Source organism: Mus caroli, unplaced genomic scaffold (assembly GCF_978045245.1).
Source record: "Mus caroli unplaced genomic scaffold, Mus_caroli_1 scaffold_5, whole genome shotgun sequence".
Lineage (NCBI taxonomy): Eukaryota > Metazoa > Chordata > Mammalia > Rodentia > Muridae > Mus > Mus caroli.
Genome location: NW_028227260.1, coordinates 11,743,324 through 11,815,412, shown reverse-complemented (window position 1 = coordinate 11,815,412; position 72,089 = coordinate 11,743,324). Strand labels below are relative to the sequence as shown.

Below are 72,089 nucleotides of genomic sequence, written 5' to 3'. Positions count from 1 at the left end.
CCATTGCTGTTCTATTCAGGAATTTTCCCCCTGTGCCCATATCTTCGAGGCTTTTGCCTACTTTCTCCTCTATAAGTTTCAGTGTCTCTGGTTTTATGTGGAGTTCCTTGATCCACTTAGACTTGACCTTACAAGGAGATGGGAATGGATCAATTTGCATTCTTCTACATGTAAACTACCAGTTGTACCAGTACCATTTGTTGAAAATGCTGTCTTCTTTCCACTGGATGGTTTTAGCTCCCTTGTCAAAGATCAAGTGACCATAGGTGTGTGGGTTCATTTCTGGGTCTTCAATTCTATTTCATTGGTCTACTTGTCTGTCACTATAACAGTACCATGCAGGTTTTTTTTGTTTTTTGTTTTTTTGTTTTTTAATCAAAATTGCTCTGTAGTACAGCTTTAGGTCAGGCATGGCGATTCCACCAGAGGTTTTTTCATCCTTGAGAAGAGTTTTTGTTATCCTAGGTTTTTTGTTATTCCAGATGAATTTGCAGATTGCCCTTTCTAATTCCTTGAAGAATTGAGTTGGGAATTTCGATGGGGATGACACTGAATATGTAGATTGCTTTTGGCAAGATAGCCATTTTTACTATATTGATCCTGCAAATCCATGAGCATGGGAGATCTTTCCATCTTCTGAGATCTTCTGTAATTTCTTTCTTCAGAGACTTGAACTTCTTATCATACAGATCTTTCACTTCCTTAGTTAGAATCACGCCAAGGTATTTTATATTATTTGTGACTATTGAGAAGGGTGTTGTTTCCCCAATTTCTTTCTCAGCCTGTTTATCCTTTGTGTAGAGAAAGGCCATTGACTTGTTTGAGTTAATTTTATATCCAGCTACTTCATTGAAGCTGTTTATCAGGTTATGAATTCTCTGGTGGAATTTCTAGGGTCACTTATATATAGCATCATATCATCTGCAAAGAGTGATATTTTGACTTCTTCCTTTCCAATTTGTATCCCCTTGATTTCCTTTTGTTGTCAAATTGCTCTGGCTAGGACTTCAAGTACAATGTTGAATAGGTAGGGAGAAAGTGGGCAGCCTTGTCTATTCCTTGATTTTAGTGGGATTGCTTCAAGCTTCTCACCATTTACTTTGATGTTGGCTACTGGTTTGCTGTAGATTGCTTTTATCATGGTTAGGTATGGGCCTTGAATTCCTGATCTTTCCAAGACTTTTATCATGAATGGGTGTTGGATTTTTTCAAATGCTTTCTCAGCATCTAATGAGATGATCATGTGGTTTTCGTCTTTGAGTTTGTTTATATACTGGATTACGTTGATGGATTTCCATATATTGAACCATCCCTGCATCCCTGGAATGAAACCTACTTGGTCAGGATGGATGATTGTTTTGATGTGTTCTTGGATTCAGTTAGCAAGAATTTTATTGAGTATTTTTCCATCGATATTCATAAGGGAAATTGGTCTGAAGTTCTCTGTCTTTGTGGGGTCTTTCTGTGGTTTAGGTATCAGAGTAATTGTGGCTTCATAGAATGAGTTGGGTAGAGTACCTTCTGCTTCTATTTTGTGGAGTAGTTTGTGAAGAACTGGAATTAGATCTTCTTTGAAGGTCTGATAGAATTCTGCACTAAACCCATCTGGTCCTGGGCTTTTTTTTTAGTTGGGAGACTATTAATGACTGCTTCTATTTCTTTAGGGGATATAGGACTGTTTAGATCATTAACCTGATCCTGATTTAACTTTGGTACCTGGCATCTGTCTAGAAACTTGTCCATTTCATCCAAGTTCTCCAGTTTTGTTGAGTATAGCCTTTTGTAGAAGGATCTGAGTTGTTTTGGATTTCTTCAGGATCTTTTTTTTATGTCTCCCTTTCCATTTCTGATTTTGTTAATTAGGATGCTTTCCCTGTGCCCTCCTTGAGTCTGGCTAAGGGTTTAACTATCTTGTTCATTTTCTCAAAGAACCAGCTCCTCCCCGTTTGGTTGATTCTTTGAATAGTTCTTGTTTCCACTTGGTTGATTTCACCCCTGAGTTTGATTATTTCCGCCATCTCCTCCTCTTGGGTGAATTTGCTTCATTTTGTTCTAGAGCTTTTAGGTGTGTTGTCAAGCTCCTTGTGTGTGCTATCTCTAGTTTCCTTTTGGAGGCACTCAGAACTATGAGTTTTCCTCTTAGAAATGCTTTCACTGTGTCCCATACGTTTGGGTATGTTGTGGCTTCATTTTCATTAAACTCTAAAAAGTTCTTAATTTCTTTCTTTATTTCATCCTTGATCAAGGTATCATTGAGAAGAGTGTTGCTCAGTTTCCACATGAATGTTGGCTTCCTATTATTTATTCTGTTATTGAAGATCAGCCTTAATCCATGGTGATCTGATAGGATGCATGGGACAATTTCAATATTTTTGTATCTGTTGAGGCTTGTTTTGAGACCAATTATATGGTCAATTTTGGAGAAGGTACCATGAGGTGCTGAGAAGAAGGTATATCCTTTTGTTTTAGGATAAAATGTTCTGTAGATATCTGTTAAATCCATTTGTTTCATAACTTCTGTTAGTTTTACTGTGTCCCTGTTTAGTTTCTGTTTCCAAGATCTGTCCATTGATGAAAGTGGTGTGTTACAAGTCTCCCACTATTATTGTGTGAGGTGCAATGTGTGCTTAAACTTTACTAAAGTTTCTGTAATGAATGTGACTGCCCTTGCATTTGGAGCATAGATATTCAGAATTGAGAGTTCCTCTTGGAGGATTTTACCTTTGATGAGTATGAAGTGTCCCTCCTTGTCTTTTTGATAACTTTGGGTTGGAAGTCGATTTTATTCGATATTAGAATGGCTACTCCAGCTTGTTTCTTCAGACCATTTGCTTGGAAATTTGTTTTCCAGCCTTTCATTCTGAGGTAGTGTATGTCTTTTTCCCTGAGATGGGTTTCCTGTAAGCAGCAAAATGTTGGGTCCTGTTTGTGTAGCCAGTCTGTTAGTCTATGCCTTTTTATTGGGGAGTTGAGTCCATTGATATTAAGAGATATTAAGGAAAAGTAATTGTTGCCTCCTATTATTTTTGTTATAAAAGTTGGCATTCTGTTCTTGTGGCTGTCTTCTCTTAGGTTTGTTGAAGTATTACTTTCTTGCTTTTTCTAGGACGTGGTTTCCGTCCTTGTATTGGTATTTTTCTGTTATTATCCTTTGAAGGGCTGGATTCATGGAAAGATAATGTGGGAATTTGGTTTTGTCATGGAATACTTAGTATTACTTTCTTGCTTTTTCTAGGATGTGGTTTCTGTCCTTGTATTGGTATTTTTCTGTTATTATCCTTTGAAGGGCTGGATTCGTGGAAAGATAATGTGGGAATTTGGTTTTGTCATAGAATACTTTGGTTTCTCCATCTATGGTAATTGAATGTTTGGCTGGGTATAGTAGCCTGGGCTGGCATTTGTGTTCTCTTAGTGTCTGTATAACATCTGTCCAGTCTCTTCTGGCTTTCATACTCTATGGTGAAAAGTCTGGTGTAATTCTGATAGGCCTGCCTTTATATGTATCTTTATTTAGTGCATTTGTTGTTCTGATTATTATGTGTTGGGAGGAATTTCTTTTCTGGTCCAGTCTATTTGGAGTTCTGTAGGCTTCTTGTGTGTTCATGGGCATGTCATTCTTTAGGTTTTGGAAGTTTTCTTTTATAATTTTGTTGAAGATATTTGCTGGCCCTTTAAGTTGAAAATCTTCATTCTCACCAACTCCTATTATCCGTAGGTTTGGTCTTCTCATTGTGTCCTGGATTTCCTGGATGTTTTGAGTTAGGATCTTTTTGCATTTTTCATTTTCTTTGATTGTTATGCCGATGTTCTATGGAATCTTCTGCCCCTGACATTCTCTCTTCCCTCTCTTGTATTCCGTTGCTGTTATTTGCATCTATGGTTCCAGATTTCATTCCTAGGGTTTCTATCTCCAGCATTGCCTCACTTTGGGTTTTCTTTATTGTTTCTACTTCCCTTTTAGGTCTAGTATTGTTTTGTTCATTTCCATCACCTGTTTGGATGTGTTTTCCTGTATTTCTTTAAGGACTTGCAACTCTTTAACAGTGTTCTCCTGTGTTTCTTTAAGTGAGTTATTAAAGTCCTTCTTGATGTCTTATACCATCATCCTGAGATATGTCTTTAATTCTGTGTCTAGGTTTTTGGGTGTGTTGGGGTGCCCAAGACTGGCTGAGGTGGGAGTGCTGGGTTGTGATGATGGTGAGTGGTCTTGGTTTCTGTTAGTAAGATCCTTATGTTTGCCTTTTGCCATCTGGTAATCTCTGGAGTCAGTTGTTATAGTTGTTTCTGGTTAGATCTTGTTCCTTTCATGATTCTGTTATTCTCTACCAGCAGACCTGGGAGAATAGCTCTCTCCTGAGTTTCAGTGGTCAGGCAGGCTCTCCTCTTTCAGGGAAGGTGCACAGATATCTGGCATTTGGACTCGCCTCCTGGCAGAAGATGAAGGCCCCAAACAGGACCTGTCCCAGAAGCTGTTAGCGTCTGTAGTCCACACTCACACCTGTGCAGACTATTATCAGCGGGATCCAGGGATCAAGATGGCTCCCTCAGGTACTCTGTCAAAGCCCTCCTGGGCCGGGCAGACACCTCCCTGAAGCTGTTAGCTTCTGTAGTCCACACTCTCACCTGTGCAGACTAGTCTTGGTGGAGTCCTGGAACCAAGATGTCTCCTGCAGATGCTCGGGCCCGCTTGCTGCTTTTTAATGCAACCCAGGATCACCTGCCCAGGTAAAGCCATGCTTACAGTGCTATCTGCTTTTCTTTAATTAAGTAAATGACCCATGAACATGCACATGGGTCAAATTAGCTGGGGTAATTGCTCAAATGAGGTTCTCTCTTCCCCAGGTGGCTCAACTTTGTATCAAATTGAGAAAAACTCATCAGCACGCTACAGTTCATGCTCACTGTCTTAGTTAGGATTACTATTGCTATGATGAAACACCATGATCAAAAGCCAAGTAGGAGAAGAAAGGGTTTATTCAGCTTGCATTTAGTACACTTCTACATAATAGCCCATTGTTGAAGGGTCGGGACAGGACTTCAAACAGGGCTGGAACCTGGAGGCAGGAGTTAATGCCAAGGCTGTAGGGGTGTTACTTACTGGCTTGCTTCACATGGCTTGCTCAGCCTGCTTTCTTATAGAACCCAGGGCCACCATGATGGTACCACTCACAGTAGACAAGGCCCTCCTGCATTGATCACTAATTAAGAAAATGCCTTACAGTTATCTCAGAAAACTGGGAATAACTATTTCAAGACTGAGCTATACCACTCCTGAGCATATATCCAAAAGTTGTCTTACTATATTACAGGGACAGTTGCACAGCTATGTTTATAGCAGCTTTATTCATAATAGCCAGGAACTGGAAACAACCTTGATGTCCTTCAAATGAAGAATGGATAAAGAAACTGGTTCATTTTCACAATGGAATACTATTCAGTTATTAAAAACAAGGGCATCATGAATTTTGCAGGCAAATGGATAGAATTAGAAAATATCATCCTTAGTGAGGTAATCCAAAGCCAAAAGGACATGCATGTATGTACTCACTGGTAAGTGGATATTAGCCATGAAGCACAGAATACCCATGATACACCTTCACAAACCCAAAGAATTTAAACAAGAAGGAAGGCTGAAGCAAGGCTGCTTGAATCACACTTAAAAGGGAGAACCCAATAGTCATAGGAGGCAGAGTGAGGGAGGAAAGAAGGTGGGAGAAGGGAGGGGAAAGGGAATAGGAAGAGCAGGATCAGGTGTGCAGAGAGCCTGGAGAAAGAATGGAAATCTGCAGCTGCTGGGGTCGTGGGGTGGGGGGGAATCCTTAGGAAATCCCAGAGACCTGAGTTGGGGGAAGCCTCTGGGAGCCAATGCAGATGACCTTAGCCAAGGTGCCTAACAGTGGGGACAAGGAACAAGAAGAAGCCACCTCCTGTGACCAGGCAGGATACCTGTGGAGGGATAAGGACACAAATATACCCACAAAACTTTTGACCCAAATTTTTTTTCTGTCTAAAAGAAATGCAGCGACAAAGATGGAGCAGAGACTGAAGGAATGGACATCCAATAACCAGCCCAACTTGAGACCCATCCCATGGGCAAATACCAATCCCTGATATTGTTAATGATACTGTTATGCTTGCAGACAGAAGCCTAGTGTAACTGTCCTCTGAGAGGCTCTACCTGGCAGCTGAGTGAAACAGATGCAGACATCCACAGCCAAACATTGGAAAGAGGTCAGAGATCCCACTGAGTAATTAGGGGAAGGATTGAAGGCCCTGAAGGGGATGCAAACCCCACAGAAGGACCAAGAGAATCAAGTAACCTGACAGCTCTCAGAGACTGAGGCATCAACCAAAGAGCATACATGGGCTGGATGAGCCCCCACCCCCAACCCCCATACATATGTAGCAGACATGCAGCTCGGTCTCCATGTGGGCCACTCAACAACTAGCGCAGAGGCTAAAGCCATATAGCCTGACTGTGGTATCTGTTCTCCAACAGGGCTGCCTTGTCTGACCTCAACGGGAAAGGATGTGCCTACTTTGGCAGAGACTTGATGCACCAGGTTTGGGGGATACTGAGGGGGCTCCACCCTCTCAGAGAAGAAGGGGAGGGGGATGATGGAAGGGGTTTTGTGAGGAGGGACTGGGACGGGCACCTTTTGGGATGTAAATAAACAAACATGTAAACAAATAAATGATTTTTAAAACAGAGAAAAAAATATCCTAATTGAAAAAAAAAGAGCTTTTGCCTCCGAGGAGACACTAGTGAACTAAAATAGAAAAAAGTATTACATTTAATGGCACACCTTCTTCTGGTTGTTATGTATGTTATAGGTACATATTGTATATGTTGGGTATACATCATGTTTTGATTCTAAATGTATGTGGAAATGAATAATGTGCCTTAAGTTCTGGAAAAAGGGTGGTAAAGAAAAGGGAAGGAAAAGAACCCTAAAATACTCACGAAAAGAAGTAAAAAAAAAAAAAAAACAACCCAAAAATGTCAAAGTTCAATCCAGAGCTTAGAGCAAACTCAGTAACTAAACTCCTTCTGGAGCAAAAGGGAGGAAGACAATTATCTCTTCTCCTGGAGCTCATTCTCTGTGGCCACCTTCTCTGCCTGCGGTGACACTCAAAAGCTATAATTGACACCACATTGGCACTTGTCTTATTAGAAGCAATTTTCTCCATATCAATCATTCTTTAACCAATACTTCTTACAGGTTCAAGGCTCCTTGATTGAAATCATAAAAAAGCCTGAAGCTAACTCCTTAGCCACACAACCACCCTTGCCCCAGCCTGAGCCACTGTTATATTCCCTTCCTGGCTTGCCTCTCTATGAACTCACTATGTTTAAGTGGTCCGTTTCCAAACAGATATAAGAAACACCTTGAGAGTTTGAGAGTAAAGCCTCAACGGCCACGAATCTCTAAAACACAAGATCCAAAATTGTAAGTAAGTGACAATTGAAATGTCCTCTTAGCAGCCTAACTAGTTATTGTCACCATGTCCTCTGTGCACTCTAAGCTGTTTTCTTAAGTCAGTTGTCCTTAGGCTTGAAGGTGCCTCCAAATCCCATGGAGAGCTTTGGGAACAAATGACTGAACCTTCCCTTTAGAGGTTCTGACTCAGGAAGCCAGGAGCCTAAGCATTTTCACTAATATCAAGTCCCCAGATGAAGCCCTGGGTCTAAGGACCACAGTTAGAATCCAGAAAGCCCAAGGAATTACCTAAGGCACTGACCTTCACTTTACTAATTCTTTAAAATGTGTGCATTCTTAAAATCTGTATCATAAAAGTGCATATTGGAAGAAATATGCCTTAAAATGAGTAGAAATGCCGATACTTCAGCCTTAGTGTCAACACCCACACCCAACCTGTCAATTCTATTGGCTCTGTAATTCTGAAGAAACCTAATTATTCTCCAAACCTCCAGGGATTAGAGACTGCTGCCTAGAATGTCCCTGGACTTGGGGTAGGCGATTAAAAGTGTGCTGCAAATGACTTTGTTAAGTGGCAACTGAGAGAATAAAAAATGGGCAGGGAAGTGTAGTCACTGAATGAGCTATTCCACCATTAAGACAGAATCAAGCCTGTTTCTTCACCTGGACTCCATCATGCACGGGGCATTGTGGGACTTCTAAAGAGGGGCACCCACTTCAGCTAATGAGCATGGTAGAGAAGACTGAGCATTGTCTTAGTCACCCTTATATTGCTGTGAAGAGACACCATGACCACAGACACTCTCATAAAAAGAAAGCATTTAGCCGGGTGTGGTGGCGCACGCCTTTAATCCCAGCACTTGGGAGGCAGAGGCAGGTGGATTTCTGAGTTCAAGGCCAGCCTGGTCTACAAAGTGAGTTCCAGGGCAGCCAGGGCTATACAGAGAAATCCTGTCTCAGGAATAAAAAGAGCATTTAATTGAGGCTTTCAGAAGCTTAGTCCATTATCAGAATGGCCAGAATGTCAACACCGGAAACATGGCAGGCTCACAGGGAGACAGTACTGGAGACATGATACTGGAAAGTAGCCAAGAGCTCTACTTCCACATTTGCAAGCAGCAGGAAGAGAGAGAGACTCCAGAGAAAACACAAAGCCCACCCCCAGTGACATCCTTCCTCCAACAAGGTCTCACCTACTCCAACAAGGTCACACCTCTTAATCCTTTCAGATAATGCCGCCCCTAGTGATCAAGGATTCACACCACCACAAACACATTTTGAAAGAGATGGTGTGGGCTAGTTTTATTTCAACTTGATGCAAGCTAGAATCATCCAAGAGGGAAAAAAAATCTTAATTGAGAATTGGGCTGAAGGCAAGCCTATAAGGCATTTTCATTTTTTTTTTAAATTTTTAATATTTTTATTACATATTTTCCTCAATTACATTTCCAATGCTATCCCAAAAGTCCCCCGTACCGCCCCCCACTTCCCTACCCACCCATTCCCATTCTTTTGGCCCTGGCATTCCCCTATATTGGGGCATATAAAGTTTGCAAGTCCAATGGGCCTCTCTTTCCAGTGATGGCCCACTAGGCCATCTTTCGATACATATGCAGCTAGAGACAAGAGCTCCGGGGTACTGGTTAGTTCATCATGTTGTTCCAACTATAGGGTTGCAGATCCCTTTAGCTCCTTCCTTACTTTCTCTAGCTCCTCCATTGGGAGCCCTGTGATCCATCCAATAGCTGACTGTGAGCATCCACTCCTGTGTTTGCTAGGCCCCAGCATAGTCTCACAAGAGACAGCTATATTTGGGTCCTTTAAGCAAAATCTTGCTAGTGTATGCAATGGTGTCAGCGTTTGGAAGCTGATTATGGGATGGATCCCTGGATACGGCAGTCTCTAGATGGTCCATCCTTTCATCAGAGCTCCAAACTTTGTCTCTGTAACTCCTTCCATGGGTGTTTTGTTCCCAATTCTAAGAAGGGGCACAGTGTCCACACTTTGGTCTTCATTCTTCTTGAGTTTCATGCGTTTAGCAAATTGTATCTTATATCTTGGGTATCCTAAGTTTTGGGCTAAGATCCACTTATCAGTGAATACATATTGTGTGAGTTCCTTTGTGATTGTGTTACCTCACTCAAGATGATGCCCTCCAGGTCCATCCATTTGGCTAGGAATTTCATAAATTCATTCTTTTTAATAGCTGAGTAGTACTCCATTGTGTAAATGTACCATAATTTCTGTATCCATTCCTCTGTTGAGGGACATCTGGGTTCTTTCCAGCTTCTGGCTATTATAAATAGGGCTGCTATGAACATAGTGGAGCATGTGTCCTTCTTACCGGTTGGGACATCTTCTGGATATATGCCCAGAAGAGGTATTGCTGGATCCTCCGGTAGTACTATGTCCAATTTTCTGAGGAACCACCAGACTGATTTCCAGAGTGGTTGTACAAGCTTGCAATCCCACCAGCAATGGAGGAGTGTTCCTCTTTCTCCACATCTGCGCCAGCATCTGCTGTCACCTGAATTTTTGATCTTAGCCATTCTGACTGGTGTGAGGTGGAATCTCAGGGTTGTTTTGATTTGCATTTCCCTGATGATTAAGGATGTTGAACATTATTTCAGGTGCTTCTCTGCCATTTGGTATTCTTCAGGTGAGAATTCTTTGTTCAATTCTGAGCCCCATTTTTTAATGGGGTTATTTGACTTTCTGGAGTCCACCTTCTTGAGTTCTTTATATATATTGGATATTAGTCCCTTATCTGATTTAGGATAGGTAAAGATCCTTTCCCAATCTGTTGGTGGTTTTTTTGTCTTATTGATGGTGTCTTTTGCCTTGCAGAAGCTTTGCGGTTTCATGAGGTCCCACTTGTCAATTCTCGATCTTACAGCACAAGCCATTGCTGTTCTATTCAAGAATTTTTCCCCTGTGCCCATATCTTCAAGGCTTTTCCCCACTTTCTCCTCTATAAGTTTCAGTGTCTCTGGTTTTATGTGAAGTTCCTTGATCCACTTAGACTTGACCTTAGTACAAGGAGATAGGAATGGATCGATTCGCATTCTTCTACATGATAACAACCAGTTGTGCCAGCACCATTTGTTGAAAATGCTGTCTTTCTTCCACTGGATGTTTTTAGCTCCCTTGTCAAAGATCAAGTGACCGTAGGTGTGTGGGTTCATTTCTGGGTCTTCAATTCTATTCCATTGGTCTATTTGTCTGTCACTATACCAGTACCATGCAGTTTTTATCACAATTGCTCTGTAGTAAAGCTTTAGGTCTGGCATGGTGATTCCACCAGAGGTTCTTTTATCCTTGAGAAGAGTTTTTGCTATCCTAGGTTTTTTGTTATTCCAGATGAATTTGCAGATTGCACTTTCTAATTCGTTGAAGAATTGAGTTGGAATTTTGATGGGGATTGCATTGAATCTGTAGATTGCTTTTGGCAAGATAGCCATTTTTAAAATGTTGATCCTGCCAATCCATGAGCATGGAAGATCTTTCCATCTTCTGAGATCTTCTAGAATTTCTTTCTTCAGAGACTTGAAGTTCTTATTATACAGATCTTTCACTTCCTTAGTTAGAGTCACGCCAAGATATTTTATATTATTTGTGACTATTGAGAAGGGTGTTGTTTCCCTAATTTCTTTCTCAGCCTGTTTATTCTTTGTGTAGAGAAAGGCCATTGATTTGTTTGAGTTAATTTTATATCCAGCTACTTCACCGAAGCTGTTTATCAGGCTTAGGAGTTCTCTGGTGGAATTTTTAGGGTCACTTATATATACTATCATATCATCTGCAAAAAAGTGATATTTTGACTTCATCTTTTCCAATTTGTATCCCTTTGATCTCCTTTTGTTGTCGAATTGCTCTGGCTAGGACTTCAAGTACTATGTTGAATAGGTATGGAGAAAGTGGACAGCCTTGTCTAGTCCCTGATTTTAGAGGGATTGCTTCAAGCTTCTCACCATTTACTTTGATGTTGGCTACTGGTTTGCTGTCGATTGCTTTTATCATGTTTAGGTATGGGCCTTGAATTCCTGATCTTTCCAAGACTTTTATCATGAATGGGTGTTGGATCTTGTCAAATGCTTTTTCCGCATCTAAGGAGATGACCATGTGGTTTTTGTCTTTGAGTTTGTTTATATACTGGATTACGTTGATGGATTTCCGTATATTGAACCATCCCTGCATCCCTGGGATGAAACCTACTTGGTCAGGATGGATGATTGTTTTGATGTGTTCTTGGATTCAGTTAGCAAGAACTTTATTGAGTATTTTTGCATCAATATTCATAAGGGATATTGGTCTGAAGTTTTCTATCTTTGTTGGGTCTTTTTGTGGTTTAGGTATCAGAGTAATTGTGGCTTCATAGAATGAGTTGGGTAGAGTACCTTCTGTTTCTATTTTGTGGAATAGTTTGTGAAGAACTGGGATTAGATCTTCTTTGAAGGTCTGATAGAACTCTGCACTAAACCCATCTGGTCCTGGGCTTTTTTTGGTTGGGAGACTATTAATGACTGCTTCTATTTCTTTGGGGGATATAGGGCTGTTTAGATCATTAACCTGATCTTGATTCAACTTTGGTACCTGGTATCTGTCTAGGAACTTCTCCATTTCATCCAGGTTCTCCAGTTTTGTTGAGTATAGCCTTTGGTAGAAGGATCTGATGGTGTTTTGGATGTCTTCAGGATCTGTTGTTATGTCTCCTTTTTCATTTCTGATTTTGTTAATTAGAATACTTTCCCTGTGCCCTCTAGTTAGTCTGGCTAAGGGTTTATCTATCTTGTTGATTTTCTCAAAGAACCAGCTCCTTGATTGGTTGATTCTTTGAATAGTTCTTCTTGTTTCCACTTGATTGATTTCGCCCCTGAGTTTGATTATTTCCTGCAGTCTACTCCTCTTGGGTGAATTTGCTTCCTTTTGTTCTAGTGCTTTTAGGTGTGTTGTCAAGCTGCTAATGTGTGCTCTTTCTAGTTTCTTTTTGGAGGCACTCAGAGCTATGAGTTTTCCTCTTAGAAATGCTTTCATTGCGTCCCATAAGTTTGGGTATGTTGTGGCTTCATTTTCATTGAACTCTAAAAAGTCCTTGATTTCTTTCTTTATTCCTTCCTTGACCAAGGTATCATTGAGAAGAGTGTTGTTCAGTTTCCACGTGAAGGTTGGCTTTCTATTATTTATTTTGTTATTGAAGATCATCCTTAGTCCATGGTGATCTGATAGGATGCATGGGACAATTTCAATGTTTTTGTATCTGTTGAGTCCTGTTTTGTGCCCAATTACGTGGTCAATTTTGGAGAAGGTACCATGAGGTGCTGAGAAGAAGGTGTATCCTTTTGTTTTAGGGTAAAATGTTCTGTAGATATCTGCCAGATCCATTTGATCCATAACTTCTGTTAGTTTCACTGTGTCCCTGTTTAGTTTCTGTTTCCATGATCTGTCCATTGGTGAAAGTGGTGTGTTGAAGTCTCCCACTATTATTGTATGAGGTGCAATGTGTGCTTTGAGATTTACTAAAGTTTCTTTAATGAATGAGGCTGCCTTTGTATTTGGAGCGTAGATATTCAGGATTGATAGTTCCTCTTGGAGGATTTTACCTTTGATGAGTATGAAGTGCCCCTCCCTGTCTTTTTTGATGACTTTGGGTTGGAAGTCAATCTTATCAGATATTAGAATGGCTACTCCAGCTTGTTTCTTCATACCATTTGCTTGGAAAATTGTTTTCCAGCCTTTCATTCTGAGGTAGTGTCTATCTTTTTCTCTGAGATGAGTTTCCTGTAAGCAGCAAAATGTTGGGTCTTGTTTGTGTAGCCAGTTTGTTAGTCTATGTCTTTTTATCAGGGAGTTGAGGCCATTGATATTAAGAGATATTAAGGAGAAGTAATTGTTGTTTCCTGTTATTTTTGTTGTTAAAGTTGGCATTCTGTTCTTATGGCTGTCTCCTTTTAGGTTTGTTGAGGGATTACCTTCTTGTTGTTTCTTGGGTGTGGTTCCCGTCCTTGTATTGGTTTTTTTCTGTTATTATCCTTTGAAGGGCTGGATTCGTGGAGAGATAATTTGTGAATTTGGTTTTGTCGTGGAATACTTTGGTTTCTCCATCTATGTTAATTGAGAGTTTGGCTGGGTATAGTAGCCTGGGCTGGAATTTGTGTTCTTTTAGTGTCTGTATAACATCTGTCCAGGATCTTCTGGCTTTCATAGTCTCTGGTGAGAAATCTGGTGTAATTCTGATAGGCTTGCCTTTATATGTTACTTGGCCTTTTTCTCTTACTGCTTTTAGTATTCTATCTTTATTTAGAGCATTTGTTGTTCTGATTATTATGTGTCGGGAGGTATTTCTTTTCTGGTCTAGCCTATTTGGAGTTCTGTAGGCTTCTTGTATGTTCATGGGCATCTCTTTCTTTAGATTTGGGAAGTTTTCTTCTATAATTTTGTTGAAGATGTTTGCTGGTCCTTTGAGTTGAAAATCTTCATTCTCATCCACTCCTATTATCCGTAGGTTTGGTCTTCTCATTGTGTCCTGTATTTCTTGGATGTTTTGAGTTACGATCTTTTTGCATTTTACATTTTCCTTGATTGTTGTGCCGATGTTCTCTATGGAATCTTCTGCACCTGAGATTCTCTCTTCCATCTCTTGTATTCTGTTGCTGATGCTGGTATCTATGGTTCCAGATTTCTTTCCTAGGGTTTCTATCTCCAGTCTTGCCTCATTTTGGGTTTTCTTTATTGTGTCTACTTCCCTTTTTAGGTCTAGTATGGTTTTGTTCATTTCCCTCATCTGTTTGGATGTGTTTTCCTGTTTTTCATTAAGGACTTCTACATGTTTGATTAGGTTATCCTGTTTTTCTTTAAGGATTTGTAACTCTTTAGCAGTGTTCTCCTGCAATTCTTTAAGGGATTTTTGTGTTTCCTCTTTATTGTCTTCTACCTGTTTACCAGTGTTCCTTTGTATTTCTTTAAGTGTGTTATTAAAATCCTTCTTGAAGTCCTCTACCATCATCAGGAGATATGCTTTTAGATCCGTGTCTAGCTTTTCCGGTGTGTTGGGGTGCCCTGGACTGGGCGACGTGGGAGTGCTGGATTCTGATGATGGTGAGTGGTCTTGGTTTCTGTTAGTAAGATTATTACGTTTACCTTTCGCCATCTGGTAATCTCTGGGGTTAGTTGTTGTCGTTGTCACTGTTTAAAGATTGGAGCAGAAGCTGTGTTCCACTCACCAGCAGTCTCAAAATCCTGTGACGGGGGTCGTGGGTAGCTGGCAGTACCCCGGTGCTGGTCCAGCTGGAAGAGGCCTGTGGCCCTACTCAGGCCGGTTTTCTGCTTCCCTAACTAATGCAGTCTCAGGTCCCGCGTGCAATTGGATTGGAGCAGAAGCTGTGCTCCACTCACCAGAAGTCTTAAGATCCTGTGGCGGGTGTTGTGGGTAGCTGGCGAGTGTTAGCCGACCCTGCGCCCCAGCTGCCCCGGTGCTTTTCTGACCGGAAGAGGCTTGTGCCTGATGTGATTTCTAAATCTACTTAGTGAAAGGTCTTTGTCCAAGAACTCTTTCCCAGGTGTGATTTGAACCCAGAACCAGTGAATTCTACCACGAGAACTTTAAAGTCATATAGAGAGATGATGTGGCTAGGTAAGTAGTTGGATGGTAGTGTTGTAGTTTAAATGAAAAATGTCCCCACAGGCTCAAGTGTTTGAATCCTTGGTCCCCAGCTCGTAGTGCTGTTTGGGAAGGTTGTGAAACCTTTGGGAGGTAGAGCCTTAATGGAGGAAGTAGGTCTCTAGGACTAGGACTTAAGGTTTTCTATCCTGGCCCCTTCCTGTCTACTCTGTTGTTTCCTAACTACAGATACAATCTGACCAGTGGCCATACTGTTCCTGCCACAGTGGACTCTATACTCTTGAACTGTGAGCCAAAATTTATTCTCTTCAGTCACTTCTTGTCAGGTATTTTATCATAATAAACAAGGTAATTAAAAAGGCAGAGTAATTTTTTCATCCTTCTTTTGATGTCTGGGAGAACTAAAATACCATGTCCACAGGAAGGCTCAAGGAGGAATGCTAACCATTCTGAGGAAGTGGGCTGTGGAGGAGAAATGTGTCCACACAGGAAGGTCTATGACAACAGTGGCAGGTTCACATGCCACATCTGGTACACTGTTGAAATGTCCAGTCCTTGCCTGGAAGCAGCATGTAGAGACAGAATGGTCTGTGAAGGATATGACATAGTAACTAGTTCTGTCCCCACCCTTCTCCCAACCAATAAACCATTATGAACTTTCCCCATCATCATTAAAATGGGTGTGATTTTACAAACTCATTGAGAAGAGGAACATAATATAAGTAGCACACATTATAATGCAAGCATAGTTGCTATATATTAATTCATTCTTTTTCATTTTCAGTATTTTATTTCCTCAGAATTTTCCAGTGTGGATTGACATAGAAGATAGGTATATCAGGTTGATACATTTGATAGTTTCCCCTAAAATCCAGACAGTCTAAGGACCGCTACAAAGGCAAGAATTAAATGGACATTTAAGTCTTTGAAGTCTAGTTCTAGCAGAGAATGTAAATGGCAAATCGATTACTGTTTGCTCATGCATAGAAGGGTGACTGAGACATATAAGTCCACTTCTACACCAACATCACACATCTATGAAACTGTCAGGGTAGTTCAAAATCTCAGTGTTTATTTCCAACCATTTATTTTATGTATATATGGTATATGTTTGTGTGTGCATGCATCTATATGTCTATGCTCACTTGTATGTGCACATGTGAAGCCCAGAGAATGACTTTTGGGTATCTTTCTTATAACCCACCTTATGATGTAGCCTCTTTCTAAGCCTGGGACTTGGGGGCTCCCTGTTTCAGCTAGACTGGCTAGACAGGAAGCTGCTGGGGTCCTCCTGTCTCTCTGTCCCCAACACTGAGATTACAAGCACATGCCTGATGTCTCTGTGGGTGTGCTGGGGGGGTCTAAAGTCAGGATTTTACCCAGGATCTGTCTTCCTACTTCCTGAACAACAGTTTGTAATACATTATTTTCCAAATATAGTATAATTTATTTGGGATATTTTTAATCCTGTAAGTTTCTACGGCCTTCCCTCAGAGCTGTCCTATACAGAGTAGTGTTTCAGCAGACATCTAGTCACATAGGCTTGATGAGCACTTTAAATATGGCTAGTTCAAAGTGAGAGGTACCACAGGAATAAAATACATAATGAATTTTAAGATATCTCAGCAGTAAAATGACTTATGCTGAAAAAGCATTATGCATATATGCAGGTCAAATATATTTTAAAACCAAAAATTATAATTAAAATGTAAAAATATTTGAATAAAATGTATTTAATAACATATTAAGTAAATATTTTAGTTAAATTATATATAGAATTATATATATATATATATATATATATATATATATATATATTAGCACTCTCCCATCCTCTGTCTGGTTTTGGTGCTGTAGGAAGAATCCAGGGTTTCATGCATGCCAGGCAAATACTGTACCATTGACCTACATCTCCAACCCTCTCTATTTTCATAAGGTAGTAACTGGAAAAAGTAAGATCATATGTGTGGCTTGTACTTTATCTCTATTGACTAATATATTTCTCCAAAAGTAAGAATCCAATATGTGTAGTAAAATTGACACAATCTACAACATTTAACACACATTCCCATTTGATGCACGCTCATCTCTACTTGGTAAAGCCATTTAATAACACAAAACAAAGCTTTTAGGTTTCATTAATAACTGGATGGATGTAGATATTATCTTGAAATCACATTGATCTGGGTAAGCCTTAGTCCTCCACTTTGGTTTGACGAACTCTGCTAGTGACTTTGTGCTACTGTGGAGTTAGTATATATAATTTTTAAAAGTGGAGACAACTGAGATGAAAAAGGCTAGAACAGGTGTATTTTATGTCTTGTGGTCTTTGTGCTCCTACTGCTTTCATGCTATAACTGACTTTCTTCAGGCCAACAGGGTAGTCTGCATCTTCAGATGATTGCTAGTTAAAGCTAGGTGGCAGCAGCAGCCTAAGTCGACAAAGGCAAGATGCCAGTTCAAGAAGACTATGAAAATATTATGTGGCATCTCTAGGCTTTATTCTCTAGAGCCTGCCTGCATTGGCTTGGTGTTGAGCAGCTGAATGAGAGAAACCAAAGATATGAGTTGCAGAAGCCCCACTAGCTTTGGTGGGGAACCCCATTTTGTCTGTCCTTCCAGGTAAAGTGCAACAGGGTCTGTCCCTACTGGTAATTCAAACAGTCCTTCACTCCCTTGTGACTGGCACAGTGCAACCTTTCCCCAGCTACATTGGCTTTCTGGCTTGTCATGGGGGCATATGAAGGGCAATGCAATCGCTTCTTCTCAATTGATGCCTGCACTGTGCTGAGATAAAAGCAAGCTCAGATGAGCTTCCATGTCTGTACTTATAGATAAATTATTCATAAAGGGTATAATAATGAAAACCTCACTTCATCTTGATTTTTAAAAAAAGATTTATTATATATAAGTACACTGTAGCTGTCTTCAGACACACCAGAAGAGGGCATCAGATCTCATTACAAATGGTTGTGAGCCACCATGTGGTTGCTGGGAATCAAACTCAGGACCTCTGGAAGAGCAGTCAGTGCTCTTAACCGCTGAACCATCTCTCCAGCCCCCAATGTGTAGCCCAGGCTGGCCTTGAACTCGTGATCCTCCTGCCTCTGCCTCCTTCAGCAAATCCTACTGGTGTGCGCCACCACAACTGGCTCATTTGATTTTATTGCTTCCAATTTCCTGTGAATTTAAAAGACTATCGTTAATTGAATCCACTCCTACCTCTCAGCCTCCACAAAAAGACTTCAGGCAAAATAAATGTCCAAATATCGAGAATTTGGCACCAACGCAGTTCCCCATAAAAGGGCTTGTACAGAATGTACTATGGGCAGAAAAGATATGATCTCAGATGACAGGTTAGAGGAATAAGAAGTAGTACAAATAAAGTAGTAAATATGTATGCGAGTTAAAATAATGAGTACAAAACCCATAATACGTGATTTTCAAAAAATAGAACCATGATATCCAGTAATAGTGTTCATAAGTCAGGCAGATGGTGATTAATTCAAAGCATGAAAAGTTCTTGTATCTGTCAACAGGGAAATAAATGTCTTAATTGAAATATTGATGCAACCTTTATATTAATTTTCACAGAGAGACCATTAAAATAATAAAAGTTATATTAGAATGGATCCTCAGGTAGAAAATGACTAAAACACAAAGGAAAGGTATTTTCTTGACCATGTGACAATTGTGAGCAGTCAAAAGGTCTCCCTCCACAGAAACTTGTCCTTTGATCGTCCTCTCTTTCGTTGATGTATACCACATGATATCAGTTACCATCAGCTTTAAGCAGTTCTCACTAATGGTCCAGTCCTTGCTCTTGGGTCTCCTTCACTAGGAATATGTTGAATCATTGTGCTTCTCTGATCAACTACAAGCCCTTTAGTCAGATTTGCTTATTTACAATGCCAAATATTTAACTCTCTCATAAAGCATCCTGACATAACATTTGTCATGTTTATTTTACACTATGTTGTACTTTTAGGAACCATAATTGTTTTACATGTTTGCTGATTGCTATTGCAATTGCTTCCTGTAGGTTTATTTCCAATGCTATCCCAAAAGTCCCCCATACCCTCCCCCACCCACTCCCCTACCCACCCACTCCCACTTTTTGGCCCTGGCGTTCCCCTGTACTGAGGCATATAAAGTTTGCAAGACCAAGGGGCCTCTCTTTCCAGTGATGGCCGACTAGGCCATCTTCTGATACATATGTAGCTAGAGACAAGAGCTCTGGGGTACTGGTTATTTCATAATGTTGTTCCACCTATAGGGTTGCAGATCCCTTGAGCTCCTTGGGTACTTTCTCTAGCTCCTCCATTGGGGGCCCTGTGATCCATCCAATAGCTGACTGTGAGCATCCACTTCTGTGTTTGCTAGGCCCTGGCATTGTCTCACAAGAGACAGCTATATCAGGGTCCTTTCAGCAAAATCTTGCTAGTGTATGCAATGGTGTCAGCGTTTGGAGGCTGATTATGGGATGGTTCCCCTGGTATGGCAGTCTCTAGATGGTCCATCCTTTAGTCTCAGCTCCAAACTTTGTCTCTGTAACTCCTTCCATGGGTGTTTTGTTCCCAATTCTAAGAAGGGGCATAGTGTCCACACTTTGGTCTTCGTTCTTCTTGAGTTTCATGTGTTTTGCAAATTGTATCTTGTATCTTGGGTATTCTAAGTTTCTGGGCTAATATCCACTTATCAGTGAGTACATATCATTTGAGTTCTTTTGTGATTGCCTGCTGTAGGTTGATTTTTACACACACACACACTTCTGAATCCTACTGGTTTTTAAATTTTCTGTGTGGATTATAACAACATTGGTGAATAACAGAATTGTGTTTCTTTCTTTCAAATCCTTATACCCTTGTTTATTTGGGCACTCACTGGGGTATAGAGTGGGGTATTCAAAAGAAGTCATTATAACTGCCATTCTTAAATTTCTTGATCTTAAGTGAAAATAATTTCAGTGTTTCAGTGTTAGTTATAGAATTTCTCATGTAGGATTTGTAGCTATTTTATACTAGGCAAAGGACATTAACTTCAATTTTTAAGATGCTAAGAGGTTTTATAATTAATGGATTATTTCCTTAACAAATGTTTTATTGCACCTGTAAAGATCACTCTATATCCTTTTATTTCCCATGTAGTTTGGTATTATGGGAAATTGTACTGGCTGATTTTTTCCAAAACAATTTATACCCTGTTTTACTGATTATTTGCCATGGTTTTGCATTGTTATATGCTGCTTTGGAATTTTTTTCCCACTTTTATGTCTGTGAAGGAAAAAGGCTTATAGTGCTTCACCATCAGCATCTACCCAGTGATTCTTAATATAAAAGTTCTGCTAACTTCATAAATGTAACTGTAAAATATTTTATGTCTGTATTATAGAATAGTTTGTGTGTGGTTAGTACTATGGTTTGATCATTATTCAGTAGAACTCATCTGTAAAACAAGGAGCAATGCATCCAACTTAACTAGTGAGAAAAGACGAGAACAAATCCAAAAAATCTGAATGGAAGAAGTCAAAAATATAATGGCAAAATAATTAAATAGAAGCCTGAGATGGGAAGTTTTGATCAAGCTAAATTTTGCCTTTGAAAGATCTAATGGAGTATACAAACATGAAAAAAGATTAGTGATCTGAGCATAATTGCATATCTCTATAATTTCAGAGCTCAGGAGGTGGAAGCAGAAACATCACAAGTTCAAGGTCAACCTGGGCTACATAAGACCCCATCTAAAAACAAAATAAAACAAAAGATTAGCAATCAGAAAGATGAAAGGAATGAACCATAGAATGTAACCATAGATAGTATGGGATTTTAAAAGGTAACAAAAATGATATTCTAAATTACTTACAGGTGATAAATTTTGAAATGGAAATAAAAAAGACACTCCCCAGAAATACATAATTTACAAAGTCTGATTCAAGAAGAAATAGAAAACTTGATAGATTTCTAACCACGGAATCAGTTAGCTGTGGCTGGTGATATGTGCCTATAATTCCAGCCTCCAGGAGTTTGAGGCAGAAAGATGATGAGTTTGAGGTCAGTCTTTATGATGCAGTGAGACCCCACTCCAAAAGCCAATAGCAAGAAACCAATAAAAGGGGGTATATCTGGCATAAATCGAAGGAGGGATAGTTTTATAAGCTCTCAGTAGACCTAAAGTATGACTTGACCTAACTAGTAATCAGAGGAATGCAAACCAAAACCACAGTTGGTCATTCCACCCACCTTTGGTGAACAATAAAGTTGTGTTGGCAAGGATGTTAAGTGGCTGGCAGGGGAGTGAAATATTATGATTACTTTTTTTGAGGAACAATTTTGTTTCTCTAGTCAATCAAAGATGCACTCCCCTCATGACTTACCAATCCCTTTCCTTAGTATATGCTAGAAGATTTGTCTATGAATAGTCAGAACAGCAGTGTTTTCAATATTAAAACAAAACAAAACAAAACAAAACAGACAACTCCAAATGCTCACAAATTAATACAGAAAAAGTTTTGTGCATACAATAAAAATTATATGGTAGCATAGGGTAATCTCAGGTGTTTATTGTAAAACGAGAAAAAAGGCAAGTGTTGGAAACCATACAGAATGATTTAATTCATATAAAATTGAGAAAAAGTAAAACTCAACAATGCTATCTTCAGAAGTGCAGAAGCATGCAATAAAACTACAAAGATAAAAATTCTGCAAACATGAAATACAATGTAGTGGTTATCTCTAAAAGGGAAAGGAGGGAAATTGTATCTAGAAAGGTGACATGGAAGCTTGTAAGTCATTGATGATGCTCTTTCAATGGTGATGGCAGTAGGGGCTGGTGCAGGCTGTAATTCTACCTACTTGGGAGACTGAGGCAGGAGGATTATAAATTAGAAGTTTGTCTAGTCTATAGAATGAGTTCAAGGATAGCCTGGATAATTTACTGAGGCCCTGTCTTAAAATAAAAAGTAAAAAAGACTTGCCTAGTATGTATGAGGTTCTGGGTTCAACTCCAAGTGCTACATAAACAAAGTTGATGGTACAACTGGGTACAATGGTATATGCCTGTAATCCCAGCACTCAGAAGGATGAGGTAGAATGATCATGATCTTGAGGCCAGCATGGGAAAAATAGCATGAACCCATCTAAAAAAAATGAATACATAAGATTGATGGTGATACTGTTATCATTGGTATTTTAAAACAATGAATATGATTTTAGTCTACTTAATATTTAGTAAGATATATTCATGGGACAAAAAAGAGATAAAACTAGAGTTTTTTGAGTTAGAAGTTAGATATTTGGCCAATAGGAGCTACAAAAAATAGAAAGCAGATACTGTTCTTTCAGAGGAATTTATCAAAGGCATAAAATAAGAGAACATCACCGAGAAATAAAGGAATACAGTATCTAGATGTAACGGGTATGCCAAAGCCTATAAACAAATGTTCGGAACACTGGGATACAGAGAATGTTCCAAAATTAAAGTATTAAGAAACAGAATGGTCTGATATGGCATTACTGAAAGCTAAGCCACAGAACAACATCATCTTTAGAGTTCTGACAAAAAGTAATGGTGAACCTGCCACAGCCAAATAAATAATCAACTTCTAGATAGGTAAGATCTTATAAAGTTTATCTTCCACAGAAAGCCTCAAGGAACTACTGCAGGGTATATTCTGACAAGAAGAAGGAAGATACCACCTGGAAGATGTGTGATCCAGAGATGAAGGAGAGCCCTGGGAACTGCTCTGCTGCAAGCCAGGAGAGCTAATAGCAGTTTGGAGTGATGTTTCTAAAGATGCAACAGAGGCAGTATCTTTTGAGTTAAACTATAGGGAGCCAGGGGTGGTGGCACAGGCCTATGGTCCTAGGACTGAGGGAAGTGAAGGCAGGGTGACTGTTAGTTACATTTCCGTTGTTGAGATAAGACATCTTGACCCAAAGTGATTTAACTATGAAAGAGTCTATTCTGGCTTGAGGTTCAAGGAGACAGTCCATAATGGTGGGAGAGATGCCATCAGTAGGTAACCAGATCAGGAAGCTGATAGACAGATCACAGCTGCAAACACACACGTGAACTAGAGAGAGTGAAGTGGATGTGAAGCAAGCAATGAACTCTCAAAACCTGCCCTTCAGTAGCCTACTTCCTCCAGCGAGGCTGCACCAACTCCCTGAACCACATCACCAATTGTGGACAAATTGCTCAAATGCCCATGTCTATGCAGGACATTTCTCATTCAAACCACCACAGCGATAAAGCATTTGAAACCAACCCAGGATGCACAGTGAGACTTTGTCTCTAAACAAAATCAAACAGCAACAAACAAAAAACATATTCAAAGGCATTTTCACAGCTTCTTAGAGACAAATCTATTGTGAATAGTATTTTTATAGCTAATGTAAGTGCTGAAACTTGATTTAAATGAAACTGTGTTATACATATTAAAGTTTGTGGTTAGGGAGTTGAGACCACTCAATCCTGTTCTTCTGTAGAAAATAACCAAAAGATAATTATAAAATAGAAGTCTTAAGAAATAGCAGTAATATCATTTCATGCATAATATATATTTAAATTACTAAAATTAGCCTGTGAAAATTAAAAGTAGTTCACTTTAGGAAGAAGCAAATAACTACAGCTTTTTACTTCAAAATGAGTCATGTTATTTTATTTTTAACACAATACATTTATCTAAAATCAAATTACTAAGTGCAATATGTACTGCTTTGATAGGAATTGCCACTGGTATGTTTTGCTTATAGCTCAAGAAATATACACTTGAAGAATTGTGTGTTCCACAGTATGTAAATTTTGTTAAAAAATCAGCAAGTATGTAAAACAGTACTAGCTAATGAACTACATGCAGATGTCTGATATGTCAAAGTGCACAGGTCAACCCTCCACAAAGAGCTACATGCAACTGAGAGATTCTGTGAGTGGGAAAAATATTCTTCCTCAGGGAAGAGCACACCAGTTGGTTATCTGATACCAAATGGTCAGCTCTGAAAACATACTTGCCAATAACCTTATACAGACTGAGCAGGTTATAGCTAGGAATATGTATGTACATACACATACGTATATACATACAATTAGTGAGAAATAGGATAAGAATTTGAAAGATCAAGAAATGGCATATGAGAGATTTTGGAGTAAGGAAAGGAAAGAGAGAAATGACTATATTATTGTCCTCCAAAATGAAAGAAGTAAGGTAGAATAGTGAATTAACCAAAATATTGGTGAATACATGATCAAACAAGGACAGCAAAATGATCCCGATGGAATTTAGAAGGTGAGTATGTGAGTATTCACTGTGAAATTCCTTTAATTTTGTGGTTCTTGAAAGTTTTGTAAATAAAAAATTGGCACAAATAAAAATGAATGTCACACTAAAAATAAGTTCAAGAGAGAATGTTCGGTGTGGCACAGCCAGCTAGGTATACTTTCATCTTGAAATGCTTTTGCTTTCCAGAAACATCCTGTAGCCATTTGACCCACAGGTGACTGGTCAGATCAAAGAAGGCAGTGACTCAGGAGTGGGCTCTGGCTGATATTTCTTGTTAACGTTTTACCAGTTTCCGTACAGGGTAGGTGCATTTGATGTTGAATGATGAATAATTTCTGTCTCCTAACACGCGTGTCTTCTGGTTGTGAATATGCTCATTGTTACAAGCTCATCTTTATTTCATCACTCAATGGTAATCTATAGTCTGTAACCCCCAGGGCCACACTCTCAGTGGTTCAATCTCGGTTGTACTTCAGTAAAGCACTAAGGGAAAGTAGCTCTTTGGAATCATCATAGACTTCTGTCATTCTAGGGAGTTGAATCATACAGTTTTCATTACAGTAGCTTTTAGGTCCTGGATCCAATCTGGCTATGTTTTAGATGAAGAAACTGAAGGCAAAATAAAGCGCTGCATTCAGTGTGATGTATCTATTTGTTATGGTTATTGTCCATTTGCTGTGGTACTTTCTTCTTCGTGCTCATGTTAAACGATTAAATAAGCTCATGCTATGTGAATGACAGTTGAATAACACACTCTTCCTCCAAGAGGTACTGGATTTGAAAGAAATACTGAATTTAATAAACTTCAAGATCCTTTCCATGCTGTTTTGAGAGTAAAGTAGTAGCAGAGGAAAATAAGTGTTGAAATGCTCCCCATGTTCAGTCTATACCTGCAATTAAAAGTACTTGCTGTGTACAATTAAAAGTAAGGACACATATTTGTAATCTTAGTACTATGGATGCAGACGCAGGAAGATCAGAAGTTTAAAGCTAGTTTGGTTATACAGTGAGATCCTGTTAGAAAGAAAGAAAATAAGGAAGGAAGGAAGGAAGGAAGGAAGGAAGGAAGGAAGGAAGGAAGAAAGGGAGGAAAGGAGGAAGGAAAGGAGAAAGGAAGGAAGGAAGGAAGGAAGGAAGGAAGGAAGGAAGGAAGGAAGGAAGGAAGGAAGGAAGGAAGGTGCGCAGTTAGGCATATGGCTGAGGAGGGAAGAGGGGGAGGGAAGCTAAGGCAGTTTAGTGAAAACCCAGTGTATATTGATTTGTAGGTAAGCCTTGTTTTAAAAAGCAATAAAAAAACTAAATTCCAAAAGTCATACTGTGTATATTTCCATTTCTATGAAATAACCAGGGTAGGCAAATGGTGGACACACAAAGTAACTTGGTGGTTGCTAGGGAGCTAGAGGGCAAGTGGAGAGTGATTGCTTAATTGATAAAAGGCTTTATTTTGGAGCAACAAAATATTTTGGAAATAGTGTTAACATTTGTGTAGATAGAAGTGTAGGTTACCCAGGAACTCCTTGTATCATTAAACAATTTCTCTTTTAAGTTTAGACTTTTTTCCAGATGAAAAAGCTGATTAAAATTACTAGCTATGCAGAAGATGTAGTCTTCTTGGTAGAGTGCTAACCCAGCATGCCTAAAGTCCTGCCTGGGTTCAGTCCCGTACTTGAGAAGCAGAGGCAGGAGGATCAGGAGCTTGAGGTCATCTCTGAGTTCTACAGAGTTCAAGGCCAGCTTAGGATACATGAGGCCCTGTACCTCACCCTCCAAAAACTTAGATAACTAAAAACAAACAAAAAGTTTATTTCATTTTCAAAATATCTCTAGGAACAAATCAATTTCTGAGACTACTAGATTGAAATTAATAGTTGTAGCCTAAAGCTCTTACAGTTGGGTATATAGCATTTAGACCAACTCGCTTTGCTGGCCAGCATATATATTCTAGCAGGGAAAATTGCTGGTTTTGGGAAAGTCACAATCTAACATAGGTGCCTAATAAGATGTAAACTTCTGCATTATGGTGCCAAGAAATAGTAGTGAATCCTTCTGAACCAGTTCAGCTCAATGGTCTAAGTTTTAAAAACTAGGTGACTATATTTAGCCTTTGTCACTATCAAATTTATGTTACAGATGGCTGAAAGCAAGAAGGTACAAGCTACTAGTGTCACAGGAGAAACATGGGGGACTGTGGAAACCATGCTGACCCTTGCACAGAGGGTTCTGATACCCAGACAGTGATGTGGAAAATATAACGAAGCATCTTGTAACCTCAGGATGATAAAAAGGATGGTGTATATGCTCCATTACATCAGATGGAGTTCATGGTCCCTAGTTCTTTATGGTCTCACTAATTCTGAATCCAGATCCAATAGTCTCTGAGGCTTGACCATATTTGGGCCTGTCTCCTTTGGATGTATGTCAGTATGCTGAGACATATAAAGTTGCAAGATGATGTGAACAACTTTAATATAACGGAACCACACACTTCATATGGTTGACATATTTGCTGTTTTCTAACACAATAATAAGTATAAGTTAAGTGGGATTTTTTGTTGTTGTTGTTTTTACTGTTGATGCTTACTTTATTTTATTTGGCTAGTCTTGAGCTCATGTTATTTCTGCTTCCATCTCCAAAATGTTTGAATTACAGGTATGTGCCACCACATCCTTCCTTACTATTCAGGTCCATTCCCCATGCAATGAACTGGAAAGTTAATATTTCTTTTTGTCTAAAAATATTACACGCTGCCAAACTTTAAATCATGACATGGCTTACCCTCCAAATGAAATACAATCTGCTCCTACAGAGGGCAAAAGCCCTAGGGAAAAAAACCAATCAGATCCATCCACAATTTTTGGTTGAGCAAGAGACATGGCCAGGAGAAGAGATTAATGGCAGTAAGACATTAAAAATAGAAAAGAACTATTGATTCAAGAGATAAGTAGCAATAAATACCAGAGAGTTCTAGTCTCCATACCTTCAATGATGATGTGAACTAATCTATTCTCTACTGGGGTTTATCTCATGCTTCTGAGATGCAGTTTATTGCTTACCTCGATACTGCTCTGGGACTTAACAAATCATTAAGAGGGAACAGGAGGTTCTGCTCATAAATATAACATTTATAGGGGGATGAATTCAAGAATGTCCTGTTGAATAACTGACTTCTCTTTTTTTCTACAAAGTTTTACATTTTCTAGAATTTAATCAAACACATCAGAATAAGCTCATGCCTTTCAAGGATTTCATATACAATCTATGAACTCTTCCACAAATTATTTTATGTTAGCCTGGAGTGAAGGCACACATTTGCAATCCTAGCACTTTAGAAGTGAGACACCAGGATCAGGAGAGTTCAGCCAGCCTGGATTATATAAAACCCTATTTTTTAAAAAAATCATGTTGTATTGGTTGAATGTTAAAAGGATAATATTTTGGATCTATTGGAATATACATACATACATACATACATACATACATACATAATCAAAGATACCCAATTTTCATATTTTTTAAATGTGACAACCAGAAAACTTAAAAGCTGTTCCCCATTAACTAGTACTATAAAGAGCATGTGATTTTCTATCTGCCATCTTACTTATTAAACACAGGTATGTTATAATACAGATACATAGGTAACAGATTCCAGAGATCAAAACATATGCTCTCTGTGGAATACCCATGATACAACTCATGGACCACATGAAGCTCAAGAGGAAGGAAGACCAAAGTGGGAATGCTTCAGTCCTGCTTAGGAGGGGGAACAGTATAATCAAGGAAAGTACAGGGTGGGAGGGCCTTGGGAGGAAGAGAAGAGTGGGAGAGGAAAAAGAGGAGAAGAATCATGTATGGGAGGAGGTGTATAGAGGGTCAGGAAAATGAACAGAGATGTATAGCAATGGGGGATGGGGAATTGGGGTGAGCAACCAGGAAGTCCCAGATTCCAGGAAAGCAAGAGCCTCCCAGGACCCCACAGGGATGACATTAGCTGAAATACCCCACAAAGGGGAGGGAGAACCTGTTGAGACCATATCCAGAGGTTAGGCATGATCCCCGCCCACCCCCACCCCCACCCCACCCCCCGGTTGAGGCCACCCACCATCTCCGAAATTTTAACCCAGAATTGCTCCTGTCTAAAGGAAATACAGGGACAAAGAGTGGAACAGAGAGTGAAGGAAAGACCATCCAGAGACTGCCCCACCTGGAGATCCTTCCCACATGCTGACACCAAACCCAGATACTATTGTGTATGCCAAGAAGTGCTTACTGACAGGAGCCTGATATGGCTGTCTCCTGAGAGGCTCTGCCATATCCTGACCAAAACAGATACGGCTGCTCACAGCCAAACATCGGACTGACCCCAATGGAGGAGTTAGGGGTTAGACTGAAGGAGCTGAAGGGGCCTTATGTGGCATCAATGGGAGGGGAGGCCCTTGGTCCTGTGAAGGTTTGATGCCCCAGTGTAGAGGAATGCTAGGGTGGTGAAATGGGAGTGGGTAGGTGGGTGGTGGAGCACCATCACAGAAGCAGGGTAAGGGGGGATGGGATAGGGGGTTTGCAGAGGGGAAACCAGAAAAGGGAATAACATTTGAAATGTAAAAAAATAAAATATCAAATTAAAAAATAAAATAAATAAAAAACAATATGCTCTCTTTTTAAGAGTGGAAAATAGAAGGCCAAGAAAGAAATGCCTCTATAATGAAAGTATCACTTTAAAGACAACTTTCATCAGGTAGGTATGGTGGCTCATATTTATTATCCCAGCACTTGGTAGGCCGAGGGAAGAGGTACTTTGAGGCCAGCCTACTCTACATAGAAAGACCTTTGTCTCATGAAAACAAATGAAACAACAGAAAGAATGATTTTTTCAAACACAGTCCCTTTATATTAAATGCCCCACTGGCAAGTGATTCTGTGCAAATGTTTTTTTGGCACTGGAGGTGGTTCAGGCAGGCCTTGTGAAAACTGGTTTTGCTTTTCAGAACTTGCTTCCCAGTGTGTTTCTCTTCCTTGTAGCTTAGTTTTGCAAAAAGACATAAGCCACTGTAGTTAGCTCAGCAAATCTCAGTGGTATTTGGAAAATGACCATCAGGTCTGTGATGAAAAGTGATCTCTGGAATAAAAGGAATTGCCAAGATCAAAGGAAAATGGTACATTCAATCACCATGTTCCAATCAATGACGGGTCCAACTTGAGGCTCATGCCATGAGAGGGGAACTCATCTCTGGCACTCCCTGGATGAGATGGTCAGGAACCAGGGGCTGGATAGCCCAACCTAGGATAGAACCAAACACAACTGACCAAAAAACACCAAAAAAGTCAATGAAATGATGCCCAATGATATTCTCCTTTATGCATAGAACAACCCTTAGTTATGAATAATACTAACCTAGTCCTATCGCTATCAGAGGGGGTCCATTCAGCAACTTCTGAAAGCAGATGCAGAGACCCACAGCCAAACATTAAGCAGAGCCTAGAGAATCCTGTGGAAGGGGAAGAAGGATGTAATGAGTCAGAGGGGGTCAAGGATACCACAAGAAAGCCCACATAATCAATTAGCCTGGGCTCATAGGTGCCCACAGAGACTGAAGTGACAATCAGTGAGTACACATGGGTCTGACCTAGGTCCTCTGCATATATGTTACAGTTGTGTAGCTTGGTATTCTTGTGGGACCCCCTAACAGTGCTGAGCAGATTGGGGGGGGGGGGAGGACGGGTTGTCTCTGATTCTTTTTTCCTTAGATTTTTATTATTTAAATGCATTTTATACATCAAACATATTAATAATATTGAGTATTTTGAGACTCAAGTAATACATAAAAATTTGTCCAACTTCTATATTCATATCCTTTCATACCCTAAAAATACCATTAGTGAATGTTTAATATTATTCATAACTAAGGATCCTCTATCTAACATTGAATACTAAATTGTTTCAAAACATACAAAATATTCTTAGAGAATTAAGCATAGTAAAATATCATAAAATATTTAAAATGAATCATTAAGAAATATGTTCAAAAGCACATATATGATACCACATGACATAGTGAGAGAGAATTTAAAATGCACTATATATCTGTGTACTTTGTCTAAAAATCAGGTTACTTTAAAAAGATTATCAGTGTTCCTAGGAATGAAATTATTTTATCAGTAAGTATATTTTAAACATTTTAAAATAGCAAAAATTATCTGAAGTTAAACATTAAGAAAATGCTAATTTCAAGCACAGTGAGAAAAATTATCAATAATATTTCCATGATGTTTGTAGAATATGATTTTAATATTTTCATCTGTTAATATTCAACAGACAAAATAATTATTTTAGATGTATTTCATTGTTATGTCACCATTTTCATTTCTGATTTCGTAAATTAGGATACTGTCTCTGTGCCCTCTGATTAGACTGGCTAAGGGTTTGTCTATCTTGTTGATTTTCTCAAAGAACCAGCTCCTGGTTTTGTTGATTCTTTGTATAGTTCTTTTTGTTTCTACTTGGTTGATTTCAGCCTTGAGTTTATTTCCTGCCTTCTACTCCTCTTGGGTGTATTTTCTTCTTTTTGTTCTAGAGCTTTCAGGTGTGCTGTCAGGCTGCTGGTGTATGCTCTCTCCAGTTTGGCACTCAGAGCTATGAGTTTTCCTCTTAGGATTGCTTTCATTGTGTCCCATACGTTTTGGTATGATGTGTCTTCATTTTCATTAAATTCTTAAAAAGCCTTTAATTTCTTTCTTTATTTCTTCCTTGGCCAAGTTATCATTGAGTAGAGTGTTATTCAGCTTCCATGTGTATGTGTGCTTTCCATTGTTCTTGTGGTATTTAAGACCAGCCTTAATCTGTGGTGATCTGATAGGCTGCATGGGATTATTTCAGTCTTCTTGTATCTGTTGAGGCCTATTTTGTGACCAATTATATGGATTTAGAGAAGGTACCATGAGGTGCTGAGAAGAAGGTATATTTGTTTGCTTTAGGATGAAATGTTCTATAAATATCTGTTAGGTCCATTTGTTTCATAACTTGTGTTATTTTCACTGTGTCTCTGTTTAATTTCTGTTTCCATGATCTGTCCATTGCTGACAGTGAGATGTTGAAACCTCCAACTATTATTGTGTAGGGTGCAATGTATGCTTTGAGCTTTAGTAAAGTTTCTTTTGTGAATGTGAGTGCCCTTGCATTTGGAGCATAGATGTTCAGAATTGAGAGTTCATCTTGGTAGATTTTTCCTTTGACCATTATGAAGTGTCCTTCCTTATCTTTTTTGATAACTTTTGGTTGAGAGTTGATTTTATTTGATATTAGAATGGCTACTCTAGCTCGTTTCTTGGGACCACTTGCTTGGAAAATTGTTATCCAATCTTTTACTCTGAGGTACTGTCTGTCTTTGTCACTGAGGTACCTGTATTTGCAGCAAAATGCTGGGTCCTGTTTATGTATACAGTCTGTTAGTCTATGTCTTTTTGGGGAGAATTGAGTTCATTGATGCTGAAGAGATACTAAGGAAAAGTGATTGTTACTTCATTTATTTTTGTTGTTAGAGGTGGAATTATGTTTGTGTGGCTACCTTCTTTTAGGTTTGTTGAAAGATTATTTTGTTGCTTTTTCTAGGGTGGAGTTTCTCTCATTGTGTTGGTGTTTTCCATCTATTATCCTTTGTAGTGTAGAGCTGGATTTATGGAAAGATATTGTGTAAATTTAGTTTTGTCATGGAACATCTTGGTTTCTCTGTCTATGGTAATTGAGAGTTTTGCTGTGTATAGTAGCCTGGGTTGGCTGGCATTTTTGTTCTCTTAGGGTCTGTATGACATCTGCCTAGGATCTTCTAGCTTTCATAGTCTCTGAGGAGAAGTCAGGTATAATTCTGATAGCTCTGCCTTCATGTGTTACTTGACCGTTTTTCCTTACTGCTCTTAATAATCTTTCTTTGCTTAGTGCATTTGGTGTTTTGATTATTATGTGTCGGGAGGCATTTCTTTTCTAGTCCCATCTACTTGGAGTTCTGTAGGCTTCTTGTATGTTCATGGGCATCTCTTTCTTTTAGCTGTGGCTAAGTTATTCTGGAGTGAAAGAAATATCACCAAGGCTCAGGAGTGGTTCCATCGCACCGTGAAGATTGACTCAGATCTGGGGGATGACTGGGTCTTCTACAAATTTGAACTGCAGCACAAATTTGCTGGGTCTTCTACAAATTTGAACTGAGGAGCAACAGGAGGATTTGAGGAAATGCTGTGAGAATGCAGAGCCCTGGCATGGAGAGCTGTGGTGTGCTGTGTCCAAGGATATCACCAGCTGGCAGAGAAAGATTGGGGTAATCCTAATACTGGTGGCCTCCCACATCAAAAATACCTTCTGCTAGCAAGGGACTTAAGGGGCAACACATGGACAATGAGCACAAAACCTACACTGTCTGTCTTTTATTCATTAAAGATTTTGATTGAGTTCCAAAAAAGGAAGTAATAGTGTGAGTGAGGCTGAAATGTTGCTCTATGATACTTATGGACCATATCAGACACTTATGGACTTATGGACCATTTGCAGCTTTGGCCTAGGTCTATTTGAATAAATTGTTCTCTGAATGCCTCCCTCTTGGGACCAAGTCACTTGGCTGTGAGAAGTCAAGGTTACATGGAAAAATCGTGTATTGGTGCTCCAGTGGATTGCCTCAACTGAACTCCTGGGTTATGGCTAAGATCGACCACTAAACCTGTGAGTAAGTCATCATGAATGTCAAGTCCTGCTAACTCTCGGATGGCGAGAGTAGCCACTGACAGTATCAGAGTGTTCATACCCCAGGGATGATTGTTTAACTGAGCCTTTCCTGAATTTTCAACCAATTAAACAGCAAAGCAAACCGATCTTGTGAAGAAGTCTCTGTGATCTAATACCTTAACAACTTTTCCAAACTTCCTTCCTCAAGAGAAAGAGAAAATGTAGGATCTCCCGATTCTTCCGAACACATACCCCTTGATTTTCAAGTTTTAACCTATCATTGTCTCAAACTACTGACTAGGAAAAACTACTACCATATTCTCTCAGAAACAATTCTTTGGGATTGGGGAGGGAATGCCTGACTTGAATGGACTAAGCAATATTAGAATTTTCTATGAGAACATATTATAAGACAGAGAAGCAATTGGTGTTTTCTTGAGTGATCTACTTAGAGTGCTCTATTTTTGACATATTTTGAACACATCTGGCCTATGATGAGGCACAGTGAGTGTTGCCAGCAGAGAAGTTGCTCTAGTAAGACGTTTCCAGATTAATGAGATCTAGACATTGTATAGAATAATCTTGAAAATAAAACAGGGGCTAGCCTGGTATCTTTTGAAGTCCCATGCTCCATGCCTTAGAACTGGCTACTGAAAGTGTTATTCATTTGAAACTTTTCAAAGTAAGTCTGACACAAAGCAAAGGTAATTTGCTGTTTAAAAACTGTAAAAACATCCCAACAAAAGGAAGAAAAGAGATGAAACTTAGCAATAGTAGAGTTTTAATGAAAGGAACCAATTTGGTAACTTGATTGTGATGCAGCTTAAATGCAAGTTTTCAATTAGGGGGCCTATAGCCTTCCCTACTTAAGAAACATGAATCTTCATACTAATTTGTAGATTCAGAAATAAGACTTCAAGATATAGCCTTGAACCATATTCACCATGGTAGCCAGCAGGATAGTGAAAGGGCCTTAAGAGATCTGGGAATGAAGAATGAATAGCTGACATACATCTAAGTGAATGAAACGAACATAGTGAATTGGCAGGAGCTATTGTTGCTTAACAATAAGGAAGCTGGCAGAGTGGGAACAGACTTTCAAGCAATGTATCCAATCAATCCACGTAAGATAACATTTATAATAAAGGTTTATTATCTGAATATTGATGAAAAAGGGAATGGCAACCCTGTAGTAATCAGTACAGAGAACTAGAAGCCATCTATTGTAGTGCTGGTGAGCCCCTGGCCCAGTCTGAGTACCTGTTTCAGACTGACCTTGCTGAATAAGTTTCAGAAGATTAGAAGAACTTAGATTCATACTGGGAAGGTGACCTGTGGGTTCAAATCTACTGACAATGACTCCAGCACGTGTAAGCAAGGACCCCAAGCACTGCATTCAGACATGTACCAAAAGGAGACCTCTGGAAATTCACCACATGCCATGCCCTGTCTTTTGCTTGTGACAGCAACTTTCCTGACTTTCCTTATTCAAAGGCAGCCTGTTTAACCCATAAAGAAAAGGTTTAACAGTTCACATGGTCTTGTTTTGCTTTCTTTATTTGAAAAACCGCTGCTTTAATCTATGAAAGCAAGCAAACAAAACAATTAAGCAAGCCATGTGTCGCCATTTAATCAATATTTATTTTGTGCCAAACATTGAACAGGAAATGAGCATACTATCTGTTCTCAAGGATCATGTAATGAAGTGAGAGAAAGATAACTATAGGTAACCCAATCACAAAAGAACACACATGATATGCACTCACTGATAAGCGGATATTAGCCTAGGAACATAGAATATCCAAGATACAATTTGCAAAACACATGAAATCCAAGAAGAAGGAAGACCAAAGTGTGGATACTTCCCTCTTTCTTAGAATGGGGAACAAAATACCCATGAAGGGAGTTACAGAGACAAAGTTTGGAGCTGAGATGGAAGGAAAGACCACCCAGAGACTGCCCTACCCAGGGATTCATCCCATATACAACCACCAAACCCAGACACTATTGCATATGCCAGAAAGATTTTGCTGACAGGACCCTGACCTAGCTCTCTCTTGTGAGGCTATGCCAATGCCTGGCAAATATAGAAGTGGATGCTCACAGTCATCTATTGGATGGAACACAGGGCCCCTAATGAAGGAGCTAGAGAAAACCCTAGGAGCTAAAGGAGTCTGCAACCCTATAGGAGGAACATCAATATGAACTAACCAGTACCTCCGAGGGCTGTGTCTCTAGTTGCATATGTAACAGAGGATGGCCTAGTCGGCCATCAATGGGAGGAGAGGCCCTTGGTCTTGCAAAGATCATATGCCCCAGTAAGGGGAATGCCAGGGCCAGGAAGCAAGAGTGGGTGGGTTAGGGAGCAGGGTGGGGGGAGGGAATAGGGGGCTTTGGGATAGCATTTGAAATGTAAATGAAGAAAATATCTAATAAAAATGCCAAAAAGAAGCAGAATGAGGTAGATATGCATTAACTCTTTACAGCGTTGCCAGACATACAATAAGTGTAATTTATTCAACAAATACTTACCACCTTCTATACAACCAGGTGTCATGGAAGGTTCTAAGAATAGTTGTGAACAAGGAGCTTATATAAAAAAGAGGAGATACTGCAAAGCAACAAGCAGGGATGGAAGAGAAGAGGAGGCTGCTTGTCCTCTGTGTGCATAAGGATAGGCTAGGCCAGGCCCAGCCCACATAGACCCAGGAAGATACTTACAGGCCACGTCACAAGAAGAGAAAAGAAAATCTCCTCAATCCAGGAATCTAGTGTTTGAATTGAACTTTAGAAGTGCTTCCAGGCCAATAAGGCAATCAAAATCTGCTCTCCACATTCCGCAGTAGATCAAAGAGCAAGTCCAAGAGCAGAGACAGGCCCACATGGGAGAGAAATGGCAGTGTAATTGAACAGGGAAGCTAAGCCCAGTGTTTTATGCTCTTTTATGCTCTAGTGCTCTGACAGCCGAGGTTGAGTCTGCCATCCAGGAAGGAGCCTATAGCCCAAGCAGGTATGGACATGTAAGAGTTTAAGACAAACTAACCATTGTGGTACTTCTGAAGATAGCCTTTCAACATGGACACAGAAGCTAGTGAGGGAGAAAAACTTCCATCAAGATAATTTTTTTTTTCAAAATCTGCTATGTACTTTGCAGAATTTAGACATTCATGGTTTTATAGTCACAGGTAAAACTCTGAATTGAATGGTTCTGAACATCTGATTTCCGCTGGGAATGCTATTACCTTTGTAGACTAGTTACACAGAGCATATTTCCAGTTGCTACCTTCTTTTTAATGTGGATCTAAGCATGAAAGGTTTGGTAATTGAAATTCACTTGTCTGATGACTGCCTTGCTATGAATGGCCAAAGAGTGTTGTGTCTGTACATATGTATGCATCTACCCCTTCCCCAAAGTGTGTGTGTGTCTGTTTGTGTGTATTTTTCCTGAACAAGTGTGGTCTGCAGGGTTTGGAGATTGTCTGTATTTTACTACTTGAAGGTGAAATTGTAAGTTAGTTTTCATCTCGCCTTTCCCCTTTTTCTTTCAAGCCCTAGAGCCTGGTTTTAGGAGTTTGTAGCTGCTATAAAACAAATCCCTGTTCATTTTTAAAATGATATTAATTAGCTTTGTTGTGAAAGTTATTTAACTTTGTTAAAACATTGTATAGCTTAAATATGCACAATAAAGTACCCTAAATAAATGAAACATAGTGGACTTGCTAAGTTGAAAACGAATACCTATTGTGCTGGCAAGTTTTTTTCTTAACTCGACACAAATTTAGAGCCATACGAGGAGAGGGAACCTCAACTGAGAAAAATGCTCCCATCTGATTGGCCTGTAGGCAAGCCTATGGAATACTTTCTTTTAGTTGAAAATATTTTTCCTAAAATATATTTTATCACAATTTCCCATCCCCTACCTCTCCCCAGATCCTCCCCACTTCCCTACCTCCCCCAACACACACCTTCAACTCCTTTTTTCTCTTAACCCAGAATTGCTCCTATTTAAAAGAAATTCAGGGACAAAGAGTGGAGGAAAGGCCATCCAGAGATTGCCCCACCTGGGGAGCCATCCCATATGCAGACACCAAACCCAACACTATTGCAGATGCCAAGAAGTGCTTGCTGACGGGATCCTGGTATAGCTGTCTCCTGAGAGGCTCTGCCAGATCCTGACCAATGCAGATGCAGATGCTTGCAACCAACCATTGGACTGAGCACAGGGACCCCAATGAAGGAGTTAGGAGAAGGACGGAAGGAGCTGAAGGGGTTTGCAACCCATAGGAAGAACAACAATATCAACCAACCAGACCCCCCAGAGCTCCCAGGGACTAAACCACCAACCAAGGAGTACACATGGAGGGACCCATGGCTCCAGCTGCATTTGTAGCCTTATCTGGCATCAATGGGAGGGGAGGCCCTTAGTTCTGTGAAGGCTTGATGCCTCGGTATAGGGAAATGCTAGGGCAGTGAGGTGGGAGTGGGTGGGTTGGGTGAGGAAGCACCCTCATAGAAGCAGGGGGTAGGGAGGTTTTCAGAGTGGAAACCAGGAAGGGGGATAACATTTGAAATGTAGATACATAAAATAATCAATAAAAATTTTTAAAAAGAGGTCTCATGAATTCTCCCAGTAGCCTTCGCGCTTCCTCTTCCTGTAAGCGGCCAGAGGTCACCTGCCAAGATGGTTCGCTACTCTCTTGACCCAGAAAACCCCACAAAATCATGCAAATCAAGAGGGTCAAACCTTCGTGTTCACTTTAAGAACACCCGGGAAACCGCCCAGGCCATCAAGGGTATGCATATCCGCAAAGCCACCAAGTATCTGAAGGATGTCACTTTAAAGAAGCAGTGTGTGCCATTCCGGCGGTATAATGGTGGAGTCGGTAGGTGCGCCCAGGCCAAACAGTGGGGCTGGACACAGGGTCGGTGGCCAAAAAAGAGTGCTGAATTTTTACTGCACATGCTTAAAAATGCCGAGAGTAACGCTGAACTTAAGGGTTTAGACGTAGATTCTCTAGTCATTGAACACATCCAGGTGAACAAGGCACCTAAGATGCGCCGACGAACCTACAGAGCTCATGGTCGGATTAACCCATACATGAGCTCCCCCTGCCACATTGAGATGATCCTCACTGAGAAGGAACAGATCGTTCCAAAGCCAGAAGAGGAGGTTGCACAGAAGAAAAAGATATCCCAGAAGAAGCTGAAGAAACAAAAACTCATGGCCCGGGAATAAATTCAGCATAAAATAAATACAGATAAAGTTAAAAAAAATAATAAAAAAAACCAAACAGGCAAATAAACAAGCCAGAATTTAAAAAAAAAAAAAGCGCAAGAAACACAAGATACACACACACAAATCCATAAAAACACAAAAATTGATCTCCATAATATACAAGCAAGAGACCAGTAAAATTAAAAAGCAAAGGTCACCTTTATTCTTAAAAGGCTCTGATACTTGAGAGAAGTTACTTAACCCTTGAATATCTGGATGGTAGTTTCCTGATCTATAAAATGGGAATAATAGTATTTGGCTCATGAGATGTTTATGAAGATAAAAGAATACATAGAGACTGTTTAATGCGATTTATTGCTTGTAGCAAGTACAAGGGAAATGGAAGCAGTTATTGTTAGAACTAAAGGTACCAAGAGAAGGTATGACATCCAGCAATAGGATTTATGGTCTTGTTACACTGTGGGCAGAGCTGTAGACCTAACTAAACCAAGCTCACTTAAAGTGAGGTTTATTTGCTACTTTACAAGATACCTAAGAGTTGGTTAATTCTCTTCCAGAAAGATAGAAAGAGCGTTTCGTCACCATGCAACAGACAGAGTGATTTTTATAGACTAAAGATGATCTGGCGTCAAGCCAAAGAATTTCTTATTTCTACATCAATTAATAATTCAAAACAATTTCTAAATAACAAACTTCCATTTCACTAAAGACAAGAATCCACTAATGGATGCCTCTAAACTTAGCAAGCACTTCAATACATCATTGGTGGGTTTTGTTGTCTGCCTCATAATGCACACTGATGGGCCAGCACTCAGGGGCATTGGAGGGTGTTGGATACAACCAGGCAACTGTCCAGAACCAACTTCTTCTTGGGCTGTAGATCCTAAGACTATTAGAGTGGACTTCCAAACCATTAATTCTCCGTGAAAAAGTAAGAGTGATGCGTTCTGACATCACCAGTTTTAAACAGCCGAATGAGATATCCTAGGCTGCCTTCCAAGATTGATGAGCTCAGCTGGTGATGGGAGTAGCCGAAGAAAATGTTCAGCACAGCTGAGATAACCCAACAGTTCTTTCCCGAACCGCTCACAAACCCTGAGACTCGAGTTCATTTGGAGTTTATTATACTCCTTAAATTTTGGATTGAGAAATGTGTCTAACCTTCTCAAAGCACAAGGCTCTTTCCCTCATTCCCACTGCCTGACCTCACAGGGTTTTGTTTTGACTTGTCTATGGAAGTGTGTGTGTTTTCATTCATTATTAGATGAATAGTTAGCCTTAATGTTTGTTAGTGGGTGTGTTTTCAGATTCTTAGGAGAGGCAGATAAGCAAAGTACAATGTATGCTCAAGGCAGGCATGCTGTTGGGAGCTGGAGAGAAGCCCAATGGAGTTACATGCCAAACCATGAGATTTCAATTTTTAGATTTTAAGTTCAGCAACAGCAGAAAGCAGAACTCTAAAACATTCCTCCCAAGAGGACCTTGGTCCTGTGAAGGCTTGATGGATGCCCCAGTGTAGGGTAATTTGAGGGTGGGGTGGTGGGAGTGGGTGGGTGGATGGGGCAACATCCTCACAAGAGAAGGGGATGGGGGAAGGGATAGATAGTTGGGGGGCAGGATAACATTTGAAATGTAAATAAAGAAAATATCCAATTTAAAAAAAAAAAAAACTTCCTCCCAGATCTTACAGTGGCCTGCAACAAGTAGGCCACAGCCAACAGAAAACAGGAGCAAAATATTTAGAGAGAGGGTGGCTTCAAATTGTGCTGGGTATATATGTAGACAAGTGGAAACTGTCTCACCCCCTAGGACAAGATGGCAAGATGGTGAGTATTTACCTTAATTTTAACTATTGAATCATGTTTTTGCAGATGTTTTCTGTAGTTGGAGCTAATTTCATAATTGTCAAGGCTAAGTATTTTAAAACCCCATGTTTCAAAAGAAATAGGAAAAGCTGGGGCAAAGGGCTTGCTGTACAAGCGTGAAAACCTGAGTTCAGATTTCCAGCATCCATGAGAAAAGCCGGATATGGAGGCTGCTCCTGTCTGCAGTGCTGAGAGGGCACAGATAGATCTCTAGATATGCCAAGCGAAGAGCTCCAGGTCCAGTAAAAAACCTTATCAAAATAAGTGAGGTAGAGAATGATTAAGGAAACCATCAGGCACAGACCTACGGCTTCCACATCAAGCATACATGTGTGCCTACAGACATGAATATGGAAACATATATACACACAAAATAAAAATAAGCAGTGAGATAATGCAGTAAAATATAAAACTTTTCATTTAATTCCACTCTTTTCCTCTTCCTAACAGTGTTCTTAGTTGTCGGGGTTTTTTTTTTTTGGGGGGGGGACTGGATGAACATATACTTTAATGAGAACGGCTTCCTCAGTAAGGGCATCTGTGAGCTGAAGCTGTGTGGAGTCAGGACTTCGCTTCCTGCTCCACAGGCTTCAGATGCCACTACATGACCAACTCCCCAGTGCCCTTGAGGCACATGCTGGGCATTGTCTCTTCTGTGGGAAGTCCCTGTGGCAGCTTCAGGGGCTGGACGTGTATCAAGTGTTTAACCACTTTCAGCTTTGCGTTCACCTGCGGGATGTTCTTAGGGCTGTGTGCCTTCTGCAGTCCGAGCATTCTGATGGTATCCTTTTCCCAGTTGGACGCCTCTTTGTACTTCTTATTCTTGTAACAATGTGCAGTTTATGAGGTTTCTGGGGGGGGGGTCCCCACCGTATTTTTCATGATCTTCAGGCTTAGGCTGAAACACTTTATCTGGAATTCTTGATCTGGTAAATTTGTGACGAATCCACTCTGTACAGATGAGAGATTCTGCACCTTTCTTCACAGTCTGCAGTCTGCCTGGAGGCCTCTGAAATACTGAGCGCAGAACTCCAGTCATTAGTGTGGTAATTCTTCTCTTTTGAGGCGGTGACCACTGTGTCCACTCCAAATGTCCCTACCATGTTCTTAGTTCTTTAATGTCACACAACCCTTCCACAGGCACTTGAGAATCTGTTCATCACCTTCCAGGTTCCTCTTGCTAGCCACTACACCAACGTTCAGTATCCTAACTCAGGTGTGAAAGTTACCCCCCCCTTCCCATAGCCTACTGCTACAACTCCCACAGATCAACCTTCATGGAATTCAAATTTCTGTGTCTAGATTAGGGCAGGCTACAGGTCCATGCTTACCTACTAAGTTGCCCACAGAACCCACCATTGTGCTGTCAGACTAAAACAGGAACACTTGTGGATATGTCTCACAAAAAGCCTCTGTGAGGTACAGGCCCTGCTTTGATTCCCCCCACCCTGACATTTCTGATGCTAAACCAGGTGGCACCTCTCCCTTGACTCCACATTTTGCTAATCCCACAACATTCTATTTGTTCTACTTGATTCTGCCTCAGGTAGATGGTAGCAGAAGTCATAAGACAGAGAAAGGGCATGATCAAAAACCTATCAAAAGTTAGGCTTGGCTCCAAACCATAAACTCCCGCTCCATTTTCTGCAGAGCTTCACAGATAGAACAAATTAAGTCAAGCATCATAATCCTCAACTGGCCTCAGCTACTCTGATTGGTTGATCCCAGGAGTATGACATTTGCCTGAACAAGGTAGGGAGACTCTATCTCAAGCAAGTCAAAACAAAGCACAAACCACACACACACACACACACAAAACCAGAAACACAAACAAAAAAACAACACTCTCAAATTCAAAGATAAAAACATCAAGAAATTCAATATCATAACATTAAAATATTAAACCATACATTATGAGTTTCTGAGCATATGCCTTTATGGAAGCCCCACATGAAACCATTTGCAGTCTCTACAAGTTTTGTAAAGGAAGTCCTCCAGGATGACTCTAAGCAGATAGTAAGCAGGGCTGAAATTTAAGGTGGAAAACATTACGTTAAAAATCTTGGCACAGGACTGGAGAGATGGCTCAGCGGTTAAGAGTACTGACTGCTCTTCCAGAGGTCCTGAGTTCAATTCCCAGCAACCACATGGTGGCTGACAACCATCTGTAATGGGATCCAATGCTCCTTTCTGGTGTGTGTCTGAAGAGAGCAATGGTGTCCTTATATACATAAAATAAAGAAATACATCTAAAGTTATAATAGAATATATTTTATTCCAAATGTCACACAATTGTAGAAACTATCTGCAGCTGGTAAAACCACACCTATGCTAGAGCATCAGGCAAATGACAGCCATCCAACATCTGGGACTGAAACAGAAACATATTCTTATAGTATTTCTGTGTTTTTTTTAAAAAAACCAAAATTCCAGAAAAAAAAATCTTGACACAGGTCCACTTGCTTACACTTATTTATAGGCCTTTGTGCTTGTAAGTTTCCGAATAAATGTTTGTCCCACCTGAATAATGGAAGCATAAACTCCTAGAAAACAGAGAGTGCCTGTTTCATACCCCGAGTTATTACTTCAGTCTCAAAATCTCTCCTGTTAACCTGGTATGAGTGAAGGGAAAAACCTGACCCACTGACGGCTCTTAAGGCTTTGGTTTTCTTCACATAGGATCATCTAGAGCAATTAGACCCTAATGGATTCTAGCCATAAGACTTAAAAATGGGGATATTTGATTTTAACTGCACTTGTTTGTAGAAAGGGCTGACAGTTCAAAGCCTCCAGCACAGCTATTGATTTCCAGTAGTCAGAGGCAGAGATTTGCTAGGTAGCTAGCTGATAGCTAGTACCTTTACTTCTGTCTCCCTATCTGTGTATATACAGAAAACTCTGCAACCAATTCAGTGTCAGCAGGCAGGCCCTAGAACGGAGGTTCTCAACCTGTAGGCCGTGACCCATTTTGTGTGTCAAACGACCTTTTCAGAGGGGTCACATATGAGATACCCAGCAGCAAAATTACAGTTATGAAGGAGCAACAAAATAAATTTATGTTTGGGAGGTCACCACAACATGAGACACTGTATTAAAGGGTAGCAGCATTTGGAAGGTTGAGAACCAGTGCAAAGGTTCTTCTTAACCAGGATTATCTTCTTTAAGTTTTTTATTTATTTATTTATTTTTGTATTGGATATTTTCTTTTTTTTTTTCACTGTTTTTTTATTACATATTTTCCTCAATTACATTTCCAATGCTATCCCAAAAGTCCCCCATACCGCCCCCCACTTCCCTACCCTCCCATTCCCATTCTTTTGGCCCTGGCATTCCCCTATATTGGGGCATATAAGGTTTGCAAGTCCAATGGGCCTCTCTTTCCAGTGATGGCCGACTAGGCCATCTTTCAATACATATGCAGCTAGAGACAAGAGCTCCGGGGTACTGGTTAGTTCATCATGTTGTTCCAACTATAGGGTTGCAGATCCCTTTAGCTCCTTGGGTACTTTCTCTAGCTTCTCCATTGGGAGCCCTGTGATCCATCCAATAGCTGACTGTGAGCATCCACTCCTGTGTTTGCTAGGCCCCTGCATAGTCTCACAAGAGACAGCTATCTTTGGGTCCTTTCAGCAAAATCTTGCTAGTGTATACAATGGTGTCAGCGTTTAGAAGCTGATTATGGGATGGATCCCTGGATACGGCAGTCTCTAGATGGTCCATCCTTTCATCAAAGCTCCGAACTTTGTCTCTGTAACTCCTTCCCTGGGTGTTTTGTTCCCAATTCTAAGAAGGGGCACAGTGTCCACATTTTGGTCTTCATTCTTCTTGAGTTTTATGCGTTTAGCAAATTGTATCTTATATCTTGGGTATCCTAAGTTTTGGGCTAATATCCACTTATCAGTGAATACATATTGTGTGAGTTCCTTTGTGATTGTGTTACCTCACTCAAGATGATGCCCTCCAGGTCCATCCATTTGGCTAGGAATTTCATAAATTCATTCTTTTTAATAGCTGAGTAGTACTCCATTGTGTAAATGTACCATAATTTCTGTATCCATTCCTCTGTTGAGGGACATCTGGGTTCTTTCCAGCTTCTGGCTATTATAAATAGGGCTGCTATGAACATAGTGGAGCATGTGTCCTTCTTACCGGTTGGGACATCTTCTGGATATATGCCCAGAAGAGGTATTGCTGGATCCTCCGGTAGTACTATGTCCAGTTTTCTGAGGAACCGCCAGACTGATTTCCAGAGTGGTTGTACAAGCTTGCAATCCCACCAACAATGGAGAAGTGTTCCTCTTTCTCCACATCCTCGCCAGCATCTGCTGTCACCTGAATTTTTGATCTTAGCCATTCTGACTGGTGTGAGGTGGAATCTCAGGGTTGTTTTGATTTGCATTTCCCTGATGATTAAGGATGTCGAACATTTTTTCAGGTGCTTCTCTGCCATTCGGTATTACTCAGGTGAGAATTCTTTGTTCAGTTCTGAGCCCCATTTTTTAATGGGGTTATTTGACTTTCTGGAGTCCACCTTCTTGAGTTCTTTATATATATTGGATATTAGTCCCTTGTCTGATTTAGGATAGGTGAAGATCCTTTCCCAATCTGTTGGTGGTTTTTTTGTCTTATTGATGGTGTCTTTAGCCTTGCAGAAGCTTTGTAGTTTCATGAGGTCCCATTTGTCAATTCTCGATCTTACAGCACAAGCCATTACTGTTCTATTCAGGAATTTTTCCCCTGTGCCCATATCTTCAAGGCTTTTCCCCACTTTCTCCTCTATAAGTTTCAGTGTCTCTGGTTTTATGTGAAGTTCCTTGATCCACTTAGACTTGACCTTAGTACAAGGAGATAGGAATGGATCGATTTGCATTCTTCTACATGTTAACAACCAGTTGTGCCAGCACCATTTGTTGAAAATGCTGTCTTTCTTCCACTGGATGTTTGTAGCTCCCTTGTCGAAGATCAAGTGACCATAGGTGTGTGGGTTCATTTCTGGGTCTTCAATTCTATTCCATTGGTCTATTTGTCTGTCACTATACCAGTACCATGCAGGTTTTATCACAATTGCTCTGTAGTAGAGCTTTAGGTCCGGCATGGTGATTCCACCAGAGGTTCTTTTATCCTTGAGAAGAGTTTTTGCTATCCTAGGTTTTTTGTTATTCCAGATGAATTTGCAGATTGCACTTTCTAATTCGTTGAAGAATTGATTTGGAATTTTGATGGGGATTGCATTGAATCTGTAGATTGCTTTTGGCAAGATAGCCATTTTTACAATGTTGATCCTGCCAATCCATGAGCATGGGAGATCTTTCCATCTTCTGAGATCTTCTAGAATTTCTTTCTTCAGAGACTTGAAGTTTTTATTATACAGATCTTTCACTTCCTTAGTTAGAGTCACGCCAAGATATTTTATATTATTTGTGACTATTGAGAAGGGTGTTGTTTCCCTAATTTCTTTCTCAGCCTGTTTATTCTTTGTGTAGAGAAAGGCCATTGATTTGTTTGAGTAAATTTTATATCCAGCTACTTCATTGAAGCTGTTTATCAGGCTTAGGAGTTCTCTGGTGGAATTTTTAGGGTCACTTATATATACTATCATATCATCTGCAAAGAGTGATATTTTGACTTCATCTTTTCCAATTTGTATCCCTTTGATCTCCTTTTGTTGTCGAATTGCTCTGGCTAGGACTTCAAGTACAATGTTGAATAGGTATGGAGAAAGTGGACAGCCTTGTCTAGTCCCTGATTTTAGAGGGATTGCTTCAAGCTTCTCACCATTTACTTTGATGTTGGCTACTGGTTTGCTGTCGATTGCTTTTATCATGTTTAGGTATGGGCCTTGAATTCCTGATCTTTCCAAGACTTTTATCATGAATGGGTGTTGGATCTTGTCAAATGCTTTTTCCGCATCTAACGAGATGACCATGTGGTTTTTGTCTTTGAGTTTGTTTATATACTGGATTACGTTGATGGATTTCCGTATATTGAACCATCCCTGCATCCCTGGGATGAAACCTACTTGGTCAGGATGGATGATTGTTTTGATGTGTTCTTGGATTCGGTAAGCAAGAACTTTATTGAGGATTTTTGCATCAATATTCATAAGGGATATTGGTCTGAAGTTTTCTATCTTTGTTGGGTCTTTTTGTGGTTTAGGTATCAGAGTAATTGTGGCTTCATAGAATGAGTTGGGTAGAGTACCTTCTGTTTCTATTTTGTGGAATAGTTTGTGAAGAACTGGGATTAGATCTTCTTTGAAGGTCTGATAGAACTCTGCATTAAACCCATCTGGTCCTGGGCTTTTTTTGGTTGGGAGACTATTAATGACTGCTTCTATTTCTTTGGGGGATATAGGGTTGTTTAGATCATTAACCTGATCTTGGTTCAACTTTGGTACCTGGTATCTGTCTAGGAACTTCTCCATTTCATCCAGGTTCTCCAGTTTTGTTGAGTATAGCCTTTGGTAGAAGGATCTGATGGTGTTTTGGATGTCTTCAGGATCTGTTGTTATGTCTCCTTTTTCATTTCTGATTTTGTTAATTAGAATACTTTCCCTGTGCCCTCTAGTTAGTCTGGCTAAGGGTTTATCTATCTTGTTGATTTTCTCAAAGAACCAGCTCCTTGATTGGTTGATTCTTTGAATAGTTCTTGTTTCCACTTGATTGATTTCGCCCCTGAGTTTGATTATTTCCTGCCATCTACTCCTCTTGGGTGAATTTGCTTCCTTTTGTTCTAGTGCTTTTAGGTGTGTTGTCAAGCTGCTAATGTGTGCTTTTTCTAATTTCTTTTTGGAGGCACTCAGAGCTATGAGTTTTCCTCTTAGAAATGCTTTCATTGCGTCCCATAAGTTTGGGTATGTTGTGGCTTCATTTTCATTGAACTCTAAAAAGTCCTTGATTTCTTTCTTTATTCCTTCCTTGACCAAGGTATCATTGAGAAGAGTGTTGTTCAGTTTCCACGTGAATGTTGGCTTTCTATTATTTATTTTGTTATTGATGATCAGCCTTAGTCCATGGTGATCTGATAGGATGCATGGGACAATTTCAATGTTTTTGTATCTGTTGAGTCCTGTTTTGTGCCCAATTACGTGGTCAATTTTGGAGAAGGTACCATGAGGTGCTGAGAAGAAGGTGTATCCTTTTGTTTTAGGGTAAAATGTTCTGTAGATATTTGCCAGATCCATTTGATCCATAACTTCTGTTAGTTTCACTGTGTCCCTGTTTAGTTTCTGTTTCCATGATCTGTCCATTGGTGAAAGTGGTGTGTTGAAGTCTCCTACTATTATTGTATGAGGTGCAATGTGTGCTTTGAGATTTACTAAAGTTTCTTTAATGAATGAGGCTGCCTTTGTATTTGGAGCATAGATATTCAGGATTGATAGTTCCTCTTGGAGGATTTTACCTTTGATGAGTATGAAGTGCCCCTCCCTGTCTTTTTTGATGACTTTGGGTTGGAAGTCAATCTTATCTGATATTAGAATGGCTACTCCAGCTTGTTTCTTCATACCATTTGCTTGGAAAATTGTTTTCCAGCCTTTCATTCTGAGGTAGTGTCTATCTTTTTCTCTGAGATGAGTTTCCTGTAAGCAGCAAAATGTTGGGTCTTGTTTGTGTAGCCAGTTTGTTAGTCTATGTCTTTTTATCAGGGAGTTGAGTCCATTGATATTAAGAGATATTAAGGAAAAGTAATTGTTGTTTCCTGTTATTTTTGTTGTTAAAGTTGGCATTCTGTTCTTGTGGCTGTCTTCTTTTCGGTTTGTTGAGGGATTACCTTCTTGTTGTTTCTAGGGCGTGGTTCCTGTCCTTGTATTGGTTTTTTTCTGTTATTATCCTTTGAAGGGCTGGATTCGTGGAGAGATAATTTGTGAATTTGGTTTTGTCGTGGAATACTTTGGTTTCTCCATCTATGTTAATTGAGAGTTTGGCTGGGTATAGTAGCCTGGGCTGGAATTTGTGTTCTTTTAATGTCTGTATAACATCTGTCCAGGATCTTCTGGCTTTCATAGTCTCTGGTGAAAAATCTGGTGTAATTCTGATAGGCTTGCCTTTATATGTTACTTGGCCTTTTTCTCTTACTGCTTTTAGTATTCTATCTTTATTTAGTGCATTTGTTGTTCTGATTATTATGTGTCGGGAGGTATTTCTTTTCTGGTCCAGCCTATTTGGAGTTCTGTAGGCTTCTTGTATGTTCATGGGCATCTCTTTCTTTAGATTTGGGAAGTTTTCTTCTATAATTTTGTTGAAGATGTTTGCTGGTCCTTTGAGTTGAAAATCTTCATTTTCATCCACTCCTATTATCCGTAGGTTTGGTCTTCTCATTGTGTCCTGTATTTCTTGGATGTTTTGAGTTAGGATCTTTTTGCATTTTCCATTTTCCTTGATTGTTGTGCCGATGTTCTCTATGGAATCTTCTGCACCTGAGATTCTCTCTTCCATCTCTTGTATTCTGTTGCTGATGCTTGCATCTATGGTTCCAGATTTCTTTCCTAGGGTTTCTATCTCCAGTGTTGCCTCATTTTGGGTTTTCTTTATTGTGTCTACTTCCCTTTTTAGGTCTAGTATGGTTTTGTTCATTTCCATCATCTGATTGGATGTGTTTTCCTGTTTCTCTTTAAGGACTTCTACCAGTTTGGTTGTGTTTTCCTGTTTTTCTTTAAGGACTTGTAACTCTTTAGCCATGTTCTCCTGTAGTTCTTTAAAGTCCTTCTTGATGTCCTCTACCATCATCATGAGATATATTTTTAAATCCAGGTCTAGTTTTTCAGGTGTGTTGGGGTGCCCTGGACTGGGCGAAGTTTGAGTGCTGGGTCCTGATGATGGTGAGTGGTCTTGGTTTCTGTTAGAAAGATTCTTACCTTTACCTCTCGCCATCTGGTAATCTCTGGAGTTGTTATAGTTGTCTCTGTTCAGACGTTGTTCTTCTGGTGATTCTGAGTATCCTCTGTCAGCAGACCTGGGAGACAGGCTCTCTCCTCTGAGTTTCAGTGGTTAGAGCACTCCCTGCTGACAAGCTTTCCTCTTAAAGGGAAGGTGTACAGATATCTGGCGTTTGGACCTCCTCCTGGCCGAAGAAGAAGGCGGAAAACAGGACCTTTCCCAGATGCTGTGTTGCTTTGGCAGGTCACAGAAGCTGTAGGCTTCTGTGGTGCACACTCTCAGCTGTGCAGACTAAGTTCCTAAGTTCAGTGGAGTCCTGGATCCAAGATGTGCTCCCTGCTCCTGAGGCAGAGGGCTCCTGTGCAGGGCAGACCACTGTCTTCCAGCTAGGAGGGTGCCGGATGTCTGTGGCCCCAAAAGGGTGCTGCCTCAGCGGCTCTGTGGCTCCCGCCTGTCCCAGAAGCTGTCTGCCTCTGTGGTCCTCACTCTAACCTGTACAGACTAAGTTCAGCGGAGTCCCGGAGCCAAGATGGCGCTCCCTGCAGGGCAGGTCACTGTCCTCCGACTGGGAGGGTGCCGGAAGTCTGTGGCCCCAAAAGGGTGCTGCCTCAGCGGCTCTGTGGCTCCCGCCTGTCCCAGAAGCTGTCTGCCTCTGTGGTCCTCACTTTAACCTGTACAGACTAAGTTCGGTGGAGTCCTGGAGCCAAGATGGCGCTCCCTGCAGGGCAGGTCAATGTCCTCCGGCTGGAAGGGTGCCGGATGTCTGCGGCCCCAAAAGGGTGCTGCCTCAGCAGCTCTGTGGCTCTCGCCTGTCCCAGAAGCCGTCTGCCCCCGTGGTCCCCACTCTGACCTGTACAGACTAAGCTCGGCGGAGTCCCGGAGCCAAGATGGCGCTCCCTGCAGGGCAGGTCACTGTCCTCCGACTGGGAGGGTGCCGGATGTCTGTGGCCCCAAAAGGGTGCTGCCTCAGCGGCTCTGTGGCTCCCGCCTGTCCCAGAAGCTGTCTGCCTCTGTGGTCCTCACTCTAACCTGTACAGACTAAGTTCAGCGGAGTCCCGGAGCCAAGATGGCGCTCTCTGCAGGGCAGGTCACTGTCCTCTGTCTGGGAGGGTGCCGGAAGTCTGTGGCCCCAAAAGGGTGCTGCCTCAGCGGCTCTGTGTCTCCCACCTGTCCCAGAAGCTGTCTGCCTCTGTGGTCCTCACTCTGACCTGTACAGACTAAGTTCGGCAGAGTCCCGGAGCCAAGATGGCGCTCCCTGCAGGGCAGGTCACTGTCCTCCGGCTGGGAGGGTGCCGGATGTCTGCGCTCTTTAAGTTTTTTAAAGGCCATGTTTCATTCCTATAATAGTCAAGCTCTTCAATAAAGTAAGCACAATGTTGTTTTCTCACAGGCTGCCTTTTTGGTTAGCAACTGGCAGCCACTGATCTCTCCTTCAAAAACAATGACATTGACCAAAAAAGAGCCTGTACTTTTTGTGGAACACACTGTGACATTATGCAGAGTACATTCAAAAGAAGGAGGGCTCAGTGGTTAAGAGCACATACTACTCTTGCAGAGGACCTGAGCTTGGTTCCTGACACACATGCCTGGCAGTTTACACCTGTAGCTTATGGGTACATACTCCCCAACCCCAGCACACACATACACAGAATTGAAAGAAATACTTTTTGAAGAGAAATGTCATAATTAATGCAGTTCTTGACCTGTTAAAAATCATTTGAGTTAAGCAATTTCATGCTTGTTTTCCTGATATTTATTTCTGTAATATCAACATGGTAATGAGATGCTTGATAATATTTTGTCCAATTACCATAGAAGTTGTTTCTTCTAAACACACCCCAGATACTATGTATCTTCTTTCACTTAGTTGTCCAATCAGCGGTCATAAAACTCTGGCAGTTATCCTTTTGTGTGACGCTTGTTTTTGTGTGTGATCCAGGTGCAGCCACTTAAGGTTTCTGAGCCTCAGCTTCTTTATCTGTTAAACAAAGCTAAGACTCACTCCACTCATCCCATGGAAACATTGCCAGCATCCCAGGAGAAACCAGAACTCAGGGAACAGCACAAATGGGAAAGTCCAATAGGAATGTAAATGACATGATTGTTATTTTCAGAAATTGGCTATTTGTACCTAGCAATAATTACAAGGATAGCCCCGGGTGTCACAAATTAGACTATATGAGCAGTGATTATGCCACCCACTGTCTTCTTTCTTAACTGATTTAAGGGAAGCTCTTAGATGCCCAAGCCCAGCTTGAACATACTAGGAGGGCCAACTGAGGTTCTCAGGCTACATTTCAGAAGGCTTGGATAGTAAAGGCTTTGTTTCACTCCAGAAAGAGGGCTAGTTTCCGAGCTTCTGTTCCCTTCCATATGGGCCCCTCCTCCCAGAAAAACACCCTTCTGATTGTCCGTCATGATCAATGCTTTCAGGGGCAGGCCTTTTCACACCAAGTTCCTCTGAACACTATGGCCCTCTACACATAAGGACTGCTTTCACAAAGCAGGCTGCATGGCTAGATATATTGGTTTCATATTACTTTCTAGAATTCCTTTATTTTTGGAGGCAAACCTCACCACCACTGTGAGAAGGATCAGATCCTATCATGTTAACTTGAGTTACAAGATTAAGTACACATGGCCAGAACAAAGAGCCTTGCCATCCAAGCTCGACATTAGTGAACTTGGAAACAACACCTTTCTCAATAGTCACAAATAATATAAAATACCTTGGCGTGACTCTAACTAGGAAGTGAAAGATCTGCATGATAAGAACTTCAAGTCTCTGAAGAAAGAAATTAAAGAAGATCTCAGAAGATGGAAAGATCTCCCATGCTCATGGATTGGCAGGATCAATATAGTAAAAATGGCTATCTTGCCAAAAGCAATCTACAGATTCAATGCTATCCCCATCAAAATTCCAACTCAATTCTTCAAGGAATTAGAAAGGGCAATCTGCAAATTCATCTGGAATAACAAAAAACCTAGGATAGCAAAAACTCTTCTCAAGGATAAAAGAACCTCTGGTGGAATCACCATGCCGGACCTAAAGCTGTACTACAGAGCAATTGTGATAAAACCTGCATGGTACTGGTATAGCGTCAGACAAGTAGACCAATGGAACAGAATTGAAGACCCAGAGATGAACCCACACACCTATGGTCACTTGATCTTTGACAAGGGAGCTAAAACCATCCAGTGGAAAAAAGACAGCATTTTCAACAAATGGTGCTGGCACAACTGGCAGTTATCATGTAGAAGAATGTGAATTGATCCATTTCTATCTCCTTGTACTAAGGTCAAATCTAAGTGGATCAAGGAACTCCACATAAAACCAGAGACACTGAAACTTATAGAGGAGAAAGTGGGGAAAAGCCTCGAAGAGATGGGCACAGGGGAAACATTCCTGAATAGAACAGCAAAGGCTTGTGCTGTAAGATCGAGAATCCATAAATGGGACCTCATAAAATTGCAAAGCTTCTGTAAGGCAAAAGACACTGTCAATAAGACAAAAAGGCCACCAACAGATTGGGAAAGGATCTTTACCTATCCTAAATCAGATAGGGGACTAATATCCAATATATATATATATAAAGAACTCAAGAAGGTGGACTCCAGAAAATCAAATAACCCCATTATAAATGGGGTTCAGAGCTAAACAAAGAATTCTCACCTGAGGAATACCGAATGGCAGAGAAGCACCTGAAAAAATGTTCAACATCCTTAATCATCAGGGAAATGCAAATCAAAAAAACCCTGAGATTCCATCTCATACCAGTCAGAATGGCTAAGATGAAAAATTCAGGTGACAGCAGATGCTGGCAAGGATGTGGAGAAAGAGGAACACTCCTCCACTGCTGGTGGGATTGCAAGCTTGTACAACCACTCTGGAAATCAGTCTGGTGGTTCCTTAGAAAATTGGACATAATTCTACCAGAGGATCCAGCAATACCTCTCCTGGGCATATATCCAGAATATGTTCCAACTGGTAAGAAAGACACATGCTCTACTATGTTCATAACAACCTTATTTATAATAGCCAGAAGCTGGAAAGAACCCAGATGCCCCTCAACAGAGGAATGGATACAGAAAATGTGGTATATTTACACAATGGAGTACTACTCAGCTATTAAAAACAATGAATTTATGAAATTTCTAGGCAAATGGATGGACCTGGAGGGCATCATCCTGAGTGAGGTAACACAATTGTGGGAGTGGGTCTAAAAAATACAATAAGTCTAAAAAATACAATGCTGACTCTCCATGATATCACATTCTACTAACATGCTCAGTCCTATGTGAGGTAAGAGAACAATAGACAGCTATGCAGTGTGAATCTGAATTTTCCTATCACCACCCTAACCAACTAAGGATTCACAATCAAATACTGTGCTCTTTAGTGACATGATTTGGTACTTTTTCTCCCCCCTGTGTGGTTCGTTTGATAAAGGGTTTTCTTTCATTTTAGGTTTCTGTTTACTTTCCATTCTTATTAGTTATATTTTACTGTGTACATGTAGACTACTAATGCACTTTTGCCATGTTGGTCTCAAGGTTGGTTCCTTTGATGATCTTTCCCAACAGGGTACCAACACTAAAGTCTCCTAGTTTGCATTTTTTTCTATAAAGGTAAGTAGAGATGTTTTTCTTGTTTTGTCTTCCTTTTTGTACAATTTAAGAGGGGTGGCATCCTAGTGTACTTCTCCAAATTGCCTTCTCCAAGACACTCATCAGTTGATAAAGAGCTCTTGCATCCTCTACCACAGATGTGTGCTACTCCACTGTATACTGAGAGTGCCATAGTTCATTTTGTTACTCTTCCATGCTTAAGCATTGGCAGTGTTTCTAATATCTTGCAATTGTGAATAAGGCTACAATAAATAACACATTGGTAGACTAGTGATAAGTACATCTCAAGCTTCCCAGAGGAGAAAAATGGTTGATAACAACATATGGTAAGATCAGCAGTTGCAAATGTCACCTTACTTAGATTAGCTTAACTGGCAATTGGCACAGTTGAACCCTTCCAAAAGATAAGAATGGTCTTTTGGAGGGCATTTTTTATTAGATATTTTCTTCATTTACATTTCAAATGCTATCCTCAAAGCCCCCTATACCCTCCCCCCGCCCTGCTCCCCAACCCACCCACTCCCGCTTCCTGGCCCTGGCATTTCCTTGTATTGGGGCATTTGATCTTTGCAATACCAAGGGCATAAGAATGGTCTTAACTGGAGTATTGTCATATTTTTAGTGGTGGTGGTGGCTTCTTTGGTTTTATTTGTTTGTTTGAGGCAGGTCTCAGGTAGCCTGAGTTGATCCCCATCTTAGTATGGAGACAAGAAAGACCTCAAACTCCTGATCCCCTTATCCCTACCTATGAAGGTTTGGGAGCTAGAGAAAGTACCCAAGGAGCTAAAGGGATCTGCAACCCTATAGGTGGAACAACGATATGAACTAACCAGTACCCCAGAGCTCTTGACTCTAGCTGCATATGTATCAAAAGATGGCCTAGTCGGCCATCACTGGAAAGAGAGGCCCATTGGTCGTGCAAACTTTATATGCCCCAGTACAGGGGAACGCCAGGGCCAAGAAGTGGGAGTGGGTGTTAGGGGAATGGGAATGCTAGTATTGGAAATGTAAATGAAGAAAATACCTAATTAAAAAAAAAGATATATAGTATTATCAGAAGGAACGCATATAATCTCATTAGCCACAATACTTAGGTATTCTTTTTAGGATTTATTTATTTTATCTTATGTGCGTGAATGTTTTGCTCACACGTGTGTAGGTGCATCACGTGTGTACCTGGGGTCCACAGGGGTTAGAGGAGGATGTGGGGAACCCTGGAACCAGAGCTACAGGAGCAAGTGCTCTTTTTTTTTTTTTTTTTGATTTTTTTTTCTTTTTTGAGACAGGGTTTTTCTGTATTGCCCTGGCTGTCCTGGAACTAACTCTGTAGACCAGACTGGTCTTGAACTCAGTAATCAGCCTGCCTCTGCCTCCCTAGTGCTGGGATGTGCCACCACTGCCTGGCAGAGCAAGTGCTCTTAACTGCTGATCTATCGTTTCAGTCCCAGCTTTAAACAACAGCATCAGTAGCAACAATCACCCATTATATAGAACTAGCAGAAGGAACACCTATGATCTCTTCCCACTCCTGGATTTCTGCCTGCCTGGCATCAATCAAACTATACTCAAATTTTCTTAAAGTGGTAAAATTGCATGTAGCAAACCCAAAGAAAAGTGTGTGGGGCTATGCATACATGTGTAAACAGACTGTGTCAGCTTGATTGGCAATTATTATACATTTTGTGCTCTTAGGAAGTGGGATAATAAAAGGCAACATGCAATCCTGTCAAGAAATTAAAATTCCACCAGAACATAATACTGAACTTCTTCCCAACAAGTTTCCCTCCTAATTCTATGGATTTTTTATGACCCACTGAGTTTAATTGGGGTTGATTGCATGATCATAGGTGTAGGATTATTTACAGGTTCAGTTACCTGTGGCTACACCACTGAAGCAAATGGTAACGTTTCCTCTTTAGTAACCATTATTCAGTAACTATTAGGTTACTGTGGTCTCATAAGCTCCTCCCCATGACAGGATCCTGATAGGCCCCATGTTGTGAAGATTTCTGCATGTAACCACAACTACTGTGTATTCCTGATTGCAACAGTCATATCCCATCCAGATGACAGTGTTTACGAGCATACCGCCTAATCCTGTGGCTCTTATATTCTTTCCACCACCTCTTTCCATGGAGAACATCCTTTTAAGAATTGGAACCAATTGTATTCCTGTTTGTTAAACATCATGGTGGCCCTTCTCACTGGAGGATTGTTGTCCCCTGCTCTATGAAACTTGGAAGCAGCCATGCAAATTACTTTAGCCAGTAACATGTAGACAGAACTAATGTCTGTCACTTCTGAAGAATAGCGTCAAATACTAGCTATATGTTCATCTTTATGCTTGCCTAAAGGCAAAGGAGGTTCTAGATAGACTATTCTGCAACTTTCACAAAAGAAGGGGGAAAAAGCACATGAAAAGGTGCTGAACGGCGTAGTAACCATACCTCAAACAAATCAAACACCCATCAACAGGCAAATGTATGAATACATTTTAACATACTCACATTGTAGAATATTTTTACGGTGAAAAGGAATAGATAATTGCCATGAATTATAGCAAAAATATTTCAAATGTCTAATCTTGAGTTTGGAAAGTCAGACACTAACCTATATATACTGCATAATTCTACATATGAAAATGTAGAATAGGTTATTGGTCTACCATGGTAGAAATCAGACTAACAGGTGCTCTGGACCAGTGGAGGGTTCGATTGGACAGGAGAATGAGGAGTTGTGTGTGATCCTGGCAATGCTCAATATACTTATTGATCTGTTATTTATTATTACACAGCTATCTATGTTTATTCACAGTACTGTGCATATAAGAGTTACATATTTTTATTAAAAGTAAAAAACAAAAAAAGTTCTACAAATAAAACATTCCATTCTTCCATTGTGGGTCGCAAAGTATAGACCATGTACAGGAAAACAAGTCATGATTAGGTATTTGTTGACAGAAGCCCTTGTGATTTTGGAGCCATGTGTTATTATAACATGGTCCTCATTCACTGCCCCATTAGAATCACTCCCCATTAGCACATCCAATGGTCTGAAAAAAATCTTTGGCAAAGAAACCTGCTTGAAAGTTCTCGCTAACCGAATCCAAGAACACATCAAAACAATCATCCATCCTGACCATGTAGGTTTCATCCCAGGGATGCAAGGATGGTTCAATATACGGAAATCCATCAATGTAATCCAGTATATAAACAAACTCAAAGACAAAAACCACATGAAAATCTCGTTAGATGCTGAGAAAGCCTTTGACAAAATCTAACACCCATTCAGGATAAAAGACTTGGAAAGATCAGGAATTCAAGGCCCATACCTAACCATGATAAAAGCAATCTACAGCAAACCAGTAGCTAACATCAAAGTAAATGGTGAGAAGCTGGAAGAAATCCCACTAAAATCAGGTACTAGACAAGGCTGTCCACTCTCTCCCTACCTATTCAACATTGTACTTGAAGTCCTAGCCAGAGCAATTTGACAACAAAAGGAGATCAAGGGGATGCAAATTGGAAAAGAAGAAGTCAAAATATCACTCTTTGCAGATGATATGATAGTATATATAAGTGACCCTAAAAATTCCACCAGAGAACTCCTAAGCCTGATAAACAGCTTCGGTGAAGTAGCTGGATATAAAATTAACTCAAACAAGTCAATGCCCTTTCTGTACACAAAGGATAAACAGGCTGAGAAAGAAATTAGGGAAACAACACCCTTCTCAATAGTCACAAACAATATAAAATACCTTGGCGTGACTCAAACTAAGGAAGTGAAAGATCTGTATGACAAGAACTTCAAGTCTCTGAAGAAAGAAATTAAAGAAGATCTCAGAAGATGGAAAGATCTCCCATGCTCATGGATTGGCAGGATCAACATTGTAAAAATGGCTATCTTGCCAAAAGCAATCTACAGATTCAATGCCATCCCCATCAAAATTCCAACTCAATTCTTCAAGGAATTAGAAAGGGCAATCTGCAAATTCATCTGGAATAACAAAAAACCTAGGATAGCAAAAACTCTTCTCAAGGATAAAAGAACCTCTGGTGGAATCACCATGCCTGACCTAAAGCTGTACTACAGAGCAATTGTGATAAAACCTGCATGGTACTGGTATAGCGTCAGACAAGTAGACCAATGGAACAGAATTGAAGACCCTGAGATGAACCCACACACCTATGGTCACTTGATCTTTGACAAGGGAGCAAAAACCATCCAGTGGAAAAAAACCAACATTTTCAACAAATGGTGCTGGCACAACTGGCGGTTATCATGTAGAAGAATGTGAATTGATCCATTCCTATCTCCTTGTACTAAGGTCAAATCTAAGTGGATTAAGGAACTCCACATAAAACCAGAGACACTGAAACTTATAGAGGAGAAAGTACGGAAAAGCCTTGAAGAGATGGGTACAGGGGAATAATTCCTGAATAGAACAGCAAAGGCTTGTGCTGTAAGATCGAGAATCTACAAATGGGACCTCATAAAGTTGCAAAGCTTCTGCAAGGCAAAAGACACCGTCAATTAGACAAAAAGACCACCAACAGATTGGGAAAGGATCTTTACCTATCCTAAATCAGATAAGGGACTAATATCCAATATATATAAAGAACTCAAGAAGGTGGACTCCAGAAAGTCAAATAACCCCATTAAAAAATGGGGCTCAGAACTGAACAAAGAATTCACACCTGAGGAATACCGAATGGCAGAGAAGCACCTGAAAAAATGTTCAACATCCTTAATCATCAGGGAAATGCAAATCAAAACAACCCTGAGATTCCACCTCACACCAGTCAGAATGGCTAAGATCAAAAATTCAGGTGACAGCAGATTCTGGCAAGGATGTGGAGAAAGAGGAACACTCCTCCATTGTTGGTGGGATTGCAAGCTTGTACAACCACTCTGGAAATCAGTCTGGTGGTTCCTTAGAAAATTGGACATAATTCTACCAGAGGATCCAGCAATACCTCTCCTGGGCATATATCCAGAAGATGTTCCAACCGGTAAGAAGGACACATGCTCCACTATGTTCATAGCTGCCTTATTTATAATAGCCAGAAGCTGGAAAGAACCCAGATGCCCCTCAACAGAGGAATGGATATAGAAAATGTGGTACATTTACACAATGGAGTACTACTCAGCTATTAAAAGGAATGAATTTATGAAATTCCTAGGCAACTTGATGAACCTGGAGGGCATTATCCTGAGTGAGGTAACAGAATCACAAAGGAACTCACACAATATGTACTCACTGATAAGTGGATATTAGCCCAAAAACTTAGGATACCCAAGATATAAGATACAATTTGTTAAACTCATGAAACTCAAGAAGAATGAAGACCAAAGTGTGGACACTGTTCCCCTTCTTAGAATTGGGAACAAAACACCCATGGAAAGAGTTACAGAGATAAAGTTTGGAGCTGTGACGAAAGGATGGACCATCTAAAGACTGCCATATCCAGGGATCCATCCCATAATCAGCTTCCAAACGCTGACACCATTGCATACACTAGGAAGATTTTGCTGAAAGGACCCTGATATAGCTGTCTCTTGTGAGACTATGCCTGGCCCTAGCAAACACAGAAGTGGATGCTCACAGTCAGCTATTAGATGGATCACAGGGCCCCCAATGGAGGAGCTAGAGAAAGTACCCAAGGAGCTAAAGGGATCTGCAACCCTATAGGTGGAACAACATTATGAACTAACCAGTACCCCAGAGCTCTTGACTCTAGCTGCATATGTATCAAAAGATGACCTAGTTGGCCATCACTGGAAAGAGAGGCCCATTGGACTTGCAAACTTTATATGCCCCAGTACAGGGGAACGCCAGGGCCAAAAAGTGGGAGTGGGTGGGTAGGAGAGTGGGGGGGGGGAGTGTAGTGGGGACTTTTTGGATAGCATTGGAAATGTAAATGAGGAAAATACCTAATAAAAAAAAAGAAAGAAAGAAAAATGATTTAAAAAAAAGAAACCTGCTTGATGCTGTCTAATCCAGTGTTTCTTAAATGCTTTTGATTATTGACTGTTCTTTCTTCAGACAACATCAGCATCATATGAAAGTACTACCAACAAATTGCAATCTACATAATCTTTTGCATCCTTTTCTTTTTCCTATCTCTCTCTTTTTTTGTGATGCTGGGGATTGAATCTAGGTCTCACTGGGCATGTGTTCTAATATTAAGCTATATCTCCAACCCTTCTTTGTAGAATAATTTCCAAATCTTAGCAGTTTAAGCAGATGTTACCTCACTGATAATTATGAGAACCCTTAGCCCATTGCCATTGACTTAGTCCACTCCATCATGCCTTTGGGGCTTCATAGGACATTTATCTTACAGGTATTCAGAAAAATACTCACAGTCCTTTTTGTCAATCTTCCCAGATTCCTGGTGGTCTCCAGATAGGCACCTCCTGTGATTTGCATGTGTAATATCCACTATATATATGCCCATTTATTGCTGTTATTTTGGAAGGTTGTAGAACCTTTAAGATATGGAGCTTCATTAGAGGAAGTGAGTCACTGGGGATGGGCCTTGAGGCTTGATAGCTTAGCCTCATTTCCTGTCCTCTGTCTATTTCCTGACCTCTGAGCCAATGTGACTATCCACTCCCTACTCCTGCTCTCTATACCATGATGGACTGTACTCCCTCAAACTGTGAGCATAAATAAATCCTTTTCCTCTTAATATTTTTTGGGGGATCAGATATTTGGTCACAGTTAGAAGTAACTAGTCCATTACCTTCCCCTGATACATGAACTATCTATTGCTTTCCATTACTGGCCATTCTAAGACCTCATGGGACCAATGCTATGTGGTGGTCTGTGATAAGACTGGGTTAAGAATGCAAAACACCCTGCCAGTCTCAGTATACCAGAGAGTGCTTGATAGTGATCCTTCAGCCTGAGGCACTGACCACCATCTTTTCAGTGTTTCAGAACCTTCATCAGAGCAGACACAGGGCAGTTAGAAGTCTCCAATCCCCCTTTTCAGCAGGCATCTTCTCTTTTTGCCTCCGAATAAAAATTAACAAGAATCAATTCCAGGAAAGCAGGCCTGCTAGTACCAGTGGTTCTGCCAACAGACTGACTGCTAGTTTAAACTATGCCAACTTGGACACTTTACTTTCTCCACAACCACACAGCAGTTTCGGGATACAGAAATAGGGAAGTTCAGACCAACAATTCTGGTGTCATAGGGCACTGAAAAAACATCTCAAAGTTGATGATCTTTCCCATACTTAATTCAAGGATATTGAGTCACTGGGGTGAAGAGGTAGCCAATATCTTTAGGTTGGAGTTTAGATTAAGTTAAGCCTTTCTCTTTTTTCTTTGTAATCATTTTATTATTTGTTAATCATAAGAATACATGAATGTAATAAATTGTAGTCATATGTACCCCTCTACATACCATTATCTTCTCCTTATCCACACCAATATCACTAAGTCCCCATCCCATTTCCATGTTTTTGTTTTGTTTGTGTTTTTCGAGTTAAGGTCTCTCTTTCAGTTTGTTTTTTTAATTTGTGGTACAATATTTAAATATCCAGTCCCACCTACAAGGGATTCTTTGGGAAATTTCCCACCACTGAAGTCATGTTCGGATGCTTAGCCTCAGTCCCACTGAGCCCTTGTGGGAAAGAAAAACTTCAGTGGTTAAGCTTATGAATGGAAAGAGAGGAAAGTAGATGGGAGAGGTGACGGAAGGAATGAGGGAGTAATAACTCCAATTCTGAAAATAGCTTCCAATATAAAATTCAACTGGAAATAAGACCTGGAAGCAAAAATCAGAAAAACAGGGTATGAACTATATGTAATATATGTAGCTCACTCGTAGAGCACGTGCTTAGCAGTGTGAAGTGGAGCATTGGGTTCCATCCCAGCACAAGACAGAGATACAGACACACACACAGAGGGAGAGAGAGGCAGAGACAGAGATAGAGACAGGGACACAGACACACACACAGAGGGAGAGAGAGGCAGAGACAGAGATAGAGACAGGGATACACACACACACACACACACACACACAGAGAGAGAGAGAGAGAGAGAGAGAGAGAGAGAGACAGAGACAGAGACAGAGACAGAGACAGAGACAGAGACAGAGACAGAGAGGAGAGGGACTGGGGAGATGTCTTAGTTGGTAAAGTGTCTGCTTTACAAACATGAGGACCTGAGATCAGGTCTTCAGCACTCATGTGAAAGCTAGGTGTGATGATGCATATCTATAACCTCAGTAATGGTATAGGGGAGTTGAGAGACAGATAATCCCCTGGAGCCCATTGGCTATCCAGACTAGCTGAATGGATGAGCACCAGGTTTTTTGCTATTAAAGAGCCAGTTTTCAAAAAAAAAAAAAAAAAAAAGGAAAAAAAAGTGGAGCACAATAGAAGAAGACACACTATGTTGACTCTCTCTCTCTCAAACACACACATACATACACAGCTATGTACACACAACCAACATATGAGTATAAGTATAATGGGGCAATTTGAGCATCAAAATAAGGAAACAGAATGAATTAAATCAACCAATACAGGTCCTTTTAAATATAATTTCTCCTCTGAATATAATTAGCTAAAATTTTAAAGAAGTATTTTTCAAAGTTCTTTCATATTTAATTGTAACACTTGGGTCCTATGTATAGGATAAGGAATGTAATAATTTGACTTAATGGTTTGAACTAGCAATGCTGCCAAGTAAAACTGGGGAGCCACATTTTGTCTAAAACAGGTGAATTCTGTAGTTATTCGATTATAATTTTTGATCTGTATTCAAAAATCCCTTCCCCATGACTCACATGAGAGAACTTGGCTGAAATCATCAAGGATAACAAACTGTTTGTGTGGGCATGATTCTTAAACAAATGAAAATAGCTTTCCCTGGCGAAGCATTGCCTTTATGGCAGTTCATGGCTTCTCACTGTCCCTTGTCCCTCATAACCTTTCTTCTCTGCCTTGGTTAATAGTTGATTCTGCTGGTGCCTGGTACTGATACTTCTTAGAGAAGGCAGGTACTTCCTCCTTCTGTCGACTCCTTCCTGTGAAGGGTGGCTTCCCTGCAACAGACTTCTGGCTGAGTTGCCTTAAATTCCTCCTTGAAACTTCTATGAAACAATTCCATCTTCAGTTTCTTTGTTCTTCATACCCAGGTGAATGGCTGTTTTAGAAGGCATAAAAGCCAGAGAACCAAAATGTGTTGTTTTGTTCCCTCCTACTAAGCATACTTTCATCCAAATGGCATGCAATTGGCCTCAGGCCTGCATCTGACTGTAGTTGGGCACCCACAAACACATTGAGCCAACCCATTTGCCTGCTGTGGACCATCACTTTCAGTTAAGTCAAACAGCAACCTGCTGATGGAATAGAAAATGAAAAACTGGGAAGAATGCCAGAAATAGTGAAAACTTTGCTACAGTAATCATTTCTCTAAAGTTTCTGTTATTTGAAGATCTGTCTCTAGATCCTATGTGCATGTTTTTGTGTACATCAACCCGGGTATGTATGCATATATATATATATATTATATATATATTATATATATATGAATGATACATATATCTTTTAACTATTTCTAGGAATGGGGCTAATGAGCAAAGACACCCCAATAAAATGAATACATGTAGTACTGCAATCCTTGAATCTAATAACATTTTTACAAGGATGATCTAAGGCCATTTGTTAGTTTAAAAAGTAAGGACATTTGTTAGTTTAAAAAGTAAGTTCAAAAATTAAGGGCATCTGATCTGCCAGGAACTACTTTAAAAGGGACTCCTGTGGATAAAATCTGGAACAATCTGAGCATCAAAATAAGGAAGCAGAATAATGAATAATAAACTACTGGATAAACTTAAGGATTTGTGAGTTCATACTGATCAAATTGATAGATGATAGATGGTAGGCAGACAGATGATGAAATGGGACAGAGGAGAAAGCTTCTACTTATAATTGAATATCAAGAACTTCCTATAGCAAACGCTCCCCTTTGCATCTCCTTCAGTCAGCATTATATTAGAGTTCTAGCTATCTTGCTTCTCATAGTTATAGATCATTCATCCTCCCTGCTGCATAGTGTTATAAACATAAGAAGATTGATTTATTTATTTTTCTGTGGATGAACATTTGGGTAATATCCAGCTTGATGTTGTTATGAGTAGTGCTACAATAAACCTTCAAGTTCATCAACATGTGTATCCATTCCTGGTGTGTAGAAGCCCAGGAATTACTAGGTTACCCAGTAGGCACGTTTAGCTTTACTAGATATTGCCAAACAATAGGTTTGAAGCTGTACCAGTTTACATTCCCACCAAAAGTGATGGAAGTGCCCGTAGTTCCACATTATCTCCTAAATCTCACCTGAATAGGGCTCTCCCCACTGATGGATATGATATATTCTATGGTTCAAAGTACAGATTCTGCTTGGGTTGAAAGCCCCATTTCAAGCTTTATTGTGTAACATGCATTCAACGTTGAATTTATCACTTAAATGCTCTGGGCCTTATTTTTTTAATTCTTCTCTCATACAATACATCCTGATGGTAGCCTCCCCTCCCACCACTTCTCCCAGTCCTTCCCCTCTAACCTCCTCTCTCCTAAAGATCCACTGCTCCTCCATTTTCCTTCAGAACAGGGCAGGCCTCCCAGTGATGTCAACTGAACACTGCAAAATAAGATGCAGTAAGATGAGGCACATATCAAGGCAGGATGAGGCAACCCAGGGTCCCAAGAGCAAGCAAAATAATCAGAGAGCCTAGACTGACACTCTTAGGAGTCCCAGGAGAAGACCAAGCCGCAAGACCATAACATACATACAGAGCCAGACCCATGCAGGATCTCTGGCTGTCCCTTCAGTCTTTGTGAGTCTGTATGAGACCTGCTTAGTTGATTGTGTGAGCTGTGTTCTCCTGTGTGTCCTCTACCTCTCTGCCTGCTATAATTTTTCCTCTCAGTCTTCAGCACAATTCCCTGAGCTCTGCTTAATGTTTGGCTGTGGGTCTCTGCATATACTCTCATCAGCTGTTGGATGACACCTCTCAGTGAGGATTGGGCTAGGCACTGATCTATGTGAATAGCAGAATATCATTAGGAATCATTTTATTGATTTTCTTTGGGGGGGGGTCAGCCATATTTGGTTCTACGCTAGGTCTCTGAGTTATCTAGATTCTGGTTCCTCATCATCCAGTCCTCAAGTTAGATCAGTCATTGGTTGGCCACCACCACAAGTTGTGAGCTGTAAAGTGAGACAGCAATTATTTGCTTAAGGATTAAGTGAATTGATGCACTAAGAATGGTGTTGGACTTATAGAAGACATTTCATAAAATTTACGTCATTTCTACTCAATTTTCTTGAGATTATTTGCCACTAGTATTGTTGATTAACTGAGAGTGGAGCACATTGCATGAAAGAAATGGAGCTTCCATACCACCCAAGTAGGTAATTAGGTAGCTGTTACAACGCTGTCTAAGTTCCATTGCCAGAAGTCTGTTTGTGTAAATCAAAGCCAATTATTAGAAATTTGAATGTGTAAATTAAACCAGAATGCCAGGACTCCAAAACACTTGGAGGTAAGAACCATGTATAAAAGCAGATTTTAATTTCTACTTGATTTTTTTCTTTGTTAGTGAAGCCAGTGGTCTGTTCATAAGCTAACATAAGAGGTCCCTTACAAATGACTCAGTTTTTCACAGTTTAGCCCTTGGCAAACCCTGCATAGGGAACCGACATAAGTTTGGATTTCAGAACATAAATGTGGACTCAGCAAAGAAGCCAATGGAAGAAAGGGATTTGGCAAAGAAGGAGTGATCATAGCAGAGTCTATGGAAGAAGTTCAAAGCCACACAAGGTGGAGTCACACCCCATTGCCAGGTGTGGGTTGTTTAGTGAAACTGGGTTTTAATACTAAATGTTATCAAATCCAAGGCTTGTATCTCATCTTCTAGTTTAGTGCAAGCCAACCTTGTTAGAATTACCTTTCTTTTTGGTGGGGGGAGGAGGGGTCAGGGTTTTTTTGTGTATCTGTGGCTGTCCTGGAACTCACTCTGTAGACCAGGCTTACATCAAATTTAAAATTCTGCCTGCCTTTGCCTCCCAGGTGTTGGGATTAAAAGCATGAACCACCACATCTGGCTAACCTGGGGACTTTGAAAACAACAGGTGCCCAGCATTACACCCTGAATTTCTTAATCACTTTGACCACAGGGCATTAGTGTTTCTTTCCCCTGAACTCCCTGTGTGATCTACTGTGAAGGGTTGAAAGTTAGCATTCCTTCTGAGTGTGACAGCTACAGTATTGATGGTGCTACTCAGTGAGGGGAGAGGAATGAGGTCCTTGGTATTTACCTACTTTGATCAAGGGATCATCCAAACACTGGCTCGACTTGTTTTTATCTGGTACATTTTCTCTTATACCTATAACCACAAACTATTCCAGTCTATTTCAATCCTTCCTGTGGTTTCCACAGTAAAATACTTTCCAAGCAGAGGGCTTTACCATTGCAACTCTCATGGGCCATGACTCAATCTAGAGTAGAACTAAATAGGACTAAGTGCCCCAATGAGTAACTGTGTATTGTCTTATTGATGAGATAAGGTACATATACATGCCTTGAACTATAAAACCCTTCATAAAAAAATCAGGTTGGTTTTTTATGAGGGGTTGTTCTTGCTGTAATCTGGAATGCAAAGTGCAGGAAGTTCGGAAAAGCCATGCAATAATTACCAAATGTGAACATGAGCATATGTAAATTTGAATTTAAGACACCAAGTCATTCCTCTGAGGATCTCAGTTGAAGGAAACTTACTAACAACAGCATGATTCGAGGGGAACTAGACAGTGGCTGGAGCACACCATTAGCATCTCACATCAAGCTATAGAGCCACTTCTCCAGAAATAGTCTCTAAACCCACTATGACCTAGGGATGTTTGATAAAATGAAGATTCTCAGAGAGATTTCAGATTCATAGTTTCTAGGGTCTAAGAAGCTCCATTTTAAAAAAAATGACATCGAGGTTTCTGTACAACATCAAACACATAGAGACATTCTATACATCTTTGATTCTAAATTTTCAATATGGAAAAACATTAAGTTTTCATAACGAAATATTATGAAATATCACTCACTGGTAAATACAACTAGAGGCTTATTTTTCTTACTATTAATGATGAACTTTAAAAAAAAAAGTTAAAACTGTAAGATCCAGGTACTACAAGTAATGAAATTTCTAGAAATTTGATAAATAGCCTGTACTTTTTGGTGGTTGGTTGGCTTTCCAGCCTTTGGAAACAGGTACTCATGCAGTCTATCTAGGTTGGTCTCAAAGTCAGTATGTAGCCATAGCTCTTGATCCTCCTACTTCTACCTCCCAAGTGCTGGAATCACAGGCGTTTTCGGTGCACAGACTGCCTACTATAAAGTAGCTTAACGATATACCTTAGAATTCTTTTTCCCTCTTCATTTAATGTTTTAAGTACATTTTGATATTTTTAGGGGCAGGGGATAATGGAAAGCATCTAGTTCTTCAAACTTGTGGCAATCATCCTGCCCCAGCCTCCTGAGTGCTGGTAAAAGTGATTTTTTTTTTTTTGTTTTTTTGAGACAGGGTTTTTCTGTGTAGCCCTGGCTGTCCTGGAACTCACTTTGTAGACCAGGCTGGCCTCAAACTCAGAAATCCACCTGTCTCTGCCTCCCGAGTGCTGGGATTAAAGGCGTGTGCCACCACACCCGGCTACAAGGATGGTTTTTGAACCTTGACATACATAGAAAACAAGCAACAGGGAGCCGATCCACATACTTCCTTTTCCTTCAGCCACTATATTCCACCTCCTGTTCATTATGTTAAGGTCCACAGCTTCCTGTGCTCGAGTGCAGAAGATGCTGAAAACGTCGGAACATGAAGATGCAGAACAGTGTGGGGACATGTTTCTTGAATTAGGTATGTTATGTTACCAGGATAACTTTTTAAAATTTCATGGCCATTGTCTTGGTTTTTATCTAATTAGCAAGTATGAGTTATTTAAAAATGGTGGCAACCATTGCTTGGTGAGAGAAAATTCTAGAAGAGATATCCACAAAGAGAATTTTCAACACCATGATGGTTGAAGGCTAGCTGAAGGCCAGCAGGAAAGGTAACCACACTGCTTGAGCATTGAGGCTTTTGAAGGCTTAGGTTTGGGATGTTTTTCATTCTCTTTTTAATGACAAGTGAGTTTTTTTTAAGAGGCAAAGAAAAAATAATATTATCTCCAAAGTGATTTCAAGGGAAAAACAGATTTGCCTGTAAAAATTGCCAACTCTTCCCTGAGTAACGGGGCTGAAATGTCATTTGTTTCAATTTCAAAGTTTTTCTGAACTATTTTCCCTTAACACATCTTCCAGCATTTTTTCAGTGAGCTCAGGGGAAAGCCCTGGGGTTGAAGCCAACATTCATTTCTTGGTTCACAAACAGATTCGAATGGCAAAATTTGAACATGTGGGAATCTAATTGCATCTGATTCTATTTTCTCCTGGTAGCTTTTAATACTATAATAATAACTTGAGCATAGGTGAGGTAATATTGAAACACCCAGACAGGTGTCCAACTCTACTTACCCTGTGAACAATATGGAAAACCGTTTCTAAGAGCACCTTGGAAGTTCATTCTCATATACTTATGTGCATAGGATAATAAAGAGCAATAAATGTATTAAATGGAAGGATGGTTTTGAAAGCTGGGAGAAATATAGAAAACCAATGCTTAACTCACTGATGCATACGTAAACTTTCTCCAGCAGTCTCTCAATATGTTTGCAAAATGAAGCCAGGCATTTAAAATGGACTGATATGGATATTTTCTCTAATTGAAGAATGAGATTTTTTTTTTACCTTGATACAATTCACTTTCATAAAGGCTAGTTACTGCTTGAAGGACTCTGAGCTTGTGTAATGACAATTGTGACTAGAATAAACAGGGCTTAATCCCTGGTATGCATAATATGGTCTCATGACTTGCTGAAAGAATGAGTAAGAATGGGAAAATATTTGCTTTATACTAGGCTAGAGAGCAAATCTATACACACATTTATGTGCATGAGCACACACACACACACATACCCCCAGCTACTGTAGAAGTGAACCATAGGGGTCTTTGTTTTCTTTTTGTTTTTTAGGATATAAAGCCTATTTGCAAATACAAATGAATCAGTTGCCATTTTCGTGATAAGAGTGCCCCGCCATTATGCCAAGTCTGCATTGGAACACCTGTCTTTCTAGTAGATTGTAGATATTTGATCTCACCAACATAGACTTGCACATTTTTGAGGGCAGCAGCTTTTTATCTTCTATCATCTCTGAGGCTTTAGTGCAGTAATTCAGAGCAGTGGGTTTGCTATAGGTTTGAATATTGGCTGACTTGTATGATACAAGGTTCTTAGAAAACCCAAACTGTTGTGATTCAGTTTGAGGGCATTGTCCATTGAGGTGGGGAAGTCATAGCAGGAAGAATGTAAGGCAGCTGATTTCAGTTTAGCTACAGTTAGGAGAGAGAGAGAGAGAGAGAGAGAGAGAGAGAGAGAGAGAGAGAGAGAGAGAGAGAGAGAGAGAGAACCCTAGCTCATGGGTTGGGAACACCCATATTTGGGGTGGGTCTTTCCTCCTCGGGTAAGCCCCTCTAGAAACACTCTCACAGACAAGATCAGAGTGGAGTCTCTTAGGTGATTCTGAATCCAGTAAGGTTGGTAATTGAAAGTAATACCACAGTAGATTATATTGAAATGGTCCAAGTTGAGTATTGTATTAGTCAGGGTTTTACTGCTGTGAACAGACACCATGAATAAGGCAAGTCTTATAAAAAACAACATTTAATTGGGGCTGGCTTACAGGTTCAGAGGTTCAGTCCACTATCATCAAGGTGGGAGCATGGCAGCATCCAGGCTGTCATGGCTCAGGCAAAGCTGAGAGTTCTACGTCTTCATCCAAAGGCTGCTAGTGGAAGACTGACTTCCAGGCAACTGGGGTGAGACTTTTAAGCCCACACCCACAGTGACACACCTATTCCAACCAGGTTACACCTATTCCATCAAGGCCACACCTCCAGATGGTGCCACTCCCTGGTCCAAGAATATACAAACCATCACAAGTACTTAGCAATTACTCATTGTGAATGGTGTTAAAATAACAGGTAACTTTATTGCTACTTCCTATGTGCCATGTAATGTATTCCCTATGGGGAGATAACATTTTTTATCCAATGACTTTTTTTCTGTCAGTAGTAATTTCTAATTTTTAAAAAACATTCACACAATATATGCTGATCATGCTTTCTGCTTCCCTAACTCTGCCCAGATCCCCCCTCCCCCTACCTCCTCACTCACCAACTGGATTCTCTCTCTCTCTCTCTCTCTCTCTCTCTCTCTCTCTCTCTCTCTCTCAAAAACAAACATACAAATCCCCCAAACAAAGTAAACACACACAGATACAACAGTCACAGACACACAGACACAACACACACAGACACAGAAACACACACTCACGCACATTTTTTTTCAGATGAGGAAACTAAGGGAAAGTGACTCAAGTGGCCTTAAATTAAGATCAAATAGCTAGTACTCAAACAATTTCAGGGATGGTGTCATTCCTGTGTCATTTCAATCTAGGGCAACACAGTGAAAGATACTCTTGCTCCATGTGTGTGACTCTGACAAGGATCCTTGCTGAGTTATTTATAAATGAGAATGTATTTTTCACAGTTCTTGAGGTTAGGAATCCAAGATCAAGGTGTCAGCAGGCTGAGTCTATCATGAGTCTAGTCTCTCTCTTCTTCCAAAATGTCAACTTGTTGTTGTGTCCTTCACGGAAGACAAATATTGTGATTTCACATGGCAAAAGGACAAAAAAGCAAAAGACCTAAACTCCTCAAAACCATTGTTGTAAGAGAATGAATCTACTAAGAAAGTCAGTTCTCTTGAATTCATTACTTCTTCAGGGGTCTAGCCTATAATACCACCACAGTGAAGAGAAAGGTTCAATATGGATAATGGAAAGAATAAACATTGAACCTCCATGAGCCAGTCACTGCCTTCTCATAAAAGTAATAGAAATTTTCAACCATGAAATTATAATCACAGGCAGTCACCTACACATATCTCTAACTTATTAAAGTAACAAAACATAACTAAGGCCCTAGAAGGGTCAAGGCATGCTCACACTGGACCAATCTAGACAGACATTGTGAAATTGCACTAGTTCCATTGTGGGGATTGACAAAATACTGGCAAGTGCGCTTAATTCAGGTTTTGGGGTGGTGACTCTGTTGGTAAAGTTCTTTCTGCATAAGCACAAATCCCAGAATTCAGCCCCTAGAACCCATGTTAGAAAGACGGACACAGTGGAATGTATTGTAATCCCAGTGCTGGGGACGCAAAGATAGATCCCATGGTTTTGCTGGCCAGCCAGCCTAGTCCATTCAGCAAGTTGTAAGCCAACAAGAGAGCCTGTCTGCAAAAATAAAGTAGATGGCACTTGGGGCATGACATCTGAAGTTAACTTCTGACCTCCGTATGCATATGCACATACGTGTACCCATGATCACACACACACACACACACACACACACACACATACACACACACAAACTTGGAGGGGGGGCGAGGGCGAGGGTGAGGGCGAGGGCGAAGATTCAATGGGATCTCTTAATACCTCTCCAAAACCCCACATTCTCAAGTGACAAGGAAGATCCCCTCAAAGGCCCCTTGTTGTGCTACATTAATTAATTAGATGACCTGTCATCTAGATTTGCCAGCAGTTCTCCCAGTGACAAGGAGAGGCTTCTAGCCTGGTGCTAGCTAGTCCTCTGTCTGCTGATGTCCCCCTCCCTGTCTCTGAGCAAGTTTGCTTCTCAAAGATGCTGAAACAATCTTTAAAAGCCCTGGTGCTTCCATGCTGCTACTTGCAATTTTGATTTGAGTCAATGGATGTGGGAAGCTTTTTGGAATCTGCAAGGCAGGAACTCAGTGAGAGATAAATACAAGTGAGAAGTTGATAAAACCAATGATGGACGATGTCCTTGAGAAAGTCCCGGCATTAGGAAGGCTTTTAAAAACCAATCACTAATTCAATGTGATTAATTATCTTCAAGTAGCTTGTAGAGTGTTTCCTGAGCAGTGCAGGTCATTTCAAATGAAGTAAATAAACCACAGCTAATGTGCTGACATTTTAAAGAGAAAAGGCAGTTGCTAAAAATGCCCATCCAATTTCCACTACTTACTACAAGTCATTAGAAGCTAGCAACAGGCTCATCGATCTGAAGTGCCTCCAGTGCTATTTACTTGATTCAAACTGATTTAGCCAAAGAGAAATTAGTGAATTTTCCCTGAGACAGACAGACAAAGAGATTGTGAGCTGAGAAGCTGCTGTGTCCAAACCTAGAAAAGAAAAGAAAAAGTCAAGAAGAATAATTGA

At 40.3% G+C, this 72,089-nt stretch overlaps 1 protein-coding gene and 1 pseudogene across 1 annotated transcript; one reads left to right on the top strand and one right to left on the bottom strand.

Moving 5' to 3' along the window:
- The first annotated feature begins 37,657 nt into the window (after nucleotides 1-37,657).
- On the top strand, nucleotides 37,658-38,280 carry LOC147004474 (large ribosomal subunit protein uL22). Its single transcript, XM_085837535.1, has one exon. It carries the CDS (start codon nucleotides 37,724-37,726, stop codon nucleotides 38,276-38,278), a length of 555 nt encoding a protein of 184 aa, XP_085693661.1. The 5' UTR covers nucleotides 37,658-37,723; the 3' UTR covers nucleotides 38,279-38,280.
- A 2,424-nt stretch (nucleotides 38,281-40,704) lies between these two features.
- LOC110286165 (large ribosomal subunit protein uL30m pseudogene) lies at nucleotides 40,705-41,182 on the bottom strand (annotated as a pseudogene).
- Nucleotides 41,183-72,089: the final 30,907 nt, after the last annotated feature.

Bases quoted from the DNA above. Each gene is read 5' to 3' on its own strand.
- LOC147004474 (XM_085837535.1), top strand. From the start codon at position 37,724: ATGGTTCGCTACTCTCTTGACCCAGAAAACCCCACAAAATCATGCAAA.